At 29.1% G+C, this 72,089-nt stretch overlaps 1 protein-coding gene across 1 annotated transcript; it reads left to right on the top strand.

Annotated features, from left to right (window-relative positions):
- Nucleotides 1-25,168: 25,168 nt before the first annotated feature.
- Nucleotides 25,169-57,795, top strand: LOC122269374 (uncharacterized). The gene is made up of 7 exons (XM_071187261.2): nt 25,169-25,344; nt 40,017-40,092; nt 48,254-48,431; nt 49,263-49,358; nt 51,312-52,326; nt 54,619-55,008; nt 57,452-57,795. Exons 2-7 carry the CDS (start codon nt 40,073-40,075, stop codon nt 57,793-57,795), a joined length of 2,043 nt encoding a protein of 680 aa, XP_071043362.1. The 5' UTR covers nt 25,169-25,344; nt 40,017-40,072.
- The last annotated feature ends 14,294 nt before the right edge of the window (nt 57,796-72,089 follow it).

The following is a 72,089-nucleotide window of genomic DNA, read 5'->3' as shown; positions in this document are numbered from 1 at the left end:
TTTTTTGCGCAATGAAATTTCAAGGTCTATTGCAGCATATGAAAAAAAAGTGTATTCAGTTTGAAAGCAAATTATTCTTGGAGTATACTCAATTTTGTGATAAATTTTGAGTTTTTTAAACAAAATAAATATTATTCAATTAACAATTATTTAATTAATAAATATTATTTAATTAATAAATGTTATTTAATGTATATTATTTAATAAATATTATTTAATAAATATTATTTTATAAATATTATGTCTTTATTTATTTATTAAATCAATTTTTAATAAACGTCATTAAAGTTATCGAATTCTATAAAACTTATATTTGGTTATCAAACTGGAACTCAATTACGTAGTTTTAAGTAGTGATGGGCGTTTGTCATTTGGAATAATGAATAAAGAATGGTGAATATTTATTCAAAATCTTCCTGAATAATGAATAATTGACAACGATTGCGACAACTACAAATAAAATGGCAATAAACTATTTGTAATTATTTTATGAGTTACAAGTAACGATTTCAGATAAAAAGTTATTATGATTATCTATGATTACCTATATATATATATATATATATATATATATATATATATATATATATATATATATATGTGTGTGTGTGTGCGTGTGTGCGTGCGTGCTAATTACAATAGAATGAATATAATTTATGTAAGTTATCTATATTTTAAAACTTTAATTATAACGACCACTAATAACAACTCAAGCAATTTAAATGATTAAATCAATTGATATTTAAAATTGATTGTCGGTTTTAATCGTTTCATATCATTTTAAAAATATTTGAATAAAAAATCCTTTTCAAGTATTTTTATAAAAACTTGAGCAAATTTACTTTTATTTAATATAATGCATAGTTCAGAGAAATGTTTATATGACAAAAAAGCGTTTAATTTTTTCAGTAAAAATTATACTTAGGAATTTGAAATAAGATTTTCGCTTGCTTTCAAAAACGATAAGAAATTAAGTTTTATAGATATTAAAAAAAAAAAAAATTCAAATGAACTTAAGTAACTAAACTGTTATAAACTACTTTTTAGCACAACTTATTAAAGAAAAATGTTACTCTGGAGTTAGAAAAGGTAACATAAAGATAAATATTCATACTTGTCTTATTTTAATGTTTAAATTCCTTATATAAAACGTTTAAGAGCGAACGATATTTTGTATCTCGGTCCGTAAAAAGATTGAGCATTGATGGGTAAAGAATTTGACTTACATGCAAGCAATGTATGTACATTCATTGTAAATACATATATTTCTTGTACATGCACACTTTTATACATTATGTGTACTAACGTACATACATACATTGCATATACATACGCTTAATGCAAGATGATACAGACATTTTTGTGCATACATACGTACACTCTTACATTACATACACATGTTTTGATGATGTACATAGATATGTACGTACATACATAAGAACATACAATACACGTACAAATCATATTTGTTTGTACATGAATTTTATATGCATTAATATGTACATATATCTTATGAATAAAAAAGTTCTTACAGGCACTTACAATGCTCATACATACCTACATTTATAGTTTGAATGTACTTAATACACGTAATATACGCATATATATATATATATATTGTCTCTACATACATGCATACAAAGTTATATGCATGTTTACATGCATAATATATACACAATTATGTGCGCATAATGCATGCACAAATAACGTTTGTGCATACATACGAGAATTGTATTTAAATCTGTTCATTCATGCATATATCTAATACGTATACATACTTGCATACATGTACATGCATAAGTACAAATGTTGAATGAGTTTAAAATATATCTATGTGTGAGCCATTGCAGGTATGCTACATACACATATTTACGTCGACATACATACGAACTTACATGCATTGTTCTTGCATTAATAAATTGTATTTTAATATGAACGTTCTTTCTACGTACAGAACAAAATATTAACACATACAAACATGCATACATAATACATACATTCGAACTGAATAAGCATATAGTATGCAATCGTCTTTACTTGTAATCACATATTGTAATTACATGTACTCGCACTTACTTGCAATCATGATTGCATGCAATCATGATTACACGTAATCATATATTTTGATTACTCAATCATAATCACTCGTAATCATCTCTTATTGTGATTACAAGTAATCACAATATATTCTTATTCGTGTATTTATGTACGTATTTTCGCATGTAATTCTATGTTTAAAAGTTTATATTTAATAAACCGAAGAGTAGTAAACTAAAAAATTCATTTACATATACAATTTATGCATTGTTTTTAACGTACTCAATTACCTACAATCCCTATTACAATGTAATCTAGCCAACTTGAAATTATTATTACATCTCATCATGTTGTAATCATATATATCACAATTATTTGAATTCAAGATGACCTGTAATTGTTAAATTATGTTAACTTGTACTTATGATTTCTTGTAATCTTACTTTATGATTACAAGTAGTCACGATGGCTTGTATTCCTAGGGCTTGATTTTTTGTAATTCTGATTATTTGAAATGATGATTATCTGTAATAACTTTTTGTTGTGATTATAAATAATCATAACCGCTTGTAATGAGAAATAATAATAATTTGTTATTGGGATTACTTATAATCGTGATCATTGCAAGTAGTTAATTACTAAGCAATCATTATCTATAATTAATTACATCTGCAATCGATTACTATAATCGACGCGCAACTTGCAATGAAAATAACATAATGCTTGCATTTTTCGTGAGTTATTCAAAATTTTAATCAGAAAAATTAGCCATGACTAATGAATTTATTCATCAATCATTATTCTGAAATTTGCATAGTGAATGATGAATAATGACTAAATTTGCATACGCATAATCATTCAGAATAAAATTATTCTGATTAAATTTAGTCTTGAATAAAATTTCCGTGAATGATGCCCATCACTGGTTTTAGACATAAACGAAAGTAACATATCTCAAGGGGGCTGTACACCTTTAAATTTGTCGTTTTTCTGTAAATCAACTCTTTTTCGACACATAGTTTAGGTCATAAAATATTTTTTGTTAATTATGATTTTTTACACAATAAATAAGCATAATTTAAACTTTAAAATTACACTTTCAAAATGTAAAAATGTTTAATGCAGTTTTAGAAATTTTAATTTTAATTTTTACATTAAAATTTTTTTTTTATATATATCATCCACGCCGCGCATGATATCACAAAAAGTTATTAACATAATTTTCTAAAATTGACATGTATCTCTTTGTAAATGTCTAAACAGTATTCTGAACTAAAAAAACAATGAGATTTAATAAATTTAATATTTTTTTGCTGTATATAAAAGTAAAACTCTAATTTTTTAGCAAAAAATACTAGTAAAAAACAGCACAATACAAAAATTTTTATTGAAAAATGAAATATTATTGGTTTAAATTGTAGATCTATATGCATAAATTATTGGTGTAAAATTTTATCTTTTTCCAATCAGTAGTTTTTCTGCAACTTTGCGCGGAAGCTTCAAAAAAACAGTTTTGAGAAAATTGCATCGAAAGATAATTTTTCAAAAAAATCATATATATATATGGTAAACAAATAATTAAAAATGTAATATATTTAATATTAACAACTTTTGATAATTTAACATCTATTTTATTTATTATACTTAACTTAATTAGTTTTAAATTTTATACATTGACATTATTCGATAAATAGTTTTGTTCTTATTTACATTAACTTTACTTCAAACAGTGAATAAAAATGATAATAAGAATTTAAATTATATACAAAACTTTAGAAATTATAGCAAAAATAATTATGAAGAATATTTACATCACATTTTATCAAATTCCTAAAAATTATTTAAATAATAACAATTCACTAAAGTGGTAATTATCACACATGAAAAGAAAATTTCAATATATTTACATAAAAAATAATTGGAAAAATTAATGAAGACCAGCTGCATAAATTGGTCCTTCCTTTTTCAATAATTTTTTGCTTTCACTTAACTTAGCCTTTTTTTTAGCTCTACGAGATTCAATAGAATTTAAAAGGCAACGCTTTTCAGCCTGCTTTATGCGAGTGCAATCCACTCGCATTTGTGAGTAAATTGCATTTAGACCTGGATGTACACCAATCAGTCTCATGACATTTAAAAGGCTTTTACGGCCATCATTAAGCAGAAGTATAGCCTGATAAACAGCAATTTCTGCAGTTATCTTCCCACAATTTGAGGTTTTGGGACAGATCTGCCATATCAAAGAATTGAAAGATTCGTTGTTGTTTTGGGTATAAGCACCCACACATCGTTTCAAAAGATCCGGATTAGCTAAAGCTTTAAAAATTGGCTTTACCGCATCCATTACAGCTGAAGGTATAGTTTGTTTATGGTGAAACACATTTTGTTTTACCGGATAAACTCTTACCATCAGCAAGTTTTTTTCCGCTGTACTCTTCTTTTAATTTCCTCAACCTTGTCCCCATTCTTTTTTGAACATGTCCAACACATTCAATCTTTTTTATATTTGTGCTGTATGGATTACTGGCTACAATTGAGGAAAATGTTTTAGTGTCTCCATCTCCGATGTAGCTAGTATATCTTACCCCTCTCTCCGATTCAGATCTTTTAAAAATTTCAACCATGCCATCAACTTCCATCTTACCCGATGAACCGACATGATTTTTTGTGCATAATGGAAAATGCTTTGCTTCCCATTCTTCATATTTTTTCCCACTTTTGGGACCTTTGAAGGCCTGACAACCTTTGCACGCCAGAGATTTAACTTCCACGTCTAACACTTTGCCTGAATTTGCTCCTATTACAGAACAAACACCAATTTCAGACGTATGTCCTCTCGTTTTCCACGATCCATCTCCACTGACTATCAAATCAGTGGAGTTCTTTGTTGCTGCTATTTCTTGCACTGTTGCTTTTTTCATACTAGAAACAGCTGCTTCTTTAACCGCACACTGAATCGAACGAGAAATTTTGGTATAGGTTGTGCGACAAACAGGAGCATCGAGGTCCATAATACCACAGAATGTTTTTAGAGACTCGTGTCCTTTTCCAATGCAACGCATTGCATATATTGCTCTGTGATTAACATCAGATTTTTTATTTCTCTCACCAAACAGGTTACTATTTCTGAAAGATGATATGATTCCACATATTTCACAAGTTAAAACTAAGTTCAGAGATAAACCACAAATGGCCTTGTCACTTACAGTGACTTTGCTGTTGCAGTCTTTACACACTAAATGTTCTTCTAAAGCAGCAAACAACAGTTGCTTGTCCACAAGCATAAACCCTTTAAAGCTATTTTCTGCTTTAACTGATTCACGAGATGTAGTATTGTCACAACTATTTAATTTAGAGCTTGAAGAGCTAATGTTCAACTTAGTTTCGGTTTCAGATGATAATAATTGAGTGTGCTGATTTCCGTGAAATCTCCGTTTCTTTGCACGTTTCCCAGAAGACGACTTGCCCTTCATTATTACAAAACAATAAAGCAGAAAAACATATATCAAATGCGATAAATGCAGCTGCTTAATAGCAATTAATAACAAAAAACAGTAAACAACGAAAAAAATAGTAGCAATAAAACACGAAATAATCACCACAAAATATACAAACTATTCGAAATTGTGGGAAAAACAAGCAAAACAGATATTTTAGAAGAGAAAAGATTAGTTGTAGCATTCCTTCTCACGAAACGATTTGATTTATCAAGTAATATCTTGCTAATGTCAACCACAAAAACTTTGAAAATGTGAAAGCTGTCAGTAAGTGGGCGTGCCCCAGTTAGTTTCGGTTTGTGTATATTGACATTTTTGGCTATAACTTGATTAATTATTGGAATTTTGACATGCGACTTGCGTCAAAATATTTCTAAAGAGTTCCTTTATAACATATATTTTTTTTGAAAAATCGAAAATTTTGAAGGTTTTAACGTGGACAGCCCCCTTATTATCAGAAAGCATGTGTTTATTTTTGCACAGAGAGAAATAGCATAATTACCAGAATATGGCAAAATGTATCATGTTTCTAATTCTATGGGAACACCAATAAGTTCGGTAATTTTTACCGCAGCGCTTTGAATAGGACTTTGGTAAAATTAACAATAAAATATGGTTATACAATATGTTATAAATCTGGTAAATCTGGTAAAACTTGGTAACTTTAACAAGATGCCTTTCAACATAGCATTAAAAGCATTTATTCGGTTAAAATTACTTTTCAGTTTTGTACTTTTACTAAATGTGTGGGAATAAAATCTGTAACTTTGAAAACCAGAATTTCCGGTAAACTGTTACCATATGAGCAGAAAAATTATCCAATGAGTGATTTAAATACAGTATATTTTTGTTTTATTAACCAGAAATATGTTTTTTTCTTTACCAGAAATGACATGAAAATACAGTTTGGTAATTTTGCCAGATTTTTTTTCTCTGTGTGTTTCCCTGGCTATCTGGTAAATTTCATATGATGTGTATATCTTTTAAGTCAACTGGAATCTCAGTTCAGAGACTTCTGTATTGAATTGAGTTGCATTTTTATCAATTTGAGTGGACTGCGAGGACATAATACTATTTTTTTCAAATAATTTGAGTTTCATTGTTTTTTATTTAATTTCAATACTTGTCTTTGGTATTTAAAATAAGAAATAACCTTAAGCTAAAAAAAAATTCCATCAAGTGGTTTTTCTTAACATCATTAAAATAATAATTTTTAAATTAAAAAAAGAACGTTATTTTTGTTTAATTTTGGTTTTAATCAGTTAAAAAAAAGAAAGTTTTTTTTTATTTATAAGTGTATAAATATATATAATTCTTATCTCCGTTTTTCCAGATTTAGAATTGAAATAAAAGTAAATTATTTTTCCTCACAGAAGGATTATTAATTTTAAAAATTCTCTTTCGAGTAATTTGATAAACATTGAAATATTTTTTTAAATCTAAAGAATAAAATTTTCTAGTTTTAATGAGACTTATAGACTTTTATTTAAAAATATAAAGTTTCAAATGTTTTAATTAAATATCACAAAAGAAAAGACTATATAAAAATATCGAAGAAAGGAAATATGCTTTCGCATTGTTGCTGAATGTTGACTGAAACCACGTTGTTATTGTAAAAGTGAAGTTTAAGATGTCATTTCATAGAAAAATCGGATCAATCTTGTACTAATGGCGCATTCTGAAAGTAAAGTTATTTGAGATGCCGCTTACGTAAAAATAAGGATTCGGAATTTTCTTTGTATTTTTCATGGAAAGCACATAAATAGCACAGTACAAAAGCGCTCTAGTGAAAAAAAAACATCTTTATGTTAGCTCTGTTGTTACGCATAAGTTTCAGGTTTCAGTTAAAATAATATCTGGATAATTCAAGTAATTTCTTATGTCATTATGTCATAAACTTATTGGTGATTATATAAATTATATCAGTAATTACAACTTTTCTCCCAGTTGCATTACATAAGGTTAAGATGAATCTTTTTGTTTAAAAACATTTCAGCTCTTAAATCTCGATTTTATTTTTTTTGTTTTCTTTTTACTCTTTTTAATACTGTGCTTAAAATATCCACGCTTTTAAGTTACATTTTTAAAAAACTTACAATAAAATAACCTGCAACAATCTGTCCATCCAAGAAAACATAAAGTTTACGGTAATGAACATTTTTACCTTTACGGTTTTGAAACCGTTTACAACAATTATGGTTAAAAACCATGAATATAAAACTATACGGTTTTTAACCATTTACAACTAGTATGATTTCAAAACTAAAAAAAAAAAAAAAGAAATTTAACTGGACATTGGAGCTAGGCTTTTCGTTATATAATGAGCATTGGAGGAAGGTTGGCTGTGGTTGAGTTGCATTTTATCAAATGAATGTGGTTTAATTAATTTATCTGGTTATCTGGTAATAAGAGATAGAAAATACTACTTTTTCTTGTGTTAAGCAGCCTTATGGTTCAGTCATCTATGCATCAATTTGAGTATCGTATCTAATAGTGCATGATCACAAATAGGGGAGTGCAGGACACTGGAAAGGTCTTGTGTTGAAAGGGGAATGGAGGAAATACCCCCCAAACCCCCATTCTGTCAGTCATGAGAATGACAGATTAGCCCTCTAGGCTAAACTATGTACCCAGCTGCAACTAGGATCTAAATGACTTCTTTAGGTTGGTCTAGTTGGTGTGATAAAATTCTAGTCGTTTAACCATATTAGGTGAAAGCAGCTAATAAATTTTATTTGTCACAATTAAAAGTAAATATATAAATTGAAAGTAATATAGTAAAATAACAATTGAATAAATTGTTATTTAACCATTTTTGCGAGAAATTTCCAACAGTGTAGCGTATACTAAGTGGAAGTTCGAAAAAAGGTTATAGTTATAAAGTACATATTTTGATAAAATATATCCATAATTTTCTTAAAAATACCGGAGAAAATTTGCTCTATGAAATGTGCAGTAACTTTACCAATTCTAGTTCCTGAAAGCGATGCATTTCTCTGTTTTATATGCAATACTGATTACTCTCTCAATAAAAGTATACTTAATCGTAGTTCAATTAAAGTCAAGTTAATGTTTGCATCATTTTAATCCCTTTTAAACTGATTTAAGTTTCAAAAAATTTAATGCAAATTTGATGAAAACTTCTATACGCCCTCAAACTAATATCAAAATAGGCGTCAGCATTTCATATCAAGAGTAAAAGTTTGCTGCCTCACTTATCTAAGGGTCTTAAATTGTTTAGTATTTTAAGAGACGAAATACTTCTGTGAATTTTTTACCAATATTTTTTTCAGTTTCTTATTAATATTTATCACCTCTTTGTAGCATAAAATACCTCAATGTTTCAGATACTATAGAATTTCTCAAACTAGGAAAACGAGAAAACATACCACCGTTTTCCAAATAAAACTTAAGACCGATGTAAAAAGTAGTAAGTTATTTTATTCCTTAGAGATGAACACACTAAAGCATTTTATACAGAATTCCAAGAACTTTGTTTCGCAATAGCAACCTAATGCTGTTTGACTCTGTTTCTTACAGTAATGCTAAGTTTTTCTCGAGGGATTTCTATTAAGGTTTCAGTATAAATCTCAGAAAAGGAAATAAAAGCTCTAACCAAAAACAAACATTCTAAAGAATCGTGAATAGGTGATACAATGATTTATTTGTGATTTATTTCAGAAGTTTGATGGTGTTCTTTTCCCGCTTAATCAAACTATATATAATAGTTTCTAGAAATTAAATTAATTTTCTGATATTGTGTTATTATAGATTTTGCAAATACAAGCTTAATGAAATATGTTGATTATACATCAATGCGTTTCTGACATCAATTACAAACTGTTTATATTCTACTTGCAAAGATTGACTTTAAATTTGAAGCCAATTGTTTAAATAAAAGTATTAACACTCTTTTTTTAAATTTTTGTTTATAAATAATTCCAATGTAAAGAAGAAAGTTGCCTCTACAAAACAAGTCCAAACAATTATAGTTGCTAATACACCGCAGAGCCATTACATTATGACCACACTCCATCTATAACAATGGGCTCGCCCAGGTTTTCATGGTTTCTCGCCCAGGAAAAAATTTTTCATGGGGCACATTAGGACCCATAATCCTCATAGAACAATCCTTGACGTCTGTAAGTTACTTGAGCATACCAGGTTCACCCATTCATGGCAACAGTTTTTCCAGCGGGGGATGATGTTTACCAACAGGATAGTGCACTATGTCATAAGGGTCGAATCGTCAAGGAACATTCCAGTGACTTTCAAGTCATGTATTGGCCTCCAAATTCACCTGACCTTAATCCAATAGAGTATTTGTGGTCCTACTTAGAAAACCAAATTCGCGCTGTCACGCTACCTCCTCGCAATGTGAGGGAATTGCAGGACCAGTTGGTGAGAGCTTGGTACCAGATATCTCAGACTACCTATCAGCACCTTGTGGAATCAATGCCACGGCGGGTTCTTGCAGTTTTGAGGGCTAAAGGTGGTCCTACATGTTATTAGCAGGGTGGTCATAATGTAATGGTTCTTCGGTGTATAAACTTCAAATTTCAATTCTTTACGTTTTTAATGTAACTCTTAAAACAAGATGTATAACGCTAGATCAAAGAGAATCTGTACGCATCATGGAAAATTAAATAAATTAAATACGTTAGTTTAAATACTTTTGATTATCTTAAAGATTTGGACAAAACACAGAATATACAAAAAAGTATATAGTTTATACTAATTTATTATTGATAGCAAAAGGTGTAGAAAAACTCAATCTGCAGAGAACATTATTATGGTACTTAAGCATCACGTGAAGAGTATGCTGAATACGCTTATAAATACTCTATATTCTACACATAATAGCCTTTATTTAAAAATATTTCTCCCTTTCAAAATGTTATATTTCTTTAAGGAATGATTAAATAAATTAAATATATTAAATGTTTTATGCATATTTAATACTTTTCTTCGCAGTTATTCATCAGAAACTAGGAACTAACAGTTTAAAAATCAATTTATAGATTATATTTTCTGTTAAATGTAGACAAAAGAAAGTTTTTAAGTTTGCATTTGACGCGCAAAATTTTTTAGGAACATTGTTCTGAAAAATTTTGAGGAAAAATTCAAAAGCAAGTTAAAATTTATAAATAGCGTTGGTATAAATGCTTAACCGTTTAATTCAAAAGCTTTTCAGTTTCATATATGAAAATAATACTTACGAAATTAAAAGGATTTTAAATTCGAGGTACTTCAGTTACACCTGTTAAAAAATACCATTAGGCACATAACACTAGAATTCTAATAGCATAACAGTTTTTCTTTGAAATTTGTTTATTTCATAAGAAAAATAATGCTACTTTAATACAAAGGATTTATGCTTAGAAGGATTTCAATTATGACTTTTAAAAAATTTTACAAAGTCTGTAGCACTAGAACACTAATAAGTATTTCAATTCGAAATTTTATTTATTCCATAAGTGAAATTAATACTAGCGTAATAAAAATGGTTTTAGATTAGAAGTGTTTCAGTAATTAAGGTATAAGTATTATCACGTGAGGGCACTATTATAGTTTTATATTTTTGTGAACTCAAAGAATACAATGATTTGATTTGATTTTACAACCATCCTTGAACTGCCAACCCAATTTTTGGATTTACGACTACTAATGTTCAACTCCGTAGCCTTGTAATTTTGGATCCAATTCAGAAGGCAAGGGTACTCCTGGATCAAGTATTGGAAAAAATTCTGCCTTCGTGGAGGCCTTTTTTAATGGAACTCACCCGCATTGGGTTACAAGGAGAGGAAGACCCCGAGAACCTCCCACGGTTAGCCTGACAGCAAAGGGACTTTAACCCACATGATCCATCTATCCTTGAGGACATTTCATGCCAGCAATGTGATCAGTGCAAACCGGATGTGGATTCGTATCGACCAGCCATAGCAGGGATTCGAGCCCGGTTCACCTCATTGGAAAGCGAATGCTCTATCCCCTGAGCCATCGCGGCTCTAAGTCAATAATTGTTTTAAACTGTGATAGAAGCAAAGCAAATATTAGTTTTATTATATCTTATACTTTCTGTTAATGAGAGTAAAAAGAGGCCCCAAATTACAAGTTTGGAAACCATAAAAAGTTTCAAACTTTATGCTGTTTTTCAAGAAGAATAAAAAGAGGCCCCACATTACAAGTTTTAAAACTATAAAAAGTTTCCAACTTTATGCTGTTTTTAAAGAAGAAAACACTAAGTCTTTAGAGCATAAAAGTTTACCTAACAAAAAGAACCAACAATTTCTGACATTAAATTAAAATGTATTACATATAAGTTTCAGGATACGTCATACGTTGTCAGTGAAATGTAATTTTGCTTTTACCTCTGAGAAAGAAAATGCATTATTGAACTTACTATTTATTTTATCGAGCATCCCATTATTATTGCTGGTGAAACTCCACTATCGACATTTTAAGCAAAAGTTTGTAAAAAAAGGATAAAAATACTAAAAATGCAGCGTTATTAAAATGTCCTCTGAAGGCATACATTCTTTTAGAACTGATTTTTGATCAATTTTCTCTACTTTTGCCCATGGGACTTTTGAACTGCTTGCACATAAAATGAATAATGATGAGAGGTAAAAAAATACTCTTGACAGTTTCATAAGAACTTAATTATTTGTGTTTGAATGAGTCTCTCTTTAAGTTATGAGCTTTTTCTTCTAGAAATACTAACTTATTATTCCACTATGTATTAAATACTACTTTTCCCCTTAAAAGAACTATTGATTTTAACACTATATTGATTTACTGTTTCAGATTCATGCAATAATATTTCTTAAATGAAGAACTGCATTCGATTTAAGGTACTGTATTCGACTCGGTTTAAAAACACTTGTATATGAATAAATTTTAAAAAATTGCTATTTATCCTGATAATGAATAATTATTGCTCCTTATTTAATAATTTATTTTTCTGGAAAATAATGTTTGAAATGTATTTCATAACAAATGTAAAACATTTTTAAATCTTTCTTCTTCAGTAAATATACTGTAGTATAACGATTCTTATGCTTATACTTACTACTTATTTTAAACATAATTGGTTATAGATACTTTAAGCATGATTTTCAAAGTGTCAATCAACGCTTCCAATGGTAGCCCATTAAAAAGTTAGTTAATATTTCTGTTTCAAAACATTTTATTCTTATTGTGAATCTCGTTTCACATCAATCACATTAATAAAACTCAATCTTTAAAGCACTCGACTTTAGACTTGATAAAATTTCTTAAAGCTTGATTATTATAAATTTTTATTCTATAAATATTTAACCGATGACTTCGCATTAAATAACTAAATTCAGAATTCCGTCTTGTTTGGCTTTCACAAAATTAAGATTAAACTTTCTTGATCTCAGATCTCTTTTTCTGATTTCAGATTAAACTTCAGATTTTTGCGACGGATTTTAGAAAATTATGCTAATAGAATTATTCAGCAAGATATTTCAAAAATAAAAAAATTAACGCTATTCACATTTATCAATGCCTATTTTTGAAGTAAAAATCATCTTCATAACTCAAATATATTTGCAGAAATTTAAATTTTGAAGGAAAAAAAAAACTCCTTATAAGAGTTCGAATTTGATTTACAATTTATTTACATGTCTGTTTCAATTTTTAACACAACAATCAAAATAAAAATTAAAAATCATTTCCAGATTCGTTGTAGTTGCAGTTCATTTACATTGCACTACAGCTGCACAATGGGCTATTGTCGACTGTCTGGGAAACACCCCTGAGGATGATCCGAAGACATGCCATCACAATTTTGATCCTCTGCAGAGGGAATGGCACCCCCGCTTCGGCAGCCGACGACCTGCACGCGAAGTCGAGCACTTTACGGTAGAACAGTTTAACGAGGACCCGCTCCGCACACCCACGGTCCCTACGCTGACTGATCCAAATGGTCACCCACCCGCACACTGACAGCAGCCAGTGATGCTTGACTGCGGTGATCTGTTGTCTTAACGATCAGTCCACTGCGGGACTCCTGATTCGTACAATTCGATTTTGTAATGTTTTTTTTTCATAAAATTTCCTAATTAAAACTTATACTTTAAGAAAAGTACATCTAACTGCCCCAGCTTAATCCCTTCTAAAGAATGATGAACAAAACTATCTAAGTATCTATCTATTTTGTCCTGCCCTAAATTGTCCTGCCCTAAATTGCTATAAAGCAAACTCAATGAGTTTGCTTAAGGCATTCTATTTAATTAATATAGTATTCAGTAATGTATTTTTGGAACACCTTTACACTTCTTTCAACTAACATGTAATTTTTAAGTAAACTTGTACTGAGCCTCTGCATTAACTAAATTTGATGAAAATATAACAGAAAAGAGCAAAAAAGAAAGTTTGTAAAGTGTATTTTCATTTAATTTTTAGTATCTGCAACCAACTAAGGAAATCTTCATTAAGAAATAACAAATTAATACTAAATTAGTATCTTTTAATACTTACAAAATATTGCTTATAAGAATACTTTAAATAATAATAGATAAACAATGATACGAAATAATACGAAAAAAAATAACTAAAGTGGAAATTTAATACCAAGTTTAAATGATATACTTACATAACTTCTTAATGCATAAAAAGTATGAAAAAATAGCGTCTTATTTTCATATATGGGGCACGATATGATACACCTGGAATGATTTAAATGTCCTTTCTTTATAAAATTCGCTTCCATTCCCTCAAGAATAAAAGGTAGCTTATCTTCAAAATGTCTTTTTAAAGTCTTAAACTATCCTCCTGTTGGTTGTGTTTTATAGTTACTGGATTTTTAACTTTAACTTGCTTCCGCGATAAATTATTTTCTTCTGTTAATGTTTAAAATGCTAGAGAGTGCTTTAAAAAGATTATGTCATTATTATAGTACTCGCGAAATTGCATTCTAGTCAACAAAACGTTTTTCATTTTGCACAGGGAGATCGTATTTTTCTTTGTCTTACTTAAAGAGGAAATGTTTTCTCTTGAGCTTCCCGGAGGTCACAAGATTATTTTCCTCTCAAAAGAGAGATCTCTCATCTTATGAAATACAATGCTCGGAGAACTGAGCCGAGAAAAGAAATCTTAAACTATTTCATTCGTGAATTTCTAACAGTTCTTTCTTAAAAAATAATACGTTTAATTTAGTTTCTATACTTGTTTATATTTGTTCTCTGTCTATACTAATATTAATTGCATTTATCAATTTAATGCTATGTGAATAGCATTAAATTGATGAATTGTGAATGAACATGTGTAATATGAACATATTAGGATTAAAACTAAGTATATTAAAACAAAGTTGTCAGAAGACATTGAGTTTGGAATGAAAAAAAAATTATTTTAGTTAATTATATTAATTTATACAATTTTAAAAAAAGAAAAATTAATAATAAAAGTAACATATCATAAAAAATAGGTTTTAATGATATGTGCGTAAAAAGTATTGCGAGCCTAAAAGTATTATTACATTATTAATTATTTTAAAGTAAATTTGCATAATTTTTTGAAAGTTAAATTCATTCGAAAAAACATCTATTACTTTATACTGATAATAAGATCGAAACAAATCTTAGAAATAAGAATCAGACAGTTTAAGTTAAATGATCAAGATTTACGGCAAAGACCTATCTAAAACTAAAGAAAACGAGACACCTCTCTCTGAAAACGATAATCTTCCCATTTTGAGAACGAAGCTAGACTAACGTCGGTAGTCCTTGCTCACCATTTGCATGTCTGAAAATCTGCTGGTTGTTGTTATTGTTGTTTCTAATGCGACTTACCAATAACAGCAAGCTTGCTTGGTGAAACCAAGTAAATTTTATTCAAATGGTGCATTTCTTGTTCATTCAGTTGCGCCATCTATGGTCAAGAATAGGACTACAGCCACACACACGTCACAGCCTTTTACAGGGAGGATCATTCATGCATTCATTCATTCATCCGCAGATCGTAATTTTGATCTGAATCAAAGAACGATCAATCTCCAATTCAGAACCCCGAGAGGCATGATTTGGTGCGGGAACATGAAGGACCTTGTGATCCGACAGATTTAACAAGCACCAGTCACCATTTACTACATTGCTTTACGTAAAGCCATCTTCCTCACAAACAAGAAGAGTGTTCATACATTACTAAACAATAATCCCAATTACAAAATTCTAAATAAATTATTGTTGAAAGAATTTAAAGACCAAATATTTTTTAAGAAGATATATTTGTTATGCTAAAATTGAAGCTCTATTTTATTTTCTTAATCAAATAAAAAAACATCTGCGACTTTGAAACAAGAAAAGAATTTGTTTTGCTCCGTAAATCTTTCTAAATTTTATTCTAAACTATCCTTTGAAATTCTCAAAAGTTCTTTGAATTACAAAGAAGGCGAAAAAGTTTTTACACTTGTAAGAACACATTGACTAATACAGTTCTTAGAAATTCAAACAGTATTCAGTTGAATTATATCCTCACTGGAGGCGTGTTTCAAATAATAGGATTGGAATGGGTATTTTTCATTTGTTAGAAATGCTCGTGAATAATTTGTCCAGTAATTTTGATAGATAAGGCAAATACAGGAATAAAAGTGACCTCAGGTATAAGATATAATTTATATAAAAGAAATATTTCCTAAATAAATATTTATTAAATATTCTGAAGCAAAAACATCAGATAGACCTTTGCAAAATAATTAAAAAATTTTGCACCTTAAATAAGCACTTGATTTCATTTGGTTAATTAAGTAATTATTAATCAATTACAACCACTTTTCTAATTCTGAACTGCCTTAAGCGATATTTCTATTATCATTTAAATAAATGCAATATGGAGTAAGAACAGGATTATTCAAATTGCACATGTTTTAAAAAACCAAATTATCGAAATTATGTGGTCCACTATTGATAGATTATGTGGATCCACTATTGATAGATTATATGATGAATTATGTGGTCCACTATTGAACTCTTGGAAACTTTTTTATTCTGTTGCATAAGGTTTGTTAACCGATCTAAAATACTTTGATATAGCTGATTTCAAATGTGCAATCGGTTTATCTCGCCGAGCTACAGATTCTTAATGATATTTTTAGTCTATTTTTTGTCGAAATGAACATGCTTAAAAATGATATATATATACATAATATAGGGCAGCGTATAAATTGCACCCAACTTCTAGGAGAGTTAGAGTACATCATCAGAATTAAAATTGCATAGAAACCAATCCCCAGAAATGTCGTTATACGCAGCTAGTGGCACCTCCTTATTATGAACTGTTTCTGAGTGAGCTTCTAAACAGGCCATTTTAAGGAAGTGTTCCTAGATGCCTACAGTGACATTCTTATGCAGTTTTAATCCTGCTAATTTGTCCTAACACTCCTAGAAGTTTGTCGCAATATTAACGTGGCCTTCTAATATATATAATGCTTTTAAACTTGCACATTTCGACAAAAAATATAATGCTTTTAAGGAGCTTTTTGAATGAACTACTATCATTTTTTCGTACTTTACCAATATTTTAGTATTTTAAAATTCGTTTGTGTTCTATTTTGTCTTAAAATGCATTCGCTTTGTTTTATTTCTGCTATTTCGAAAGTAAAATTAATCATCGACAAAATCCATTAAGTCTAAAGGATCCAATGAAAATTCCTCTTAATCCAATGAAAAATCTTTTTTCGTGAGGTCAAAACCTTTCGTTATTTCCAACTTATAATAAATGTTAAGAAAAGTAAATGACGCCTAAAATGAAATTCTCCGGCCGTGAAGTAAATCATGTCTCAATTTCGCAATTTTCCCAACTTAGTCAATAATTGAAATCCTGCAATGTCTTGAAATCTAATAGAAAATGGAGGGAGGGTCACAAGTTGATCCCCGGTTGGGATAGAAGTGTGTTTCTGATGCCTCTTGACACGTGTCTGTACATGGTTTAATAGATTTCTAACTCCAGCGTTGACTTCCGATAACTTGATCCACAAGTGTAAATGCAACATTTGAAAGCTTAGAGGAAGTTAATTCTTTCATTTACTTCTTAACGTTAATTTTATCTTTACAATAGTTTAAGCTAAACCTTAATCGAATAAAACTATTTTTTTACCTACTTTTTTTCTTATTACACATATTTTTATTAATTTTTCTTCTCCTTTAAAAGGTAAAAGTTATGCAGAAATAAGCATAACATATTCACTTACATTTAAAAATTAAATTATTACGTGATTTAATCATTTTCCCAATAAATAAAAATCATTTATATAATCGATAATCTTTTTATTTCACAACCTTATTTTGAGTGCGGAATAAAATCTATTTTTAAAGATTCCCTTTATATCAGCCTGGCACATTAACACAGAATTTTGTAAACCGTTAAATGGTTACTAAATATTTTGATTTTATTAAAATTCTTTGTTATTTTTTGCACTTTTTTTCCGCCAAGACATTTGAAAGAGTAATGCTAGGAAAAGAAGACTTGGCAATAAATTAAAGCAATTAATAGCCAATACATGGATTCCTTAACTTTCCTTGGTAAAAACTATTCTAACGTATACATGTCGCTTGCATTTTTGATTTCTTGATGGACGAAGGTGTTCTGTGGGGCATGCCCCTGCAGCCACATCCGAACAATTACAAGATTTATTATTTAGTAATTCAAATATATTACAAATATGAAGATTAATTTTTATTTTGATGGAGCTCTATATTTATAAAAAATAAGTATTTTTATTATTTATAAAATTTAATTCCGTATTAAAGAAGTTTATGGTAATTAATCCAATTGCGTCACTATATCACAGTCGAATGCAATAGCGAAAAATTGGAAATAAATTATTAAAATCTTCAACTCAAATTCCTTGATAATGTATTCCTTGATTCCTTGATGGAATTTTGAATATGGATGAAATATTCGGCATTTTTTAGAGATATATTTTTTAAATTAAATAATGGACATAGTTTAAGATGGGTCTTTAAAAAATTAATATCATAATCTTTTCAATCAACATGAGCTTGAGGAAGATTTTGAGTGAGGTTTTGATGTAAGCCGGAAACTAATCGATTGCGGATTTCAAGCAAGAATTAAATCTGGATCAAAAAGATATTCTTTTCAAAAGACGCTTTAAAATGACTCAAAAACTCATGAAAGAAGATTTTTTCTTGTTTAACATACACTTAGAAAAGTATAAGTAGCGTTTCTCCAAATCCCTACCATATGTTGCTGTTTAAAAGCATTAAAAAGCTAAATATAATACGCTGTTTTACTGCGTTAACTGATATTTGAAAACTTACTGTTAAAAGCAAAAAGAAGGAGATAAAAAAATATCAATGTTTCATAAAAGCAATCAATAGTTTATCAAACGACATTTACGTTTGGAAAAATCAACTGTGTCATGTAAATAGTTTTCACAACAAAGACATTTTTTTTTATTTTAAGCTTCATTTTCCTTGAGGTTTACGCTGACTTACAAAATAACAAAAGTAATTCTTGTGCCTATATAATAACTATTGCCTACATATAACTATTATAATCTGCATCTTATATAACTGCCTACATATAACTATCATAATCCACAGCTCAATAAGAAGGTTTTAAAATATAGATCAAGCGGAGCATGCATTGCAAGCGGAGCATGACATTTTGAGTAACTGCTATTGTTTTTGTAAAATATTTCCACAACCGGCTTTCATCTTTTTTCTAAATTTATATCTCGTTGAAAAACTTATAATTACTTATTTTGCAATTCTTGAAAGTTTTACCTATTTTTTTAATATTAAGGTAACAGGGTAAGTCATGTCATCTAATATTGAGGAAAATAGTATGGGACTACGCTTGTTCATAAACTTAATTTATCATGCGATTCTGTTCCATAGATCACTGACAGACATTTTCATGTATTAAGCTTTTCTATCTTGAAATCTTACATTTTATTTGCACATAAAGTAGCATAAAATTAAATAAACGACATCTTTTTTGGAAATTAATAGGTAGTTAAATCACGATCCCAAATAGGAACTCAGTTCAATTAGTACAATTTATTGAAAAATAAAATATAATACTATATTATGTCAATTTATAAAGGAACATTATAGACTGATTCAGTTTATTTGATGTTTAAATATTGAAATTATCAATATGTAAAAAAGGCACTTTTGGCGATTGAAACTGTTTGTTTCTATAATCTTTTTGTTTATATTTCTGTGCAATTCTTAGCCCCTATGTCTAAAAAAATAGAACTTTATTAATTTATGTCCATATTCAGCACAGAATCTATACACTCGTTTTAAAAGTTAATTTTCGAAATTGATTCCTTTTGACATTACAGTTCCTCAAAAGTTTAAAAACATGATTGTTTCCGCAGATATTTCTAAATGTTTTACGGACAGACGAGGCTCACTTTACGCTGAGTGGAAGTGTTTACACCTGCAATTATATGGACAAACAAAAATCCACACAGTATCGTAGAAAAACAGCTTCACGACGCAAAGATGACAGTATGGTGCTGTTTAACAGCATTATTCATCATGTATATTATTTCCTTTGAGAAACTGCATGGTGACACATTTTAAACAGTTTCTGTCTCAGGTAAACGATATGAAGCGCTATTAAAAAATAAAAGTCATTCCTCATTTGCATGAAAAGCAAGCACTTCATTCAATAATATTTATGAAGGATAAAGAGCCTCTGCACATACTCTTCTGAGGTCGATTTTCGGAGACAACCCTGTCCTCAGTCACTGTTTTCCACATGAATGGCCCCCATGGTCTCCAGATGTTACACCTTGTCACTTCCGGCTACAGGTCTACGAGTATATAGAGATCAGTCAACGTTTCTGCTTAAGTTAAAAGAGGCGATACACCACTATGCTTCAGGTATACCCTCTGAAATACTATTTAACGCTGTGCAGGGTGTCTTCCATCGTCTTATGGCTGTAATTCTCAATGATGGGAAACACATTGAATAGCTATAGTGTTAGAACATTTTATTGTTTAAAATAAATTGTAATATAATTTTATAAGTCCATTAATTCAACTGCAACGACATCTTTTAGTCAAGAATGAAACTGACATGAATATATATTTTTTCATTGTTGAGAAAAATCCCCCGTATTTCTGCACATTTCAGAGCGAACCACATAGTTTTATTGTAAATAGTTTAAAAATTATACGGTTTTAAAAGGTAAGCAAACTTTTAAATCACCTGGTATATTTTCTTTAAACCGTACGTAATTTTTGCTTCTTACGTGCCTCATGTACGAAATTCCATATATTCTTACGAAACGAAACTAAAAAACATCCCTAGAAATTTCTAAAGCTCTGTTTAATGCATGTTTTCATGTAAAGAAAAAGGCAGAACGTGCAGAACAACAATCCTTAAGAAAAATTTTTATGTGTATAAAAATATGTATAAGCGAAACTTGTATTGTTGGAAAAAAAAGATTTACATGTGCTATCAGCGTCATGGAACATTTAATCTCCATCAAGTGAAACTGAGCTTTCACGGCTTTTGATCGATTTTAACTGTCCCTATTTAATTATCTTTATCATAACACGCCCACTTAACTCTGCCAATTTCCCTCCCACAAGGCTCTATATTAGCCATAAGTGCTTTAGAAAATGATGATGGAATAAAGCAGTTTCTCTAGATATTTGTCATCAGTATATCCATCAATTATGAGTATAAATGCCAAAACAGTGTTAAATACTAGTTCATATATCTTGAACTTATATAGAATTAACATAACCGTAACTAATCTTTGTACAATATAAACTTCAAAACAACTGAGAGAACACTGCTCAATTTAGTTTTTGTCTTTCGTTTAATAAGTGGTTACGAATCCCAATTCATTTGATAATTAAAGAGAGAAAAATACTCGTGCTCTTTTATCATTGTTTTTAATTTTGAATTTGTTTTAAACTAAAAATTGTTTCAATCTTTCACGTACTTATTTTAACTAAAAATTAGTAATTATATGTAACTGATTACATGCTTAAAAAGATGTTAGCCTATTAGTAAAATATAATCTAAATATTGTCTAGAAAAATATTAGAAAAAAAGAAAAATGTAGCTTACAAATAATGAAACCTAGAAAATAATATAGCATAATTACGCTATTCTGAGAAAAAAAAAGTGTGCTAAAAACTAACAGAACTATTAGTATTTATGGCTCTATGGGAAAACCAAAAAGTTCGGTAATTTTTAGCGAAGTATTTTGGTAAATTTAGCAATAAATTTAGGTTTTATGATATGTGATAATACTTAGTAGTAAAACTCGGTAATTTTAATACGATACCTTAGAGGTTAGCATAAAAACCATTTATTAGGTAAAAGTAACTTTTCAGTTTTATAATTTTTACTAAATGAGTGATAATAAGAAATATAATTTTGAAAATCAAAATTTCTGATAAACCGCTACTATGATATAATGATATAAATGCCGTATAGTTTTGCTTTTATTACTTGAATTACATTGTTTTTTTAACCCGAAATGTCATTACCATACTGTATGGTAATTTTTCTAGAATTTTTTTCTACATGTAGGAAAAAAATCTATAGGACAATAAATCGCAAAGTCAGAAAGGGAATCTTATTTTATTTTTTAACACTTCTCCTCCTTAGTAAATATGAAGCCTAAATATACGTAAACTAAACACCGCTTCGAGTATGCAACTCGCACCTGGTCAAAATACACTCTATCCCAAAAATATAGGGACCAGCACTAATTTCAAAATATAAGCAAAATGTTCCAAAAATATAGGAATAACTAAATGTCCCAAAAATAAAGGAAGTAGACAAGCAAAGCTTTGATTGGCTACTTACTACCCACTTCTCGGTAGTCATAAATGTAACTCTTATTACCACGCATTCAATAAAAAACACAAAACTGAAAAGTAAATTTTACCGAATAAATGGTTTATATGCAAATGTATCATGGCAAATGTATCATGGTTCTAATATATCATGGTAAGACTACCAAATTGTATCACATATTTAAAGCAATATTTTATTGTTAATTTTATCAAATCCCCTATCAAAGCGCTTCGGTAAAAATTACTGAGCTTTTTGGTATTTTTCTCATGAAACCTTAAAGCATGGCATAAAAACCATTTATTTGGTTAAATTTACGTTTCAGTTTTGAATTTTTTGCTAAATTTCAGGTGAACCATTACCATATGAACGGAAAAATTATGAAATGATTAATTTAAATACCATATATTTTTGTTTTATTAACCAGAATTATTGGTTTTTTGCCATTAATGTCATTACCATACGATAAGTTAATTTTACTTGAATTCTCCTTGCATATATCAGTGCTTTAAGCATCCTATATACGGAAATCAGACTCCGAATTTTCCATATTTTCTGAATAAAAGCAATTATTTAAAAACAATATTTGTTTGCCCAGAAAATAAAAAAATGCTGAATATGAGCTTACTGTGCTTATAAAACTAATCGGATTAATTTCCTACAGACATTTTCCTACGCATATTATCTATAAATACAGATAAGTCATAGTTGTAAAGAAGTAAGTAAGAAATTACTGTTAGTAAAGAAACTTTCATTAAATGAGTATTAGACTCTAATAATACTTAATACGTTTCATTTATTGAGTTCTTAGCTTCTTTGAGTATATTGTGGTTAAGAAATTTCGATTTACAGCCTGTTGCAGATAGATAAAAGATCGAGCTACTGACATATAGCTCAGTTTTATGTTTGATAGTCTGCGACCTTGAATCATCCTAAATATCATATGCTTATTTGGGATTGTGATCAGCATTGTTATTTCTTTTAATATCAAAGATTAAAAAGTATTATTTTTTTCACAAAGTATAAAAAAAAATGGAAAGTTTTTTTAGTATGGAATATTACTAGTATAATGAGAAAATTTTGTTAGAATAAAATGGCAATATTTTCAAAATTTCTGTTATTTTGTATTATAACTTTTGGGCCCATGGAGAGTATTTTTGTGTTATTTATGTTTTTCTTTATTTTTTTTTTCCTTTTTCGAAGCTAATAAAGTTAAGAACATCGCAAAACTTTAAGAACCCTGAAAAAATCTGTTTTAAGGTTTCTCAATCGCTTTTAAGCGAGGCATATATTTGAATATCATCAATCAAAGGTATCTCCGAGCAAAGCTTTCACAGCAATTTATCTATTAATTACGTGAGTATCAACGCCAGTATAAGAAGGAAAATCAATATTTGTAGAAATACTTGCGTTCAACTTACATTCTTTTTAGTAGTTCTCTAATGTCTTTTATTCAAAATTAATTAAAGAAGGTGAATGAATAATTTAAATTCGCCACTTACTTAATATATATATATAATTAATTAAATATAGTCTTCTTAGAACAGTCAGTTATTTTTTCGATTTTTATTAGAATAATTACCAACATTACTTTTAATAAACTAAACAATGACCCTTTTAGAACAGAAGTAACTGTATATAAAAAATCATTTTCTTTCTTAATGTAGTTTTTTAATGCACTGTCGGAAATTTCTCGGAAAAAATGGTTAAATAACTATTTATTCAGATGCCATTTTATCATGTTCAAACGAAACAGTCAAATCAACAGTCAACAACCATAAATCAGCTGGTATTCACACTGATAACTGTGAGAAAAACAGTTTATTAACTGAACCATTTACTTACTAAAATCCATTATTAACCATTTATTAACTTAACCGCTTATTAACTAAATTTTATCGTCCCAACTAGGCGCACCTCATGAAGCCATTTTTGTTCCTTATAGCTGAGTGCATGTTATAGCCGAGAGGGCTAATCTGTCAATCTCATGGCCGACAAAACTGGGGTTTGAGTCCCAGCATTGACACCACAATATTTCAACCATTCCTTTTAACACGTGAAAAATTTCCACTGTTTTGCTCTCCCTAATTTGTGACCCTGGACTAATAAAATACGATACTATCAAACGCGCATAGATGGCAGCACTATAAAACTGCTTAACTCAAAAAAGTCTATTATTTTCCATCTTTTACGATAGATAAAAGATGAAAATAAACTGATTAAACCACATTATGCGGTTAATTTGATAAACACAATTCACCCATAACATAGCTCCAAAGTCCAGTTAACTTTCTTTTTTACAGTTTTGAAACCGTAATAGTTATAAATAGTTTCAGAATCGTAAAGGTTAAAAATGTTCTTTAGCGTAATTCTTATTTATAATTGGATGGGGTGACTGCTGCCGATTATTTTATCGTAATTTAAGAATGAAAACTCCAACTGTGTATGTTATGATCTAAAAATTAACATTTCTTCAAACTTCCATTAAATAAGTTAGCATTTTTACTTTTATAGTCAAGCATAAAGGATTTAATATTTACTTCAAAGACATAATAAACTTATTGATAGAAGCAGAACAAATCGATTATATTGATTCAACATTTGCAGAAAATGAAATAAATTGAAAGCCGATAGTTTTTCTCCTTAAAGCTAGTAATAAATCAACTTATTTTTGCGACCACTTCAATTCTTATATATGAATCATATAGGAAAGAATTAGCATTAATAGAAAGTTTCTTTCTATAAAATATTTTAGTGTTTTAAACAAATCTGGTTTCTAAGTAAAATACTTATATTTGGGCTTCAGTATTGACTGATTTTCTTACCCAGCAGGATATGCAGAATAAATCTGCTGAACCACTGAGAAATATTGCTTTCTACGCAGAATTATGTCCTAAAGTCATTATTCTGATAAAAGATGGATATTACTTTGCCTGTTCTTTCTGATATAAGTCTGAAAACTACTTCCAAACTGAATGTTATAACAGTAAGATCACATTTATAAAGTTTCAACGTGATCTTTTATCATTCGTTATTTATAGAAATATGTCTCATAAATTAAACCATTTTCAGTAGTTTTGTACACTCAGTTTACGTTTAATTTAAATAATCATACTACATTAAGTAAAATTACTGATTTATTTCATTAAACTCATCATTTATATCATTATTTTACCAAAGAGTATCATTAATTCTTAAAATTCCCTTGAATACTGTAATTATCTTCAAAATAAGGCTTATACTTAGACGGATATTTACGCAAAAAAGTTAGAGTAATATTCATCTATATACAAATATTTCATCTTTTAAAAGATCAAATCTCAACTGCAGAAGAAATATATGAAATAATAGGTTTGAACTACTTGGAAGTACAAAAAGAGAAGAGAATAATCTTTTGTGATGAAGGTTTTGCAAGATGTATTCAGAATGTTTTTAACAACTCTTTACGAAATAGGAAATAATGAATAGTCGATATAATAATCTATTCTAATCTAATCTAATAATCTAATCTTAATTTTAAACCTAATTCAGATGTTTTAACCTTTGATGAATTAAATAATAAATTTTATATTCAAGCATCAAAAATTATTTTAAGTAAATAAATTTTAAGTAAACGGATAGCAACGCAATGTGAAAAAATTTTAATAAATGACCCAAATTTTCGAATTCGGTCATGATTAAGCAAATGGAACAACGTATTCTTAATTTTTTACCCCTCTTACTTAAATGAGTCTGCTTTCATTGGAAATTTGTTTATAAAGAAAAAGTAAATATTACAGTGAGAAAAATGCATGGTCCCAACTGCAAGGACATGGTAAAATTTAACATGCGAAAGCCAAAAATCTCGGTAATTTCTTATAATAATTAGTACTTTGATAATTATTTTGGTAAAATTAACCATAAAATATAATTTTAAATATGAGGTAGAATTTGATGGTTTTATCATGACAACTTAGAGCATGGTATAAAAACCATTTATCCGGTTAAATTTACCTTTCCGTTTTATGTTCTTTTACCAATTGTGTGGTAATAAGAACTACAATTTTGAAAATCAGAATTTCCGACCAACCGTTACCATATGAACTGGAAATTTTCAACTGAATGGTCTAAATACCATATATTGTGGGTTTATTAACCAGAATTGTGTGTTTCTTTTCATCAGAAGATAACCATATAGTATAATCAATTTACCAGAATTTTCTCCGTGTATTTTCTTGTAATATCGTAAAACTATCCTAATTATCATAGCATTATTAAATTGTCATAATATCGTTCGTTAAATTATCATAATTATAAAATTATCATACTTTTCTTAGTATCATTAACATATCATAATTATTATCAGTTTCATAATTTAAGTTATCATTTTCATTAACTAATATGCATATCATTAATGCATACACTGTTAAAACTGTGGCGTAATATCTCTCTGATGAACTTTATGGTGAACAGCTTCGAAAATTATGTGATTGACCACTTTATTTCAAACTAGTATAAAATAAAGCGTTCTTATACACTTAAAGCGATGTAGTAAAATCTAAACACTGATAATGAGAAATGCTTACACGAAGATCATGCATTTAAACCCTTTATGAATGAGTTATAACTTTTGAAAACACCAATTTTGGCATAATTTCATTTAGACATAGTTAGACGACTAACTGTAGATTGTTTACAATCACGCACAAGCTCATGCAAATTTGTTGTGGTCTGAAATTCAGCTACGGAACAAATTCTACTGTATTTACAGAAACAAAAGTTGTCTCGTCTCTTACATTGTTGTTTGTTTTAAAATGCTCCTATCATAAATTTGACTCATCATATTTTTTTTTGTTTTCTTCGGAGCAATTTATACAAAAAGTTCGAATGTATTATTATGAATTTCCTTTGATTTATTCAAAAAGTAGATTTTCCACAGCACATTTTATTTTATACGTTAAAGTGAACTATCATTTTTTAATACATATTATTCATTTCATAAAATATGTATTAACAATGGGAATAAATTAGCTTTTTAATTTTTATTTATTTCTATGATGTTTATATTTAAAATTTCGCTTTGAAAATAATAATAATTCTCCATTCAGTTAATTTAATAAATTCCTTTATTTTTCGAAGTTAAAAATATATTACACGATTTTTTTCATCATTTTTCATATTTCAATAACCGAATTGTTCTTAGATTCGTCTACTATTTACATGTACTATCTCAGCTATCTCTTTACTTTTTATGTTGGTTTTTTTTAATCTTCTCACTATAATATTTTAGCTCCTGCAATTTAGATAAACAAATAAAATTTACAGTAGTTTACATAAATTTACATCCACTTTAACTAATACAAAATACATTTTCAATGTTATATTGCCATTTATTTCTGTGAATCACGAGAAGTTAAATAACGTGATATAAGTTTATGTTTACGATCAAAGTGCATGAACTTACACAAAAATATCAGTCCTCAAGCAATAGTACTCGGGGGGTGGCCATTATTTTTATTTAGTTTAAAAATTTATACCAGTATAATATCAATTTTATTCCGTGCTTATATCAATAGTTACAAATTTTAAAAATCGTTCTTTCACGTTTGTATCCTTCGAAAACATAAAGTAAAATATAACTTAAACATTTTTTTAATTGTAATTAAAATTTAAATGAAAGAATATCAAAATTTAATTCAATTCTTAACTTGTTCAGCGAAACAGTTAAGTATTTAAAAGTAATAACAATATTTTAAATATGAAACTTAACTCAACAACTATTCCATTTTGGCATGAGCGAACTTTCGATGAGCTTTCTCACGTACTTAATCTGGTGCTGAAAAATGAATAAAAAAAAATAAAACATATTGCTTTCAGTACAGGTAGAATTCTTACATGTTTTTTAACACACCGCGAAAAACGTGATTCCTTTACAAAAATGTATCAATCGATTTTTTAAACTTTTCAAGTTCTATTCTTTAATATAAAAAAGATGTCTGCAATCATTACTCAACTCAAATATTTGGCCAATGTAAGACAAAAATAGTTGTTAAATTGTATTAATTTGCAACATTAAAAAATAACTTTAAGCATCACCAGCTATAAAATTATATTTTTTCAGTTTAAAATATTTGTATATAAACACAGATAGTTCATATGTATTAGCTTTTTAAAAATCATTAAAAATAATACATATATATATATATATATATATATATATATATATATATATATATATATATATATATACAGTGGTGGCCAAAAGTGTGGACACTTTTTGAGAGTTTCATGTTTTTCAAATTTGTGTGCTTGTAGAATATATTAATTTTCACTTAAATATGAACGTTTACATATCAAATTGAAGGTAATTTAATGTAGAATTTATTAATAAATACAGTATTACAATATCTGTATTACAAAAAAAGTAATGCAATTAATAGTAAGGTCTATCTTAGTTTTGCATTTTTTTAAAGGGATACTTACGCAATCAATACTTAATAGGATAACCCTTAATTTTTAAGACAGCTTCACTGCGTCTTTTCATCGAGTGAACGAGTATTTGGAGTTCATCTTTCGTAATCACATGGTGCCAAGAATCAATTATAGCTTCAATAAGTTGTCGTTTATTGGATGGACGTTTTTTTCGTTCAAGAATTTTCAAACGTCGCCACAAATTTTCAATTGGATTGAGATCAGGGCTGTTTCCTGGCCATGGTAATATATAAATGCCTTTATTTTGAAACCATGCTTTGCATCCTTTTGCTGTGTGGCATGGAGCTGAATCCTGCTGAAAAATAAATGGTGCGTTGTTGGAGAAGAGATCCCTGACGGAAGGTATCAATTTTGGTTTCAGGGCAGTTTCGATCTATTTTTTTCACCAAAGCGACTATGTGATTGTTGACATTCACCAGATTTTGGTCATTCACAGTAACATATATATATATATATATATATATATATATATATATATATATATATATATATATATATATATATATATATATATATATATATATATATATATATATATATATATATATATATATATATAAACACAAATTAATATGAAAAAAAAGAATAAAATAAAAACTAAATTGAAGAGAAACAAGAATGGGAAAAGCATTAGTCGTTATCAAGACACATCTATTGCTATAGATGCGATATTTCTGAATAAAGAATAATTATCCTAAGATAAAAATTATTCTTTATATGTGTCGATATCGCAAAAAACATATTGTTGAAAAATTATGAAATAAAAGTAAAAAGTAATCAAACCTACCGGCGTGTAGCAAAATGCGGTTTTAGGTTTAAAAGTATAATAATTAAACAGTTAGTGAAATTAGCGAAAAGGTAAATATTTGAAGGGTGCTTACAGCTTGAATCGAATTAAATAAATAAAAATATTTATTTGATCGAAGTAGAAAAACTTTTAAGTAAGTAAAATATTAGTGCTGCCATCTATGAGAAGAATTAGTAAAAATTCGGAAATTAATTTATTAAAACCCAAAAATGGAGGAAAGAGAATTAAATTAATTAAAAAAGAAGAAAAAAAAGAAGAAAAAAATTTTACGGATTCAATAAAAAAAATCAAAAATCATTCATTTCCATCCCATCATTTATAGGGTAACTTATTTAAAAGTCATAGCCTGCGTATCATACGGATAGAAATCCGTTTATGGACTTTAACCTTCATTCATACATCCTTACATAATTTTATAGAATAAAAAAAATCATTCATTTCCATCTCATCATTCATAGGGTAACTTATTTAAAAGTCAGAGCCTGCACATCATACGGATAGAAAGCCGTTTACAGACTTTATCCTTCATTCATACATCCTTACATATTTTTATAGAATGAAAAAAATCATTCATTTCCATCTCATCATTCATAGGGTAACTTATTTAAAAGTCAGAGCCTGCACATCATACGGATAGAAAGCCGTTTACAGACTTTATCCTTCACTCATACATCCTTACATAATTTTATAGATAACACATTTCTATCATTCATAGGGTGACTTATTTAAAAGTCAGAGCCTGCACATATGGATAGAAAGCCGTTTATAGGCTTTATCCTTCATTCAACAGAATGTTCTTTAATAGTACCTAGAAGGGTTATTGTTAATAAATAAAAACTAAATTATAAAAGTAAAATAAAATAGAGGAGAGCGGTCTATAATGATGATTAATAAAAATATTCTTTCATAAGCTGATTTGGATTCAAAAATCATTCTTTTGTTGTTTGAAAATTTACTTCTTCATGTGTATAAAGAATAAGAAAAAATACAAAGGATTCGTTTCGATTTGTTTTAACAGATTGACCCCTCTTGCTCAATTTAATTACGTGATAATTAAAAAAAAGGAAAGACTGTTGAGACAAATAAATTAGTAGACCATGTTTTTGTGATGAACTATGAAATTATAAAATGGATAATGAAAAGTGTATTAAAGATAATTCCTACACTGAGACAAGTCAATAAAGATAATTCCTACACTGAGACAAGTCAATAAAGATAATTCCTACACTGAGAAAAAAGTATGGTCAAAACTACCAGGTTATTGTAAAATTTACCGTGTTTCTGGCTCTATGGGAACACCGAAAATCTCGGTAACGCTTGCTGAAGTGGTTTGATAATCATTTTGGTAAAATTAACGAAAAAATATGGTTTCATAATGTGTTATAAAGTTTTCTAAATGTGGTAAAGTTTTTTCAATTTTATCATGGTACTTTAGAACATAGTATAAATCCCATTTATTCTGTTAAATTTTATTTTCAGTTTCATAAATTTCACTAAATGCTTGATAATAAGAGCCATAATTTTTAAAATTATAACTTCCGGGAAACCATTACTATATTAATGGAAAAATTACTAAATGAATGGTTTAAATATCGTAAATTTTGTTTTTATTAACCAGAATTATGTTTTTTTAACAGAAATGTCATTACTATAGAGTACGGTAATTTTGCCACAATCTTTTTTCCGCAGTAATCGTTATATAATGCTACAGAAATATGCACAAATATTTACTATGCTTTGTTTTGATATTGAAAATTTACTTGCAATATCTGACTATAAGGTTAAGACTAACAGTAACCGACCCACCCTCGAAGGAGTTTGCGGATAAAGGTTTCACCCGTTGTCACGTGAACTAAACACTACGAAACTACAGAGAAGTAAAATCAAAGCAAAAAAGATTGATACTCATAGGAAATATCCCAAAATCGAAAAGAGGATAAAAATAAAACAGATTAAAGATTAGAAGTGCTTGAAACTTCTAAGTGAATAAAATTAACCAACAATAAAAGTGTCAAAATGCAGGTAAAAACATATAAAAGTAAGGTCAGGTAAAACATCAAATAGTAAAAATATGAAAAATCACATTAATTACATATAAGACTAAAATAAGATTAATAGAATAATTAAAATAGTCGACTATAAGTCCAAATGTCCACCTTTCAAGGCTAAGTGCCTCTAAGGTTAAAAATGTTCTAAGGTAAACCTAAGTTTCTCTAAAACGGATTAACACTCAAAGATGACACCAGGTAAGACAGAAGGTGCTGAAGTTCACCAAGATCAAGATTTAATTTCGAATGCCCTATATGTAATGAAGATGTTAGTTCAAGGGAAGAACAAAGTCAGGGAAACAATTGCAACAATTGCATGTTTCCCCTTTGATTTAGCATCATTAATAAAATAAAATCGATTACAAACTTTCAAAGCCTCCTCTGTTTCCCTGCTGACCCTAAAGCCAAATTGTTGATCATGCAGTATATGTTAACTTTCAAGGTGATAGACAAGTCTTCAGGTTAGTAGTTGGTCAAGAACCTTCCCCCAGGTTGGTAGAAGTGAAATTGGCCTATATGCCTCGGGTTTCTTTAGATTGGTCTTTGGCTTATTAATTAGGGTGACAATCGCTGCTTTCCATATTTTAGGAAATACACCTAATCTGTGTATCTAAGTGACTATAAGGTTAAGAACAGAAGGGAAATTTTATCCATTCAAAGTGAGTTGTTATTCATAATATTTATGATATAATAAAAACTATCGCTCTTAAAATGTGTAATTGGAAGGTTTTAATTTTTGAAGCACTATAACTGAGTTGACAAAAAATTATTTCCGCAATATAGCAGGTCAATGAGCAACTCTTTCAAACGCTAAGCATATATAAACTTGTTTAATACTACATGATATTTAATTACAGGATGATCTCTGTTTACTTATTGGTTGAAACTTGACTATAAACGAGTATACATTTTATTGTTCTTTTGTGCGGACGATACAGTAAATTAAAAATAAGTACAAAATGCTATAAAAAAGCATCTGTTGTGGCGTGAAAAAGTCTCTATCCAATGTATCAAAAATGTAAATATTTTTCTCCACAAATATACAAGTTTTTATAAAAAGTGAATAAATAAAAATAAAGTTTCATTCCTTTGATATATGAGGTCATTTGAAAGGCAATGAGACGTATTCTATAATGTTTATATTCTGTGCACCCAATATATTTTGTCAATTCGATTTCACTACAGCATTAAAATTATTAAAATAAATCGCTGTTTCAAAATCCCATTTGTGCATTGAGAAATGCCAAATCCATTCTTTTGCATAAACATTTCCCAAAAGTAATTTCATTGGCAAACTCATATCGATTGTGTACTTTTACCACACCATTCATATACTGGGCCATTTTGTTTTGTATTTGCTCTATGCTAGTTTATTCTCAAATAAAATTTAAAATATTTTACACACTTAATTGAAATTCAATTCATTTGCTTTGTTATGCAGCTAAATGCATATTAAAATTAATCACGTCCTTGTTTGTTGAAAGTGTCTTCTTTATTTCTTGCAGAAACTTTTTGCCTTTTAGCCGAATAAAATTAGGCGTTGTTAGTATCTAAAAATACAATACTGTTTTAAAATATTTTGCTCAGAAGTTTTAAAAACTTCTTTATGGATCTAACATTGATATACAACTCCATTTATATTTCAATAACGACCAAAATCCCCTGATCTCACTAAATCCTATCTATTTCTACATGAGAATCGAAAGTATTAATTGATGAAGGATTTAAAATGGTTAGTGTGGAATTTCGAGTGACCAAAGATTGAAACATAAAGTATCATCGGGCATAAAATTGAACAAATTCCCTTTATCACTTTAACAATGCAATACTCTTCAATATATGTTTAAAGATTAGTGAACCAGATAGAAGATTGTTCTTTTGTATATTTTCTTCCCTTTAATTCAGTCTCTTACTTTAGTTTTTGTGTTTCATAAATTATGTTCTTACTCAATTATTAGTTCATTAATAAACAAACGAATAACAAATTTTTAGAGCAGTCTAATATATGGAGGGATATATATGTTATTTCTAACTCGCATCGTGTATCAAATTATACTTCTTTTGCTTTTAGTTTAGATTAAAAAAAAAACATAATTTTCAGTTCTTCAGTTTTTTACTATCTATTTTAAACAAAGAGTTACAATTTTATTATAATTATAAAATTGTTACGAAATCCTAAATTTTAATATTATAAAATTCATAAAATATTAACAGAAAGCAATTTGTATTCTTAATAAATTTGTATCATTTAGAGTATTTTATTTGTAATATAAATAAAATAAAACTACCACTTATTATGAGAAACGAGACACAATAAATAAAATTAACATAAGAAACATTTCATGCAAAGCATTAACTTCTTAAACAAAACTCATTTGATATTGCTAACTTTTCATAGAAATGTCATTGATCAAAATTAACTTGTATTTTTTCTAGAACCGTGTTAAATGATCCATAATTTGCTCAGAAATTTCGTTTACACTTCATAAATTGTGTGACGAATCGCGATATCAATTACTCTTTACGTCGCTCTTCGAAGATATGGCACAAAGCGATAAAAAGAAGTCTAGCAAACTTCCAAAGCTTAAATTTCTAAGATATACTTAAATAGTCTGAAATTTATCATTTATTAATCGAAAACTTTAATTTGTAAATTAGAACACATTACCAAATCGTTGTCATATATCCAAAAAAAAATTTTTTTTACTGTTATTTTATACAATTATACAAATTATTGGTATTCTTAGTGAATAATTCTTTAAACTTAGTTATTTAATAAATTGAATTATACGTATTTTATAGATTGAATTATTCGATAAATTAAATTATTCATTAAATTAAAGCAATATTTCAATTAATAGAATAAAAATACAAAAAAATAGGTGATTGAACAGTTTGGCATCATAACTAGTTAAAATTCAAATTGGAAATTTTATGAAAGGAAGAGAAAATTCCTTCCTTGAATCGAATTAATTTGTTCTTAATACATACTTACGCTTAAAGACATCCTTTGGGAAAATAATTATTCACTTTAAATATATGTTATTTTTGCATTTGAAGACAGTATAATTCATCCATAAATAATAATTCATATGAAAATATATATAAATATGCAATTGCTATATCGGTACAAGTCAGAATTGTTTTTTTTTCTTTATTTTCGTTATTCTTCCAAATTGTGAAACATGGGAAAATATTATGTTCGCATTCACTAAAATAAATTATTCCAAGTATAAGGCAATAATTAAAAAAAATTTGAAATTTAAATGATTTTACATAAAAAAAAAAACATTTGTCAGAATCTTTTGCAAAGCAATATTTTTTAAACTTTCTTCTTAAATTAATAGAAAGTATAAATGCCTTTCTGGCTAATAAATAATTTGTAATAAATGGTTTAGATAGTATAAATTAACTATTTATTGCGCTTAAATGCTTCCTTTTTTTTCTATGATATATCAGAATTTTTTTCAGAATAGAATAGATTTTCAGTGAATTGCAATTTTATTTTGAAGGTAAGATTTAACGCATTCTTTTTAAAAGTTGTAAACACATGTTTTTTAAAATAATAATCTTAATCTTCCTAATTGTTCTTATTGTTCTTTAATGACTATCCTTAAAATAAATTTTTATTATCCTTGCCAACAAAGAGATGCCTCAAATTAATATTTACGCAAGGAAAAGGAACAAAAGGCTTTAGAAACCGCACTAATCACCTAGAAAAAGAAGCGGGGCTGAAGGCATCAAAAACTATTTGATAGCTAAAGGAAACAGAGAGGACCTGAAAGACGAATATTAAGCACGTTACAAATTTCGTCATGCAATCAAACTGGTTTTGAATTTTTCGTTTCGGATTCACTAATAGTGATTTGTTAGATTTCGATACTATTTTTATTTTCTTCTAAATATTAATTTGTTGCACCTAATGTGTATACTTTTATGCTACATTTTTAGGAACAATTCCAAAAAGTATATGCTAAAAACAGTAATTATCGAATACTATATATATCTGTGGTTAAAGTTTAAACATAAGGCAACCAACCTGATTAATTTTCTAGAAGCAAACAAAGAAATCCTGAAGTAATTATCATAAAATAGGACAAAATTATGCAATTATGCCCCAACAACTACTAAGCTTGTCCTAAAAAATTTCTAATCAAAATGCCCTAACTAATATAAAAATAAAAATCTATGTTTGTTTCTTTTTTTTTTTTTTTTTTTTCAATTTTTATGTTAACTTTTTTTTTTTTAATTTCGCATTTGATTTTCTTTTTTGTTGTTGTTTTTTCTCTTTCTTCTTTCCTTTTTCTATCTGTCTTATCTTCAAACTTTAACCCCATAACGATCGGTTAATTTTCAAGAAAACGGTCATAAAAGTGGCTATTTTGCCAAATACACGTATATGATTAGTGCTGACATCTAGTTTAAAATAAACTAACTATCTACCATTACCTTAAAAATATCCTGGTACTGCCATCTGGTGTGTAAAATAAGAAATAAAATGTTTTGCGGGCTAAAGAAATTAATTAGTTTTATTCTTAATGGCTTGTTACTACTGAACACTCCAGCCCGGAAATTTCACGGGAGCGAGAAATCGAGGGCAAAACCTCACCCCGTAATTTTCACTGGAGCGAGAAAGAAAAGGTTAACCATTAGCCGATAAATGATCCCTAGGACATAAACGTGGGGTTAAATGTTGGTGTGTGTAGAAAATATTAAATAGAAATATTAGTATATGTGTGGAAAAAGTATGTGAGTAGAAAATGTTAGATAATTGGCATTTGTTGGGTTCTTTTTCTAAATAATTTTACCTGGCAAACTAAAAGACTAAAATTCAGATTATCTACGAGCTTTAAGCAATTAAAACATAACATTACATGCATTCGAGCCTCAGTGGTGACCTAAATTACATGGTCAGTGCGAGCTAGCATGTCTGTGATGTAGGAGCGGCTTTTGCTAACCATAATACTAACCACATCGTCTCAATCATGTTATTGGTGACCAAATTATTGGTTTTTATCCTCCATGCTCCTGCCTTGGTGAAATACTTTTTATGAAAAAGAATTATGTTTAAAAGTTCATCTTCTTGCGAAATTAAATTTATTGCTTACTCTATTTTCCTTCTTAAAGACCAAATACATTCTCAGTATGTTTTATTATATTGTACTTTTATTTGAGCTTTGTGTATTTATTTTCAGGAGCTAATAAAAGCAGGCGAATTCTGCTTATTTGCCTGCGTGCTTTTCATCACTTTCAAGCAATTTAGCATGATTAATCCAAGAGAATATCCTTACTCATTTTGGATTCTCCTGCTTGCCTTGTGTCTCATTGCATATCAATATGTTTATCTGATAACACTTTCCATCTAATAGTATCATACTCCCATACACTTTATCATATCACCTGATTTTAACGCTCCCAAAAAGATTCCAAAATAAAACACTATTAAATACTCTTTAAGCAGTAAAATTTGACTCAAGCAAGGTACCTAGCATAAAAATAATCAAATGAAATTTTAACTATTGGTATTTTAATCAAGTGAATAAATCATTACACATCAGTCTCATTGCTTTTTAAATATTTAAAAAGATTTTAACATTGATTGTCAAATTTAAAAATCATATTTTAATAAGAATCTGTTTACAAAATTGTTTTTCTCTTTAAAAAAAAATCACTTTCATTATGGGAGAATTTCTTAAAAGTCTTTTAATTTTTTTACTGAAAACAGTTTCCCGAATTCTTAGAAAAGTGATTATATGGTAGTGACTTTTCCATTCATATCGGATTTTTATTAAAAATTAATATTTTTACCAACTTCAAGAACAGTTAGCAGATAAAATACTTTGATATATGCTACTAACTACATACACACGACGTTTCAAATCTGTGAAATCCTAAAGAAAAAGAATATCAAGAGGTGAGAATAATTTATTAACTTCCAATTCTTTAGCAAATACAATGTTTTAGAAACTTTTTTTCCTAATTTTACTTAGCTTTTTGAAAAAACAATTGCTAATTCTCTTGCAACATCATGAAATTAATTAAATATACTATTCTTGTTATTTTAAATTTTTTAAGCTGAAGTAATGTCATTGTCTTACTTATTTACTTTGTTTCAATAACGTACGCTGTTGGAATTTTCATTCTAAAATTACGGTAAAATAACCGGTTGCAGCCTGTTTATCCAATTAGTTGTAAAGTTTATGGCAACAAATATTTTTTACCTTTGCGGTTATGAAACAGTTAACGGTTTTATTATATTATTTTATTCATAAATAGCATGAATACTTTCTTAAGTATTTTGCTGTGTTTTTTTAAAAAAATAGAGATGTATTTGCGATGTTTTACAATTACCAAAGAAAGTACTTCTAGTTTGAACTATTTTATTATCCTTTTAACTTACAATAGGGTGCAAATTGCAAATTGTCTTGGAATGTGCTAAGTTGAAACCCGGTGCTATTGTATTTTAAATATTATTAATGATGTTAGAGACATGTAAATTTGCTTTTTTTTAAAAAAAAAAACTAAAAATTTTATTTATTAGACGTGAAAGCTTTCTATATTTTAACCATTTTTCTAGGTTTTGAAAAAAGAATATTTATTTTACATTGATCTTTATATCAGAAGACTTTAAATTGCTATTTTGAATTTTAATATTCTTCCCATTTGTTTCATCATGTGCTAAGTTAAATTATAGCTCTAATATATTTTAATTATAATGGTGATGTAATATTATTATTAATAATGGTAGTGTTAAGCAAGAAAAAAAATTTTATGAAAATAATAATTTTATTTATAAATTAAAAGAATAATTTCCTCTCTTTATGTGTTTAGTTAGTTTTTGAGAAAAAGATATATTCATTTTGCATTAATCCACACCATCAGAAAAACTATTTCCAGTTTGAATAATTTTTATTGCTGTTCTAAATTTTTATATAGACCAAGTTTGTCATAAAACAATCTAAAATATCGTACGAGTGTTGAAAATTGGAAAAGTTGGAAAATCCTGTAAATAAAATTTAAAAAGTATTTAAAATTAGTTAAAATCTCAATTTTGTTTAATTAAGAGAATTAAAATTTAAAGCTAATGTATTATATTATGAAGGAACTTATTTATTCATATTAAGCTCATAATTTTGTTCACATACATGCTTATTACTACGAAAAATTTTTTTTAATTATGACTAGGTATAAGAATGAAGTTTTAGAAAATGCAACTAAAATATGTTCAAGATAAACTATGAAAATAATAAAAAAAAAGATTTTGTTCTGAAAAGAATTTTTTTTTTACAGATTTAATATCTTTACATTACTTTGATACCATTTATTTCCCCATGTCAAATGTACAATGCCATCATTATTTCTTTTTTTATCTAACATTTCAATTATAAAAAAATTACTTAAAAAGAAAACCTGACTTAACATGTTCATATCTCTTTAATATCTTTGAAAAAGAATATTCGAACCTCTTTAACATCTTTAAAAAAGAAAACGATAGGATTATTCAATTCCGACAATCTGTTCAAGCTAATGATAGTTCTTTCTTATCAAAAAACAAATCTGTTTTATAAGAACTTTTATTCAGTTTTTGAACGTGTCGAATAAAAAGTGCAAAGAAATAAATTTCGAAAAACTATTTTGATGATTTGTAATGTATTTTTCTGTTTCAGAATGAATCTAACGTTTTTAAAACTTTAATCATTTGTTCCTTTTACCTTAGAAAGATACAAGAAATTTAAAAGACTTGAAATTTAGTTTTCATTTAAATAATAATCTCTTAATTTCAAATAATAATAAAGAAATAAGCAAATTTTAGCAATATAAGCAAATTTTTTACATATTCTGTTATATTTAAAAAGATAGTACATAAAGATATTATATTAGATAAAGATATTTCTGGTAAAAAAACATAATTCTGGTAATAAAACCTAAATGTAACCATTTATATGGTAACAGCTTCCGTTCATATAGTATCGGTTTTCCGAAAATTCTGATTTCAAAATTAAGGTTCTTATTACCACACTTTTAGAAAATAAACATGACTGAAAAGTAAATTTAACGGAGCAAGCGGTTTTTATGACATGCTCTAAGGTATCATGATAAAATTACCAAATTTTGAAAAAAATTCACCAAATTTTAACACATATTATAAAGCAATGTTTGATTGCTAATTTTAAAAAAATCATCAACAAGGCGCTTCAGTAAAAATTACTGGGCTTTTTAATGTTCTCATAGAGTCAAAAACACTGTAAATTTTATCAAATTCTTTTATCAAATTCTTTGATATTTTTTATTATTATAATCAAATCTCAGTTAAAAACTTTTTCTTTCTAGCTACGCATAGTACCATATCCTTTAAGTTAGTGAAGAAACTGTGCAGTTAACTGACTATGGATCGAAAAAGAATGAAGTAAGTTTCTAACAATATTTAACCTTCCTTTCTTGACTTTGAAACAAAATAATATTTAGTTTAAAATTTGATTACAGTGGTGTGTTGAAATATGATATTTCTCTTCAATGATGACAATATTTTAAATATTCTTGACATAGACATTATTATTTTTTACTGCTAGACTGAAAAAAACTGCCTTTCGTTTAAAATATTTTCATTAACAATTATGTTAAAATAGTAGTTAGACAAAGCTTTTACACATCATTTTGCAAAAATTGCATTCACTTTTTAAATTTGCACGAAAATATTCTGTGCAATAAATTGATAAGCTAATTAAAATCCATGTGGGAGTTAGACCATAAAAATTCAAATAATGATTTTAAAAGTTACGCGAAAGTTTTCGTTCAACTGCTAAAAATTATTAAAAAATTTTTTAAACTATTATGTGTCTAAACTATTATATGTCGCTTCTTTTTCGTTAATTTTTCAGATGCATTAAATTCATAAATCAGTTCTAAAATCCCATCTTAATTAAAATTTAATGATAGAGTAATAGAAGGAGTAAATAAAATTACGACTGATTATTGAAGACATATTAACGAGACTTTGACGAACTGTCTTTAAAAAGCTTAGCATTTCATCCAAACTTATGCAATTATTTTTAATTTTGGCAACAGAAATATCTCCGATGCACAAATTATCCTAAAATCATTTAAGAAGCATACATCATTTGAAAAATATTGCCAAAATACCCAAGAGGTTTCCTTATTTTATTTCTTCTAAAATATATAAATTTACACTTTTTTTCAACCATTATTAAAACTTTTAATTTGCATTTTTGGAGCAATGCTAAGTAGTTTCATATGAGTTTAGCTAAACCATAAAAAAATTTAAAACGAGGAAACATTCTGTAAAAATACCTTTGTTTACAATTTTTTTAATTTTTATCGAGAAATGATTTCATGCGGGAAATCAGAATTTCTATTTATCTATACATAATAATAAAAGCGGCTGTGTGTGTGTGTGTGTGTGTGTGTGTGTGTGTGTGTGTGTGTGTGTGTGTGTGTGTGTGTGTGTGTGTGTGTGTGTGTGTGTGTGTGTGTGTGTGTGTGTGTGTGTGTGTGTGTGTGTGTGTGCGTGTGTGTGTGTGTGTGTGTGTGTCTGTAATCACAATATATCGCCCCAGAAGCCTCGCCCAGGCACGAAACTCGGCACATAATTGTGTTTTGACATAATGAAGAAGTATTTTTTTTCTTTTTTAAAAATTTGGATTAGTTATTTAGTTATCAGTCATTTTGTAAGTCTATGCTTTTCGTCTGCTTTTTCGTCTTCAAAGAGCCATATTCAAAAAACTATTAAAAAATGCATATACTTTTCCCCACTCTTATAAATGTATGCTAATGCGAACCTTACAATTGAAATATTAATTTTCGACAACTTAAACCAATGATATACGAAGGAATTAATAATTTAATTGTAAAGTTCGCATTAGTTTACATTTATTAAAGTGGAGAAAAGTTTAACTTTTGTATTAAAAATGTGGCAACATATTCGATACGTAAATAGAACGCTTCGCTTTGATATATTTGTCGCTGTTCATAATTGTTATAATAAGTTTTTCTTCTTCTTTCCACGCTCTATTTTTTTTTTCTTAAGCGAAGACGATAATTTTTGTAGCGATATTGTAGTACTTTGTACAACTAAAAATTCTTTTCACAACACTTTAAAAATATTTACTTTATTTTCTTTATATATACAGAGAACAGTCGGCAAAGAATTCGATTAGGTTGAAAAACATTTTGCTAAAAAGGAACGAATTCCAAAAGAAAAAATAAGCAACTTAAAGAATAAAAATGCTGATGCCAGCCAATTTTTTGAAAGTTAACTTAGAAATAACAAACCAAACGATGTTAAATAACAAACCAAACGATGTTAACAAAATGACGTAGAAAGCGCAACTAGATCAAAATTATACAAGCACAACTAGATCAAATTATAATACCTGAGTGCTTGACGTAACAGATATAGAAATAGAATTTGATACCATAAAAAATTATATAGAAATAGAAATTGATACCATAAAACATTTATTCGTTTTCGTGTTCTTTTCATGTATTTAGCATTTTAGTTTTTTTTTCTTAAGCGTTGTAGCTATATAATTTCAAACATCCTCAAGAGCTATAACACAACTGCAGCAGAACTGGATATGAAGACAAAATTGCAGGACAGGAACACTTTAATTGTCCACTAATCTTCAGATTTCCTGCTACGTTTTAAAAAACTTTATTTGTGAAAACCTTCAGCGTGGCGGACAGCTGGCCGCCTTAGGCGGCTAGTAAACAATAAACCTCAGTTGGCTTATTTTTCTTTTCAAAAAATAAAATAGTTCAGTTACTACTAGTTCAGTTATAAATAAAACAAATAAATGATATAAAAAACTGGAAAAAGTAAATATTTGTTTTTTAGATCGAAAGAATACCCTTTTGCTTTTGTTTTGCCTTCCTTAACAGGGAAATAAAAAGATGAATTGCCATGAGAAAAGTAGTCTATGGGGAAAGATTCCCAAATGCCAATAAAGTGTCGTGTTGTTTCACCCCTAATAACAATATATAGCCTATTACAGCATCATCTTTCAACAGCAATATTGAGACTAGAGTTTTTCCGAATTTCTGACTTCTATATCTAGTTTCTTAGTTATTACGTTATACATCACCAATGACATACGTAGAAACTTTTCGAAGATTTTATGCTATTTTCGAACATTTATTTCTTTCATTCCCTATTTTTACTTGATTGTAATTTTATACTTTTTACGTAGTTAAAATTTAGTTCCAATTTTTAAATGAAGTGCAAGAGCAATGTTTTTCTTTTACATCACTGCCATGCGGCGAATTGAATGTTTACGGCATATTTTATTAATCATTAGATTTAAGTTGTATTCTACATAAAAATTGACATACTGAAAAATTGATTTGCATAGCAGCTCGCTTTTTTAAAAACTGGACTTACGTAGGATATATTAATATTTTTTTTTTTAGATTTTATGCCATTTTTGAACATTTCTTATTTCTTTCATTCCTTTTTCTTCTATTTTTATGGGGTTCTTTTTTCATAATTACAATTCTTATACTTTTTACATAGTTAAAATAAAGTTTTAATGTTTGAATAGAGTATGAAACAATGTTTTTTTTCCCTGTCATACTACAATTTAAATGCTTACTCCATGTTTTATTGATTTTCTTTCTATTAAAATTCAATTTTGTTTAAATTTAAATTCTAATTAACCGTTACATTCTTGCTTTCTTTTTCTAGAAAGTTATTTTCGTTCAAAATAAAAATTAGGATATTTTTTTTGTTATCCTTTGAATACCAATCATAAAAAGATGATTTCAGTCAGCTATCCTTTAATACTGGCAACTTCATAACAAAATGCAATCCTGAGGACTATTAAATTCCTGTTAAGATTTACCTTTTTCATTTACTTTTGGAAATTTACTTTTTCTTCATTTGATCAAACCAGATAATGAATCATACGTTATTACGTTTTATTATTGTTCGAAAAGACATCATTCCTTGAATTTATTTATTTTCATAAAATTCACTATTGCATTCGTGTTTCCTTTTTTGCTAAGTTCTTTTAGTTCAAAATAAAAATTAAGATTTTTTTGTTAAGTAGGATTACTTATTTAGGATTACTTATGGAAAATTAAATTCTCTTCATTGAATCAAATCATACATTATTACGTTTTATTAATGTATGAAAAAACGTCATTCCTTTTATTTATTGATTTTCATGAAAAATAATCATAAAAAATTATCACAAAAATGATCAAAAACATTATAAAATATAGAAAACTAGAATAGTTACGTTCAACTCACAAGGAAATTAAAAATAAAAAATTTCCTTTAGAATAAATTAAGAATTATAAGATGTTGTTGTTGTTAATCTACGTCGCACTAGAGCTGCACAATGGGCTATTGGCGACGGTCTGGGAAACATCCCGGAGGATGATCCGAAGACATGCCATCACAATTTTGATCCTCTGCGGAGGGATGGCACCCCCGCTTCGGTAGCCCGACGACCTGCACGCAAAGTCGAGCACTTTACGGTAGCACAGTTTAACGAGGACCAATACCGCACACCCTCGGTCCCTACGCAGACTGATTCAAGTGGTCACCCACCCGCACACTGACCGTAGCCAGTGATGCTTGACTTCGGTGTTCTGCTGGGAACCGTGTCTTAACGATCAGTCCACTGCGGGACGAATTATAAGTAAAAAAAGTAAAAATATGTTTGCAATATCTGAATTACAGCTCGATGCTTTTAATTTTCTCCACTCAAATCAAATCATTATTAAAAACAGATTATTTCAATATAGAGTTATTTGACTATTTATGCCAATTTCAAATATTTATTTTAAGAAATTTAGTCCCTTAAATCATTGACTTTTCTTAATCGCATGGTAATCGAATTGACTTAAGATTCCATAAGAATCATGCAATTTAAAATACTCGCCAGAAAAAGAGATAATTGTGATGATTAGTTCACTTCCATAGGAAGTTTACCTTAACTTTGTTCTAATACCACTTAAAATTTTAAAAGTCTAATAATAAATGGGATTTAAATTTATTTTCTCTACAGAAAATTTCTGAAAAAAAATATTTTAGTGAATTTTCTAAATTAAAAATTCAAACATTTCCGTCATTTTCATTAAATTACAGTATGTTTTATAATAAAATGTAGAATAAAATAAAGGCAAATAACTGTGATATAATAAATAGTAAATAAAGTATTTAAAGATACAACAAAGATTACAATCTTTGTCACAGGGAATTACATACTTCTTGCATGCGTCCTTTAACAAATGATTTTATTTAATGCAATCATTGTGTCTGCAAAAGATCTTTATATGGCTGCAAGTAATTACATCAGGCAGTATTGATTATAGAAATTCATGAAGTGAAAGTAGTAATTAAATTCATTTTCAAATTAAGGTGAGCTTTTTATATAGATGACGAAACTCAAGATGATAAAAGTTTTCTATTGTTTTAATTACTTCTAAATGGAAAGCACTTTAAGGAAGAGAAAAGATCAGATCTCTGAAATATTCTTACTTAATTTTATTCTTCTTTTTGTCCAATAATAAGCTTCAAATATTTGAAATGTTTCCTAATATTGACTAAATTGTCAATTTAATTTATATTTTTTTATAATTAAATCGAGCTCTAGATGTCGGTTTTGTATCAATCAGATAAATTTTATTTTGAAATTTATAAAATTATGATTTTTAATTATTGAAAAAAATTCACAATTTTAATTTGAATTTTAAATTTTAAGTTGTTTTTTCTTTAATTATCCATCTATTTTAGTTATAAAATAAAAATAAAAATTATTATCTATTGTTATTTCGTCCTAAATGTTTTTGAAAAAAATTAACTTAAATTAAAAAATAATTATTTATAATTTGAATAAAACATATTGAATAGTTCTCAGCCTTTTCTAGCAAGGGAAATTAGCGATAAAAATCACTCTTGCAGGCTGGGATTTGAAACCTGAACCTCACTAGTAATAAGCAAACAGCCTAGCCGCTGCACCACGTAAACAAAGCAGCTAAAAAGTTTTTGTTAGTTTAAAAGCGAATGAAATGAAACTTTAAAGGGGCATATTTTACCCTAGGGGTAAATCTGGAGACCTAGATTTATTCTGTCCGAGGTTTTCAAACACGCTTTTTAATTTAAGCTTAACTTTGCCTTAATAGGAATTTTCAAGATGCATACTTCCTTTTTTAGTTCCAGATAAGGTAATATACAGCATAATATACATTGACGAGCTTACAAGGGGAAAAATATTAACAAATATTATTTATAATTCTTTCAATATTAGATATTTCCTACCTCAATAACGCTTTAAATTTCTTTCGGTTTGGCTGAAAGTTCAAAAGCATCTTTATTAATTCTGTAATTTCCGCTGCAAGTTTGGCTTCGTTTTGCCTTCACAATTGTTTGACATTTTATTGTACTATTACCTTAAAAGCATTTTTTGTCCAATATACTACTATTTTGTTAACATTAAATTTCAGAAGTTTGACGTGCGATCAAAAACTACATCAATAATAAACATTTTTCTATGTACATCAAAACGGAAAAAAATGAAGAAGTTACGGAGCTAGTCTTAAAAAAATTTTTTAACTGAGAAACATTACGACCTCCATCTCATGTTGAAATTATCAGCATTATATATGGAACTGCTTAAATGTACTTTGAAGTAATGTACTCAAGTAATTTGAAATTGACTATATTATTTTATCTATAATTCTATAAAAAGATGCATAAAAAGTTATTTTTTTCTGAAATCAGTTGTGTTCTCTTGTCCCTCCTTAGAAAAATTATTAAATATCTTAAATCAGCTGAATCATTTTAAATATGTTGCTATATTCAATGTATATTCTTATTAGAGAATCCTGTCAGGATTCTAACATTTGGGATATTATAGTGTTTGAAAGACAGACCAGCAAATCCTAAATCTCTTTATCATTTGATGGATATTCGTTCTCCCATTCAATATATAAGGAAAGAAAATACTAAAACATAAGGGAAAGAAAACGGGGAAACTAATAAACGAGAATGCTTGTGGAATGCAATAGAGAACTGTTTATTTCTAGTGAGATAATCCTGCAATTCTCTAATAGGCTTACGACATTTATCATATGAATGTGTCATCACTAACAAAACGCTTCCCATAGTTGAAAAGTAAAAACAAATAAGTGTGAACGGATCAAAAATAATTAATTCATAATTTAAAGTCTTGTCTTATCAATTGCATATTTGCATAGGATTATGCAATCAATATATAATATTTAAGTTGAAATAAATCTTGAAATATAATTTAACTTAAAGAGTATATTCTATTTAATTTTTTTAAGGTTTAAATTATTTTAATATTTGGAATCAAAAGAACATTAAAAGATCAGTACATTAAATTACTGCCAAGTATAATTAATAATAAATGCTGCTAATTTATTATAATGTATGTAATTTGCTCAAAAAGTATCCATCCTTAATGTTTTCAGAGTAAGCAATTCATGACACGCATTCAGCACTCAAGATAAATTTGAATTTTTTTTTTATTCATATAGAGCAGACGATTGATGTGTTCGATTGTCACTGTCACGTTGAGCCATACTAGTAGAATGAAACCGTGACTGTTTTGTTACCGTGACTTGTAAACTGTATGTATATCATGACAGAAATATCAAATCGAATGTGTGAGGAAGTATATTAAAATAAATGGAAAGAATCCTTGCTAAAATGCACCTCTTCTGCTTTCCGAGGCTCTTGCATCAACAGAAATTCTACTTGATCAAGAATTTTGAGTTTCGATCAGAATTCTTGCCTTGAACGTGTGATCATTTAAAAAGATAGTGAGTGTGTCTTTCCGATGCGTATTACCCATTGTTTTGTTAATCATGTATTGTTGAGTATTGGATTTTTTCCGTTAGAGAAAACGTAATATTAAATGCAGAAGCATTGCCCAAGCTTTGATGTTACTTTCTGAAAAAGGAATCCCCTCTGCAGAGGATCAAAATTGTGATGGTATGTCTTCGGATCATCCTCAGGGATGTTTCCCAGACCGTCGCCAATAGCCCATTGCTCAGCTCTAGTGTGACGTGAATAAAATACCTACCTACCCACCTCAAAAAGGAAAACATGAAGATATTAACAAATCATCACTCATCAGCGGTTAGCCAGCAAGTTCTGTCATCCGCACGAAGATTCTACTATTGCTTGTTCATGAGAATTTTCTATATAAGTGTTATTCATCCATATCCATGGGTGTAGGGTCATTGTTTAGGACAGATTTTGGCTCGGATCGGTGAGATAAAGGAAATCTTTTTCCTCGATCTTTTGTGTTAGCCCTAGAGTGAAGAGAAGCTAAACTCCAAGAAATGCACCATTCTTGTTTCCATAGCGACGGACGGCTTCAGACTCTGTGGCAGGGGGAGCTCTTTCCCTAGACAAACTGTAGTATAAATCCTTTCTTTATTTGTTTCCGAATTTTTTTTCAATTTGTAGTTTGAAACCTATTGAATAAATTAAGCATTTATTATTTTTATAGTTATCCTTATTTGCAACTATAACTCTCATTTTTTTAAATTCCATCTATATATATATATTTCAGACCGGATAAAGACATGGATGAAGAAGATAAAATGGATCCTGAGTATTTGCATAGTCGATGCGTAACCTGCAGAAGACGAATTCTAGATGGTGAAAAAGTTATTTGCCCTTTTAATCGATGCAATGTATGTCAGGGAGGTATTTGTGAAGACTGTGTTTATAAGGGAACTGGTGACCTGGTAAGCTTATTAAATAAGTCATAAAATGAATTTTCAGTTGAATAAATTAAAAAAAATACTAATTTTTGCAAAAAAAAAGCTGCTATACATATCAAATTAGCAGGATTCCCGTGATGTGATTGCTATTTTAACTGCTCCAATGCATTTTTGCAACAATCTTCTCCAAAAGGGGCATGAATTACTTAAGCCTGCTTCACTAATTCCTTTACTCAAACTTTTCTTCCGCTTACTTCAAAACGGGGCGTTTTCGTAAACATTTCTTTAAACTTGATGCAATACTGGTCCAATTTGAGCTATCTCTGAACCACACTATTTTAAAAAAAAAATTTTAGAAGTTAATTTGTATTATTATAAATTATTGCATTATTCTACAAAGTTTTGTATTATTAAATGATGCTGTACTTAAAAATGACCTAATTTTTTTAATTACAATTCCTAGTCAAATATAATTATTGCGCAAAAAATTATAGCTCCCAAAAAAACATTGCGTATTCTATTAACTCAGGACAAAAGAAATTTTCAAATATTTCCTATAATTAAGAGTTTTTAATATAATTTCGAAAAACCATGTTTGGGTAAAGTAAAATCCCCACAAAAAATGGTTCTTGATTTGAAATGACTACAAACTGAATGAGTTAACTTCTATGCAATAATTTTTTCTGTTCCAATGTAATAGATATAATCATTTCACGACCTTTCCTAGAAAGATATAGTGAAACTTCTAAAAAACTCAGGTTTTAGTAAATATTTAAACTAGAAAAAGTAAATTCACCTTAGTATTAATATTCTAACTTTAAACTAAATAACTTTAAAAATAACTTTTATTTTTAGCGCTGGATGTGTGGTTGCTGCCATCGAAAGAGGAAGGAAAGAGCAAGAACATCATCAGCTCAACCAGACAATTGGTTTTTTGATTTGAATGAAACCGTAAGCATTTTGAGCTCCCAGTAATTTACATTTTCAATTTTTAAAAGCTGCTAGTCTGAAAATTTTATTTAAAAAAATAGTTTTCTTTTTGCTTGTTACAAACTGAAAATTCCTCTAGGTTCGGTTAATCGCAATTATCTGGAAGTTATGTATGCTTAAAAGAACATGAGTACAAAACTTTACGGTGGTTTTGACTATTTACAACAAGTATGGGTGAAAAGCTGTAAAAAAGACATTTAACTGAACATTAGAAATAGTTTAGCAGATTTATGGTGCTGAAATATAGGCGTGAAAGATAGTATCGTAACCTAACAGCCTAGGGACACAAACTGGGGAGTGCAAGACACTGCAAACTCTTCACGTGTAGAAGAGAAGGCGAGAAATATTGTGGTGTCAACGTAAGGTCTTGAACCTCTGTTCTGCTGAGCATGAAATTGACAAATTAGTTCTTTCGGCTGTAATACATACCCAGCTGCAAGCAATTAAGTAGATTCATAACGTGGGCCAAGTTGATGCTATAAAATTCTGAGTTTTTAACCGTATTAGGTGAAAGTAGTTAAGAGACGGTTTTTCTCACTGTTAACACTTTGAATACAATCTTATGCATGATTATTTGTTTGAATACGGTAAAATAACTACTAAATAATTTGTTATTTACCCACTTTTTCTCAGAAATTTCTAACAGTGTATTGTTACAACGAATAAATCCTCTGACTTCCCCTAGCCCAGTGGTTTCCAACTGGCTGCCTGGGGGCCGCGTCTGGCCCACGAAACCTTTTTTTGTGGCCAGCGAGCTAAGATATATTAGTTGTCGTTTTTTTGCGGACAATTTTCGCAAAAAATCTATATGGGTTTAAAATACTTTTCTTTCGTTTAAAAAAACATAATTTTTTCGTTTCTGTGAAATTTAACATATCAACGGTGCAAAAGAATTTTATTTCTCAGGCTTTGCATCCAAGAAAATATTTTTGTCAAATACAAAAATAATCGTGTATGTTGCTCTTTTTTATTTCGTTTCTTTTTTTCTTTTTTTTTTTTTGTATTTTGTGAATATAATTTAGCATATGCGTATCAGACATTTTCTCGAAGAAATTCTCACATTTAACTTTTTGAAACCACTTATTTTGGACGAAATTACTTACATTTGTAAATTTTAAAACACATAAAAAAGGGAATGAATATCAAGTTTTATTTAAAATCCTTGAATTGAATATCGCATGAGCGGAAAAGAAGAAAAAATTTAATTTCATGTGATCGAGAATTGTTTTTGTTGCCATAATTCGAAAAAATTTTAATTTATCGCAGAATTAAATTTAAAAGAAAAAAAATCTTGTCCCTAAGTTTCTGATTAAGAGAAGATTAAAATGATACGCAACAAGTATTATTTGTAATGCTTGTTATTTTGCTTTTTAATATTAAAAAAACTTTGATAAAAATCTGAAAGTAATATTTAGTGTTCCTTCAAACATAAAAGAGTCCTATATAAAATTGATAAAGTTATGGCCCACCATTTGACTGGTGTTTTTAATTGCGGCCCACGGACACATGTAAGTTGGAAACCCCTGGTCTAGCCCATCAATTTTTGAAGACTTTGAATATAGACAAAATTGAATCAAACCTACTAAATTACACGTAAAAGTCATACGTGTCCGTTTTAACTCAAGGCTGAAAGATCGAAAATATTTTATTTGTAACACGGCTATAATAGATTTTTTTATGTAAATATGCATGCTATATTTGGAATGATGCACTCAAATATGTGTCATTTCAGTAATTATCCTAGCGAATGGATTAAAATTAACTCAAGTTGAGTTATTTTTACTTTTTCACTATCAGAGAGCAATTTAACTCGAAATTATATCCAAAGATTAAAGGATAATATTATTCTTACGACATGCAAAATGTTAAATATTTAACATCACGCATATTGAAAAACATTTTATTCCTTTTCAGTTTGATTCTTTAAATGCCCCTACTAGATCTAGAGAAACTTGTAGTACCGAAACCACAGAGAGTCATTTAAATGATTCCGGTGCTAATAAGTGCCCTTCTGAAGGCATGGAGTCACAAAGAGCTTATGCCACAAACGACCATGCCAATCAAATTAGTGAAAGCTCTCAATCATCATCTTCATCTAACGCAGCAAGAGAAAGTATGAAAAAAGCCATTAAACCATCAGAGTATCATTTAGAAGTCGTCCATTTAAGCGGTTCTCCATCGCAGCGTCGTCATATGACCAACAAGCCAACAAATTGTGATAAGAGTGTAACCCACTCTGATTATAAAAACCCGCAGTCTAAGAAGGATTACCCGGCTCAAGATAAATCTCAAAGTCATCATGAAAAAGTGGATTCTCCTAAAAATAAAACTGATAATGTACATCAACCAAGAAAGGTCGATACTGGTGCTAAAAACAAACGTGAGAAGAATGAAAGCGGCAAAGAGACAGAAACTTTCATAGAATATTTTCGGTACCACTTTCTATCAAGTAATTATCGTAAGGACAAAGCTCAATCCAACAACAGTCACCCCCACCCCAATCTGAAGGAGACTCAAATATCAAATAATGAAATTCAAGGTAACAGCAAACCTTCCATTCCAAAGAACAAAGAAAAAGTCCCACCTTTATATAGTGATAGCCTTAGGGTTGATCTTCCACCTCCGTACTTCTCTGACTTATCTTACAAGCGAGTTGAACAAGAACACCAAGCTAGAAATAAAGATACAAGCATCAGTCCAGAACATCAGAGACCACCACCAGAATATTACCAAGATACTCCAAATATGAAACAGCGTTTGGAGAAACATGATTTACGTGGAAGGCCTCTTGAAAGAGGCCGTCAGATAAAAGGCGCACCAGAAAGAAACTCATCGTTGGAGTGCCATACAGAAAGAAGAGACTCGCATAGACAACATGTTTCTAGAATTGACACAATCCCTCATGGATCAAAAAAGCTGCCATCCGACGGTGAGTACAAATACCACAACTTTTACTGATTGATATGACTTTTATTTTTAACTCAATTTATAAACTCTGAGCTTTAAATAAATTTCCTATATTAAATTAAACAAAATTAAATTCCGCTAGGTTTTCTGAATAATTTTTCGAATATGGAATAAAGTTAAAGTATGACCAAATATATATTTTTATCATAAATTAACAAAGCGCAAATTGATGAAATATTTAATATAAACGATTTAAAAAATATTGCTTATTACAGAATATATTTTAATTCTGATCAAGTGATCGGAAAAGTTCATGCTCAGGTCAAAACCTTAATAAATTTAACAATTTTTCTAGAAAAATTAGTATCTTATCATCAATTTCGTATTTTCAATCATTTTCTGTAAATATATTTCAATATCTTACACGTTTTTTATTTTATTTTTGTGATGAAATTACACGATTTTTTGTCTAAAAAGGCTATGAAAACGATTTAAATTTCGTCTGCAAAATGTTCGTGTTTTCCATTGAAATTATTTTGCAGAGAAAACACATAGAAATCTAAAAAAAAGCATTAGGTGAAGGTGAAAAGTTCTACCTTTTTAAATCGCGAGTTTTTTTTTTCTTCTTAAATTTGACATGATGAAAAATGAAGATAAAACATGTATTTTCCATTAACTGATTGTGAACATTTTGTTTTCATCTCATCTATAAATTAAGGGGCCCACAGTACTTTTCCACGATTATTTGTTAGTCACATGCTTCTGCAATATCACTGGCACGCTTAACAGCACTTTTCCACGATTATTTGTTAGTCACATGCTTCTGCAATATCACTGGCACGCTTAACAGCACTTTAGTCATTTATTTTTTTAGAAATTCACATCAACAGCTATATTTTACCATCACCTACAATAGCGAACTTAATAATTTCATTAAGCACATATTTTGAAAAACAACAGTTAATTAAGAATAGTGTCCTTAGTTAAAATATTTTATATATTTTCCCTATCATTTGATAACCAGTTCCCCTCTTTTTGGCATAGACTCTACCAGGTTTTGACAGTTTACGACAACTTCTTTATACTTAGTATGCCATACTTCAATCAAGAAAAGAATGGTTCTTTTTCATTCTACAATCCATATTTGCGGGACTTACCTTTGAAATAGCCCGCAGATTATTTACCGGATCAATATAACAAGAGATTATAGGCCACTCTGAATCAACTGCTTTGTTTTTGGCAAATTATTTCTTCACTTTTCTTTATTTTTATGGCTAAGAGCCAGATTATAAAGAAAAAATTTCATCTTTTGATGGAAACCCCTGATCTCATTATTTCTGTCATTTCCGGCAGACCAAGTGTTTTTTAATCGGAAACAAGTGATCCAAACGGTCTTTAACCCCTTAACAGTGACATTTATTTCAGAAAAAGGGACCGAAAATGGAAAATTTATTTGACTGTTTAATTTTGTTCCGAATATTATTGTAAAAGTTAGAAAATGTTTTTTTATTACAAAAAAAAATTTTAATGCAATAACTACTGTATTTATAATTTTTACATTCACATAAAAAAGTAATGGATTATGCACACATCTAATTCAATTAGATCAAATGAAACAAAATTTTGAAACTAAATATAATATAACTTATATAATATAATATAAAGACACAACAACATGATTTTCAATATATACATTTTATATATCTTTTCCCACCCACATTTTCCCTCCCTCGACTGAAGTCGTAATCGGTGAAAAACTAGGACCACTAATGCCACCTATTAGGAAAATAATGAATTAAGTATCCTAAAGTAGAAAAGAACTCAGCTCGGGCTTCGCAAAATGGAAACGTTAATTTTTCTCCTGCCCGAAGTCAGTTCAACATTTGTTTTATGTGGATCAGTATGACAAAGATCATCCACTAATGCCATCTATTAGGAAAATAGTAAATTAAGTATCCTAAAGTAGAAACGAACACAGCTCGGCTTTACAAAATAGAAACGTTAATTTTTCTTCTGCCCGAAGTTAGAACTGCTGGTAGTAGTTGCCCGAACTGGATTCGGGTGACACTGGCAAGGGGTTAATACCCAAAATAAATTGGGAAACTAAAGTTCAAAAGTCCAAAACTTTACCCTTGATTCAATTATTAAGCTCACTTCTCTCTACATAATGACCCTTTAGCTGGTTTAAACTTCCAATTGCATTTCTTCTTCTAACTTTGCTTTTTTTTTCTTTTTCTTGAAAAAAAAAATTCTATTTTGAACTTTTTATTTACATTTTAATTCTTCCGAATGTGTTATATTTTCTCATAACTAGGCTGGGATAATGGTACTGTGGCTGAAAGGAAAAGCCGCTCAACATCTCTAGGTCGTCCCCAGATGAATTTGCCTCAAGAGAGAGAAAGAGGTTATTCTGTTGATGAAATGCGATATGGTGAAAGAAATGTCGGCAAGCGGCAACCCAGATTAGAGCGGCAAAATACAAGCATGGACTATTATTGGGAGCAGCCTCATCAACGCAAAGATCATCACGCACCTTTGAGACCCAACTTAGATGATGATAATGAATTTGAAAAAGCCCTTTGCTCTTTTCGTAATTTTGACTATGATTTTGAGCCTGAAAGTTTCTCTGAGTTGGATATTTGTGCCCAAAATCCTCGAAGATACATGTATGATGAAGACAGACATTACTCAGATCGAGCAAGTGGTGAGTACTCGAAACAATGAATCCCTATAACTTCAATGAACAGCTGCGAGAATTTATCGAAGTATCTGAAAGGACTAAGCTTTGCATTAAAACGAGCATGTGAACTGCATGCAAGTTCTTTATACATTAAATTCCTTTCTAATAAAATTTTTAATACTATACCATGCGTTTTAACGCATGTGTGTATTTGCATCTTAGCTCATAAGTTTAATTTAGAATTCTGTGAGTGTTCTGAAGCTTTGTGCGTGTGAAAAAAAAACATGTGTTTTCACCCATTGTTCAATGAAGAATCAATTATGATTGTATTTAGAACATCATCAAAAAAACAGGGAAAATTGTATTTTTGATCAGCTTGCATCACGCAAATTTGGAATCAATCCTGTAACTTTTATAAAAAAATTTGACTTATTACATATACCGTGGAGATATATTTTTGTAAAATTATTATTAATATTTATATTTATTATTGTTATTTATATGAGTGTTTTTCTTAAAAAATCTTAAGTTTTTGAATAAAACTTTAAACACTATTTATAGAAAATTTATTAATATGTTAAAAAAATAGTGTCAAATAGTTCATGCTAATCAATTGATATTTTTAGCGAGATATGAGTGCTATGTTATTAGTATTATACAATAGGCATTATATGACATTTATATCTCACATGTGGGAGATATAAATAAAATAGAGTAATAAAAAAAATTTTTGTCAGATTATGAACTAATTAATTAAGGCAGTCGGTTTGAAAGTACTAAACAAATACAACAAAATTCAGAAAAAATACAATTATTTTGCTCAATAAAACTCGTGTAGCAGTCCGAACAGAACAAAATAATAAGATATTTTCCCGAATTGCTATTTTTATCATGAAGAAACAACTTCTGTACAAGCATATATTCGACCAATAAAAACAACCAAGTTCGGTTCAGCTATGAAAAGCAAAGATAAAATTAAGATATTAAAAACGTACAAACAAGGATATTAAAAGCATACAAACAAAGATATTAAAAGCATGTTTTAAATACATGTTTGAAAATAAATAATTAATTAAAACAAACGAGACAAATTGTGTGCATTTCTCTTAATATTTGTTATGTCTGTTTTTTAATGGAGTAAACGCCTTAATTAATATAACTGCTTGCTAATGAAGTATTCAAAATTTGAATACATTTTAATTTTTCGATTCAATGCTCATTTACAGAGGTAATACTTAGCAGGAGAAAACTTAAAGCAGTTATTCTCAAATAGACTTTAATTGTAACATTCTATAAAAGTGCAACGTCCTAACCTCATGTTGTATCCACCACCATGCTCCTACAAAATATGGAGACATAATTTCTGAATTACTATTTTTTAATGATCGTTGAAAATAATTCTTAAATTAATAAATTAAAAAAATTCTTCAGTAACTAATATACTCCTTTCTGCTTGTGATTGCCTCTAGTACGTTCGACTAATCTTATACTACATCTAACATATTGCCACCACAAAATATGAAAGCATGATTTTTGGATTACAAGTAGGGGAGAGTCGGGTAGCCCCGCTCACTTAAAAAGTATTGCTTATATTTCTGTATAATATTTAGTAATAATCAATATTTTTGTATGCTTCTATTGTTTTATCATCTAATTAAATAATGCAAAAACAATAAACCAAAAAAAGAATAGTTTAACTTAAAAAAATAGAAATTTAAAAAAACATGTTTCTCAGCTCTTTTAAAAATGTGTCGGGTAGCCGCCCAGTTACAAAAATTATGTTTTTTTGACTGTTTTTTCAGATGTAAATGAAAATGACCAATGTATTGACAATAGGTAAACCTCGTTTATCATTTTTATCACAAAATTATTTTATTTATTACATATTTATATACTTTAAGTGAATTCTATCATTTAATAACAACAATATTTGTTGCTAAAAATGCATATAACATTCAAATTTGAAACAATAAAATAATAATCTTTGCTACCGTACATTTATCGACGAAATAAAATTGGTCGTTGATACCCGACATTCATACCCGAAATCCAATTTTTTTGTAAATTTGTAATTACTCGAACAATTTTTCACATATAGACTTCTTTCTTTGTGCAAATTAAACTTAAGACTACATACTTTAATGCTGTATGTATAGAAAAAATTATTTTTTTAGTATTAAAGTGAAGTTTAATCGAAACATTCAACCAATTTTTCTTAATTTCATGACTACTGTATTTAACATATTTTCAAAACTATTGTTTACCATGTTAACAGCTGCATAAATACTTGAAACTTTTAAAATAATCTTTTTTTAATATAACAATTAATGTCCGATGACTCATTGCTTTGAAAAAATATTCTATATATATGAAATTGACTGTGGGCGGGGCTACCCAACTCTCCCCTACAAGTAATAAGTAAAAGAAATCGCTAGTAATTAATTTACTCCCTTTTATTTTACTACAGGTGTTAGTTTAATACCTTCTTCTGCATTGCCCCGAGTACATGCTCAGCAAAATGAAGCATTGGCTGTTGATTTTGGAGCTCGAAGAAGCTCAAGTCAACCGAAAGACAGACGTTCTCCAAAAAGCTACTCAAACGACTCATCACCTTATCACTCTTACCCGATGGCTCACAATGAAAGTAACACTTGGCGGGATAGAAGTGCTCGTTCTTTGGATATCCCAAATCGCAGTCCAGAGATAAGAAGAGCATCTCTAAATGAAACTGTTAAACCAAGAGAACCTCTCAACTATCAGGATGAAGATATGAAGGGTAAAATTTATTCTTGTAAATCTTCAGAACATTAGATACAGTAATATAAAGTATATTAGAAATATATGTGAAAGCATAATAAGAAAAGTGAACTTTTTTTAAAATTTAAATACAAGAATTACAAAAAAATGCAAAGATTATTCTAATTTTACCAAATTTACAGTACGCAGAATAAAAATAAGAGCTACCCTGAATAACTTATGATCTAATGATTCGATCTTCGCGTTCCAAAACTCAATTTTAATGGTTCGATGTGGTGACTTTAAATATGCTAATTATTAAATTATTATTATAATTAAATATGCTAAAGTGCAGACGATGTTTTGAATTACGAAATCAGACACAAAAGCTTACTTTCTCTGAATAAACATTCCTTTTTTTTGACGGATTTGGATTTCTGACCCTAAAAATATAGGGAATAACCGCAATCTGAGAAATATAATCTCAATAGTTTGGTCAAGATAACGGTCCAAAAGTTTGGCTCCCTTTAATGTTAATTTTACTTTTGCGCATTTTGCTATATCTCGAGAAATTTTAAGAGTATTTAAGCATTTTTGCACTCAATTAAAAAATTCATTTATGCATATATAATTTAATGCAAAATATTTTTTTACTAACTATTTTTATTTTTATTATTTTATTTAATAATAGTCGGAAAGATTTTGAAAAATAAGCTGTAAAAAATTTTACATTATTTTAAAGAATGCAGTTTTAAATGGAAAAGTACAAAATTTGTCCAAAATCGATGCCTTTTACTTTCTTATTATATGTCTTTTACTTTCATTCTCTACTTTTTTTGCATAGATTCTCCCTTATTACATTATTATTAAAATAAAATTAATTAAAAATAAAATGCACAAAAAATGCACCGCATAAAAAAATAAAACAAGTGTTTAGAGAACTATAAGAATTATCACTGTTCCCCTTTTTTTCAATAAGCAATAAAACGCTCTTGGCTCAAGTCTTTTTCTCCATGCACTTAACTGATGAAGATTAACAGCCCTTAAATTTCAACATCACCCACGGAGAGTGATTTAATACCTCAAAAACAACCGCCTCAGTTTACGTTATGGGAAAATGTCCTTTGCATTTTGAAATAGTCTTTATCGCATTTCTGGGATCCGATGTCATCTTTTAAAAATGTCGAATATCGACAGAACCATTTCTTTGTTGGCTATCTATTTATAAATTGTCTGAAACAGGCAATCATCTAGAATTTCTAAGGAAAACAGATATATTAACCTTTCAGGGAATTAAGTTGGGGGAGACTCTTGTTGATATGTTGATATTTTCTATTTTTTGATGATTTTCCCAAGAGACTTTCTCCAACATTCTAAATCTTTTAGTACAAAGCGCTCAGATTACTATTCCACTATTATTTAAATTAGCTATTCCCAGCCATTTAATAAAGTTTATCTTTTGATTACAAAGACTCATTAAATTAATCCATTTCTTGGGAAGTAAGCAAATGTTTGTATTAAATTGCGTAATACATTTATAATTGTCTGTTTATGTACTGTCAGAATTGTTTCATGTTTAATTGTTGATATACCAAATTTTTTTATTTTATCTTTATTAAATTTATCTTTGGATGATGGAATTTCCAAACTCAAACCATAAAGATTGAGTCCTCGAGCGAGAAGATCCGATCGTTAGATCAAAAGTTATTCAGGGTGGTCCGTTTTTTATTTTGCACACTGCGTTTCAAAACTTAAGTGAGTCAGATGCCAGCTGTTGTTTGATTGCGCATTTTTAACGTAGCTTTTCTTAGTAATTACAGGATTAATTTTCGAGGAATTTTTCATTGTTCCTTTAGTTTAAGTGTATATTTTAAAAAAATTAATTTTTTAACTTTATTAAATTTATCTTTGGATAATCGAATTTCCAAACTCCAACCATAAAGATTGAGTCCTAGAACGAGAAGATCCGATTGTTAGATCAAAAGTTATTCAGGGTGGTCCTTTTTTTATTTTGCGCACTGCGTTTTAAAACTTAAGTAAGTCGGATGCCAGCTGTTGTTTGATTGCGCATTTTTAACGTAGCTTTTCTTAGTAATTACAGGATTAATTTGCGAGGAATTTATCATTGTTCCTTTAGTTAAAGGGCACATTAAAAAAAAATTAATTTTAAATCATTATTTTTCTTTAAATCATTTGTATGGCAAAAAAACTCGCAAACTTCTGTTGACAGATTTTCTAAAAACTTGTGTAAATAGAGTACAGATAACAAGAGTAACATAAAAAGCATATGACTTTCAGCATTCCCTCCGAGGACTTAACACTATCTCACCTAGATATCGCCACTAATGCTGTAAAGAAATTAAAAAAATTGAATTTCTCACGCGTTTAACTCAAAAAGTTTTTGCATTCTATAGAGCAGTTTTTTAGCACACGATTAAGTAGTTTTTTGCTTTTTGTTTGAATAAAATATAAATAGAATATTTATATAAAAGAAAATAAATGTATAGATTTTATTTTAAAAAATATTTTTTCATCGTGACTTAAATAGAAAATAAAGGAATATTCACAGTACGAAAGTTTTGCTTTTGTAGGATGCAAATATTTGCATTAAAATATCGATTCACAACTTTGAAACGATATCCAAATAATATTTAGATAAATATAAAGTATAATGCTCACCCAAAAAGTGATTACATAATTTTAAATTATTTTATTCTTAACTTCATGAATTTAATTCCATCAACACAGCCACTACATGATTTTGTATTGCTGCTCTTTAACGTTTTAAAACGGTAAATGATTTTTCGTAAAGCTGAAATGATCTTTCCGAACAACTGCAATATCTCTCATGCAGTTAAAGTATCATATGAAGTAAGTAATTACGAAAAAACATGTTTAGCTCAAATAAAAGCTTTTATCAATGTGGAATTCATTTTCTAAGAAAATCTCCGTTCAAAAAATTTTTATTGGTTGCCAACGCTTAACTTCAATTTTCAATTTAAACAAAGAGACAATTCTACTGAAAATTTGAATTAGACATAAAATCTTTTAACACATTTTTCCGGTACATATCTGATTTTTAATGAAAAAAAATGGAAATAAATTCACCCGATATAAATCCAGTTAATTATATATTTCAATTTTAATGACTTTGAATTAGTGCGCGAAAATCTGATTATTAAACCAAAAGCACTCTGAAATAAATAGCACACTAGATTTATTGTGTATTTAAAAATAATTCAAGTTGCTTAGTAGTTCAACATTTTTTTAAAAAATATATGCTTTTATATAAGTTTCAGTTAAAATTTTTCAATAGTTTGATTTTGAAAGTTTCAAGGTAGTCAAGCACTGATTAATATTTGTTTTTTCTTTTTTTCTTTTTTTTTCAACACTGACCAAATTACCCTAGCACCAAAAACAAGTTCCTTTTATAACAAAATTAAGATTCGAATCAAATGGGAATGACTGACAACACTGACGAAATTATCAGAGCGCAAAAAACGAGTAAGTTCCTTTTATAAAAAAATTTATATTAAAAGCAAATGGGAATGACTGACATCACTGACCAAATTATCAGAACACCAAAAACGAGTAAGTTCCTTTTATAAGAAAAATTAAGATTGGAAGCAAATGTGAATGACTGACATCACTGACCAAATTATCAGAGTACCGAAAACGAGTAAGTTCCTTTTATAAAAAATTAAGATTAAAAGCAAATGTGAATTTTTGCAAGTAAATCTACAATACATTTGACCTGTCTCTTTATGCATTGTATTGTTCGTATTAGAAAAAGTTAATTTCTTTTTAAAAATAGTCGAATAATATGCCTGTATTGTGTCACGATTGTGTACTGATTACAATGTTCCAGGCAATATTATGTTTAGTTCTTGTGCCCGAGTTTCTTTTTTCAAATTTATTTTGACTGTATTCTATGAGCTAGTCAAAATATTTCAGCAGATACGTATATTCTCTACGAGTCCTACCTTTGAAGACGTACCATCTCTTCAATCACTAACCTAAGATAAGTGCGGAACATCTTTTTACAGTCCTGGAATAAAAACTGTGTTTCTTGTCAGGGCTAAAGAGAATAGAAGGGCTGGTTCACTCCTTTGAAGTATCTCTCGCCGCGCCGATCCTCCGACGTCACTCTAGTGACGTCACTTTGGCGCAAAGCTCGCACTTTTACTTCAAGAATGGAGCGTTTGGCCTTACTAGCTCTAATTAATATTGGGTCATTTCTTTTTGCGAGATATTCTAAGACATTTGTTATTTTCTATAATGACTTTCCTCAGTTTTTGCAGTGAATTTACAAGAATTTAAAACTATTATCGAAATGCCAGTTTGCGCGATTGCAACTTGCAAAAATTATGATATAAAAACAAAAGGAAAAAGTATAATTTTTCGCGTGTTCCCTAAAGTAAATGAACAACTATGTAAAGAATGGATTCCGAAATGACACAGTTAATATAAAACAGCAATACGTTTATTCTGTCGTAAAGAACTTTTATAAAAATTCATTATCTAAATAGAAACCACCTCGTTACTTCATAAAGAAAGGCAGGCGAAAAGAATTAAAAAATAGATAACGTCAAAGAAAATTAAAATGTAAGTAAAAAGTATAAATAAAATATATAGTATATAGTTGAAATTCTCCTAATTTCATAACATATTTTTTAATGTAGTTATTCTAAATATTTATGATTTTTTTTAAAAATTATATTCTCTTCAATTTAAATATCTATAAATTATATCATCGTAAATTTAAATGTCTATAAACAATTGTAAAAATTCTAATGTCATTATGAACCTAAATTATTATTTTGTTTCAGTAATTAGCGTTTAAGGTTGATGTTTCCTAATGATTAAGTATGAACAAATTGCTATTAACGACATATTTTAAAATCAGGGATTCTAAATTTAACTTATCTTTATAAAAGAATATGTAGATAAAAAAAGTGTCGATATATGCCTTCATTTTTCTTAATAGTTAAAGTTAAAACTGAACTTTTTAAAATAAAGTATTTATCGTGTCATTTTCACCAACTAGCAAAACATTTTTATAAGTTTAAAATGGTATTTTTTTAATATAATAACCAAGAAAGTTTTTTTTTAACTATGTTTATGAACGGAAATAATGTGTTAATTACGTAAAGTTTGAAGGCTAATAACCAGAAGAAGTCTAACTTATTTTTACAAAGAGAAAGATGCAAAGTTATCATATCTTTGCTTGCGATCTCCGAGATCTGTGGACACAGTGACGTCATGAGGAGGGAAATCGTAGCTTCAGCGCTAAGAGCGGAGTGAACTAGCCCTTGTATTCTCTTTAGCCCTGGTTTCTTGTCAAGAACTTTTAAATATGAATATGGAGAAAGCATGAAAACAGTGCACAGTTAACCTAAATTTGCTCCAGCAATTTATTCTTCAGAGAATATCATTAAATGACTAAATGCAGAGCTGATAGGGGAAAAACTTTTCAGATAAATTAGGACAAGTCATAAATACTTTCCGTTACTTTCAGTATTTAACTATCAGTGTTAGCGAGATCTTTTTAATCTATACAGAATTTGCATTATAAATATTCTCGAAACATATGTAACTTTCTTTAAAAATTAAATTGAGAAATTTAATTTTTTTTTGTTTGACAATTGTTTTGAATTTTGGATGCTTGTTAAATTAAATAAATATTTTCATTCCGCATCAATATGCGTTATTAAATTATTACTGTGGATGAACGATTCTTTTATTTGAAAATGGCCTTTATGAAAGTTTTGCTGTTATGGCTCTATAAACACAATGATATTTTCATTTTGCCATTGAAATCAAATATATTTTCTGATTATGACCTATTCTTGTTGTATACTGTATAAATTAATAAAAAAATCGCACATTTTTAATTAAAAACTTATGTTTTCTATCAAAATTATGTTTTCTGTCTTACTTTCTGTGAGAATTTCGAACAGTTTCTATTTCAACATAAAGCTATAGAAATATTTCGTTTTCATTTTAGAAGCAGGCGAGCCTGTACGCATGAACCCTCATTCGTATGAAGATAAATACGGAGAATATAAGTATGTATTTTTTAACTATTTTTCGAAACATTATTTTACGAAAAACTTTTTTTAAACAGGTGCATTTTAAAGTTAAATGTCAGCATGAAGGATTCCTCAAAATTATGTCAAATAACTAATTGAATTCATTATATGTCATCTAGTTTTTCCCACTTATACAAGGATCTACATACTCAATTAATATGAGTGCAATGCTTTTATTATTTAAATTTTCTTAAAAGCAGATTCAAAATAAAATCTTTCACTTTTAATAATTATTTTCTAAAAAAAAAGATATTTTTTGCCCTACTTTGGTGGCTACCAATGATTTTAATTTGATAAAAGTTAGAGAATTTCTAGATGATGCTATATTTTTTTATCAAAAAACCTACATTACAATTGTTACTTAAAATATAACTAAGTGAAGCCATTTGTGGTACAATTTCAATTTACTCCTTAAATTTTTATTAATATATATTCTTTATATATTCTTTACTATGAAGAAAAAGTAAGTAAAATAATAGGAAGAAAAGTAAAATAATAGGAAGCAATTTCAAAGGTATGTGAAAATTATTGTTTTTTGATAAATTAGCATGCTGCTCTCATGTTCAAAAGCTAAGGACCTTTAAGGATTCCTCAAGAAATAGTGGACCAAATCAAGTAAACTTTTATATAAAAAAACATAATGTATGACAAAACTGATAATAACAAAAGGCGCCACGAACTCAATATCACGAGTTAATGGACACCACAGTAAAATAGTCCCAAAATAATATTGCTGCTTTTAAAGGTTTTAATGTTGGGTATGATCAACAATGACTGCAATATTGGTCCCCCAATAAACTTTCCTACTGTTTACGAGGTTGACAAGTGACGGAATTATAGCGAAGATATTACTAAAAATCTGCATGCTTCTTAAACGAAATGTTTTTGCAATAAAACCATTCAATTGATTCTGATGTGCATGAAAATATGTGTTGCAGTAAACAAACAAACAAAAATAAATAAATAATTAGTTGAACTATAACAGTGAAAAAGTAAATAAAAATGTGCCTACTTGCACTGCAAAAAATTTCAGCTTACCTCAACACCAAAAATGGTGGCAACTATACATCAAAATTTTTTACAGCGTACTACCATTGCAAAGAAAGGTACATTAACGTCACTCGCCAGCTAAACAACATTCTTAGAAGCGGAGGGACTTTGAAATTAATTAATAATTATAATATAGACACGGTTATGTAAAAAAAAATAATTTTTAATGCATAAGATTCTATGAAAAAATTTAAAAATAATTACCGAGCTTTTAATAAGCGAAAGGAAAAAAGAAATTTAAAATTTGTACTTAAAGCAGAAATATTATTTACTCTTGCAATTACTAATTGTTTATTGAAAAAATTATTATAATTATTTATTTACATGCCATTATTATTATTAAAATTAACTTTTGGTATTTGTTAGTTTTCTTTACATTGAAATAACAATTAAGTAGGTAATGTACTCTAAGAAATTTGTAGCTCAAAGTATGCTTAAAGCTTCTTCTGAGTGAATATTTGTAAAGGAAGTTAGAAATCAATTGCAAAACTGCATCTTCAGTCGTTTGCTGATTTTTTTATCACTTTAAAATTTGAACATTTTTTCAATGAAACACAACATATATTGGCAATGTTTGTGGTAAAAATTATTTTAAAATATTACTTTTTCTGCTGAGCTAAATTTTAAACCATATCTACTACTGGAGCAACCTCAGTAAAAATGCATAAATATGAAAATACACTCTATAACAAAAAAATCGACGCACCAAGAAGTAATCATCCGATTGCTTTGAAATTTCGTATGCATGAATGTTTTGAACAGATATGGTTGGAATGATGCCGACTGGGGACGTATAATCTTTAGCGACGAATCCCGCTTCCAACTGTGTCCTGACGATCATCGAAGACGTGTTTGGAGACGCACAGGGCAGAGGGGGGATTCTGTCTTCACTATTGCACGCCACACCGGCCCTCAACAAGGCATTATGGTCTGGGGTGCCATTTCCTTTGACAGCCGGACCCCTTTGGTCGTCATTAGAGGTACACTTACTGCACAGCGGTACGTCGACGACATCCTAAGACCTGTTTTGCTACCGTTCCTTTTGCAGAGCCCTGGGTTGGTTTCTCAGCAGGACAATGCCAGACCACATATGGCACCTGTTGCTATGAACTGTCTGCAAGCTTGTCAAACTCTTCCTTGGCCTACCAGATCACCAGATCTCTCTCCCATAGAGCATGTCTGGGATATGATGGGAAGGCGATTGCATCTGGCACGGAATGTTGATGACCTCGTTCGACAATTGGATCGAATTTGGCAGGAAATACCACAAGAGACCATCCGGGAGCTATATCGGTCTATGCCACGTCGTGTGACAGTTTGTATCCAGGCTAGAGGCGGGTCAACACCTTATTGAACTTGTTACTGTAACTCGGCAATAAATTATTCAATTGTTCTGAAATTTTAATCATTTACTATTCCGTACATTGTCGTCCTATCCACCAATTTTCGTTTCAATCGGACAACTTCTTCTTGGTGCGTCGATTTTTTTGTTATAGAGTGTATTTCTTTACAATAAACCAGCTCAACTCTTGTCCACTAGCAAAAATTGGCATTATGTTTGGAGTAAAACTTGCAGTTTTGCAGTAAAACTACTGCTGCAGTTATGTATCTACTAAGAAAGATATTATTTTCTCAGCTTAAACTTTATTTATATATAACAGATTAGCGAAAATCAAATTGATTAGTGAAATCGTCATTTTAACCCTCCTTTGAAGATGAAAAATAAGAATTCGCTCAAAATGAATTTAATTAAAAGCACTCGAAATCTACTTACGACACAGAGTATTAATTCTACGAAACCAAGGAAGAGATTATTAATAACTTCATTCACTAAGAGCTTCTCTATCAAAAGTATATAATTACGACCAATTTTCAAAAATCTTAAGTAATCATTATTTTGAGAATCATTTCATAAAGTAGGTATCTTTTAATTAGCATTATGGAACTTGTAAGAATGTGCATGGGAAATGAATCCGAATTGTTCCATGATTGTCTTGAATACAATAATACAATTTTATCTTCTTGGAAATGAAATGCTATCTTTAGCCTACATTCAGAGAAGATTGAAAACTTTAAGATTAATTTTTTAACGTATTTGTTTCTGCAATCTGTTCAAAGAATCGCCCACTCACAAATATAGTCTAGGATCTAAAGAGAGTTGAGCAAACATGGAAAGCGTGACGCAGTTTTATTTTTTATTGCAACAGACAATACAGACTCGTCTCTACGTACACTGGCAACGCGCATGCGCTAATGACGAAATTGTAACGCCGCAGCCAGGTATAAACAACGATAAAAAGCCAAATATTGTAAACCTTTATCCGCACTACTGGCTGCGAAACTGATTTTCAGCTTCGGATGATCTGTTGACTTAATGTATGTTTCATAAATACATTCTTCTCCCATGTTTATTAATCATAATTGATTATGATCGCGGCATAGAGAACTTTTTAAGAATTAGGTGAAACTCAATGACTGCATTAATTGTACACATATTTTACACAAGTTCATTACGATAAAGATAAATTTTGCCTTTTTAAAAAAGAAAACCGAAGTCTCCGTCTCGCCCCAACATGGTTGTTAAAGTGGTGTTAAGCCATGACCTTCTCCCTCAATTTGGGGGGATAGGACGTGGCTTAGGGGCGTTTTTTACTAAAATGATCATTATTCGCGAACTGTTTATGTAAAGAGATAAAATTACGTCATAGCTATCAGAAAAATATGGGCTTTAAAAAAGAAATGACATCAAAGTTGATTCGCGATACTTAATTTGTTTTTATCAATATGGTTCTTCAGCAGTTTGTCCGGGATCTAAAGAGGGTTAAGCAAATGTGAAATAAATAATGCATTTTATTTTTTTATTATTATTGTAAGCTCTGTAGAGATAAAGAAAACTAATATTGCTTCACACCGCAATTGTAGTCCATAAATTAGACGAGGGGAAAAGCATTGAGTTGCATAATTCTTAAGTATTATACAGAATATATAGTGTTAATTAAGATAAAGTTTTAAAATTTGTGTTTTAGGCTTTAACATGAATATTAGAAATGTGTCCCCTCATCTTAAGTGAGTTTCAACCATTAAGTGAGTTTCAAATCATTAAGTGAGTTTCAACCATCATTTTTTATGAAGGAAAAAAGGGGACAAATTTAAGCTTTACTATCTAGACAAGTTAGGTATTGTTTCCAATGAAATTTTTACGCTAAATCTAGTGAAATTAAAACCAAATTGATGGGACTAATATTTTCACAATTATAAGGGTTTTATGCATAAGTATGTCACAGTCACAATTTATATCTTTGTGCACAAAAACCTTATAACTTCTTCTCTATTAGCTTTATCGACCTTCTTTTCATAGATTCTTTTGATTCAGCGCAAAAGAAATGCATGGGAAACAATAACTTTTTGGTTTATATAGCAATATCAGCTGTGAGAAAAAATTTATAAGTACAAATTGTACTTTTCCTATATTTAGCTTCAAATAATGTATGGTAAATTGAAAAATAAAATCAATTTTATGTATTCTCATAATCGAATGATTTATGACGGATGCCGCTTTCTGTCACGTGAATGATTTAAGCGACTTAGAAATAGCAATATTTATCCCCCCCCCCATTTAATAAAATAGCATGGGAATTCAAACATCTATCAATACTCTATTCATTAGGTTTTAAAACAAAGCTCCCATAAGCCATTATAGGATTTCTACATTTTGAATAGCCTTTCCATTAAATATGCATCATTCGTGGAATGACATTTTCATGGAATTCTTTTTTTTACTATAATTCTATGACTTATTTCAAGATAATTTGTAGATATTTGTTGAAAAGGCTAGAGTTATATTTTATCGAATTCCTGTGATGCATTACTTATCTTTACTGTATATCTAATTTCTCATTTTCCACTATTACTTTAACGCATTTGAATACATTTTAAATCCAATTTTTTAAGATATTTTTAGAATTCTCTGTAAAAAGGGCAACCTTTTCGGATTAATCTTCGATGCAATTGGATGGAGATTGCATTTAAAACAATATTTAGGAAATAGAATATTATATTAGGATATACAATATTTAGGAAATAGAATATTATATTAGGATATACAATATTTAGGAAATTACAGTTTTAGTTTAGATGGCAAAAGAAAAAAGAGTAGTTTATTTAAATAGCTGAGCAGTTTATTTAAAAGCTCCCCTCCCTTATTTACATTCAATGTTCTTTTTCATTATTACTTATTGTTTCTTATTTCATTTCGTTGCCTACTACTTACCCTTTACATTTTTCAGAAATTTTGAATTTCTGTAACTAATGCTTCAAATTAAAATAAAATAGAATTTCGATTGTATTTGGCTAACTACTATGAGTACCTGTGAATCAATCCTGTATGTTAAAACTTACGAAATCGTTAATTATGAACTAACAAATTAAATTCAAATTCCTTTAATTAGTCATTTATTTCAAATTTAAGAGTCACTGAGCAATTTTTTTTATTCTTTTTTTTTGAAATAGTAACATATATAATATGAATATATCTCCTCAATCTGCTAGAATTAAAAACCTCTAGTGATGGCAATTTCTTACTAAAACGACCAGCATTTAAAATATAGCTGTATGCATGAAGTTTCATTACACAGTCCTTGAATTTTGTTTTCCGAAAAACATTTATTTCTATTCATACGAAGACACCTCAGAAAAAAAATTGTAAAAAATAATTAAACACAAGTTTTATTGCATATTTAAATAATTTGAATTAATTTTAATTATGTTTCTTCAAAACAAACAGTTTCTTAGTTAAATTTGAAAGCACTGTTGAGATTAAATAACATCAAATTCCGTGTACTCCCTCTTAATTTTCAAACGACTGCCGCTATAGTTATAAAAGTGGAATCTAGGTGTAGGCAGGCAATGTGCAATAAGGTAAAATCTCCGACAAACCCAATCGCGGAAAACTACAGTCAGCATCCAGCTTCTCAAAAAATGTGCAAGATAGAGGTAAGAGTGCATTACAAAGTTAAAGAGCATTATCAATAAATAAGGAAAAATATAATCATCTTGTGATAAATACACGTGTCACAGTGTAGAGAATCATGAACTAATAATTACGAGTTTTAAGAATCCTGTTTTGAAGTGTTGTTGCTGTTGTTGTTCATTTACGTCGCACTAGAGCTGCGCGATGGGCTATTGGCGACGGTCTGGGAAACATCCCTGAGGATGATCCGAAGACATGCCATCGCAATTTTGATCCTCTGCAGAGGGGATGGCACCCCCGCTTCAGTAGCCCGACGACCTGCACGCGAAGTCGAGCACTTTACGGTAGCACAGTTTAACGAGGACCAATACCGCACACCCTCGGTCCCTGCGCAGACTGATCCAAATGGTCACCCACCCGCACACTGACCACAGCCGGTGATGCTTGACTTCGATAATCTGCTGAGAACCGTGTCTTAACGATCAGTCCACTGCGGGACAATTCTGTTTTGATCATGTGTCACCTGTCAAAGTGCCAAAAATCATAACAAATAAATGCGTGTTTTAATCCATCTATTCTTAATATGAGCGTTGTTACGCGTCGCCGAGGTAAGAAATCATGATCAAATAAAAAAGCGTTTTACGAGTTCTAATTCTTAAAATACGAAGTGTCTGCAAAGTGTTTGTTCGAGCCGTGATGGCTCAAGGGATAGAGCGTTCGCCCTGTAACGAGGTAATCAAAGTACGAATCCCAGTGATGTCTGGTCGATACGAATTCCACATCCGGCTCGCACTGACCTCAGTGGTAGACGGATCATGGGTTAGAGCAGGGCTAAGGAGAATAGAAGGGCTAGTTCACTCCGCTCTTAGAGCTGAAGCTACGATTTCCCTCCTCATGACGTCACTGTGTCCACAGATCTCGGAGATCGCAAGCAAAGATATGATAACTTCGCATCTTTCTCTTTGTAAAAATAAGTCAGACTTTTTCTGATTAGTAGCCTTCAAACTTTACGTAATTAACACATTATTTCCGTTCATAAACATAGTTCAAAAAAAACTTTCTTGGTTATTATATTAAAAAAAAATACCATTTTAAACTTATAAAAATGTTTTGCTAGTTGGTGAAAATGACACGATAAATACTTTATTTTAAAAAGTTCAGTTTTAACTTTAACTATTAAGGAAAATGAAGGCATATATCGACACTTTTTTTATCTACATATTCTTTTATAACGATAAGTTAAGTTAAATTTAGAATCCCTGATTTTAAAATATGTCGTTAATAGCAATTTGTTCATACTTAATCATTAGGAAACATCAACCTTAAACGCTAATTACTGAAACAAAATAATAATTTAGATTCATAATGAAATTAGAAATTTTACAATTGTTTATAGACATTTAAATTTATAATGATATAATTTATAGATATTTAAATTGAAGAGAATATAATTTTTTAAAAAAATCATAAATATTTAGAATAACTACATTAAAAAATATTTTATGAAATTAGGAGAATTTCAACTATATACTATATATTTTATTTATACTTTTTATTCACATTTTAATTTTCTCTGACTTTATCCATTTTTTAATTCTTTTCACCTGCCTTTCTTTATGAAGTAACGAGGCGGTTTCTATTCAGATAATGAATTTTTATAAAAGTTCTTTACGACAGAATAAACGTATTGCTGTTTTATATTAACTGTGTCATTTCGGAATCCATTCTTTACATAGTTGTTCATTTACTTTAGGGAACACGCGAAAAATTATAAATTTTCCTTTTGTTTTTGTATCAGAATTTACAAGTTGCAATCACGCAAACTGGCATTTCGATAATAGTTTTAAATTCTTCTAAATTCACTGCAAATACTGAGGAAAGTCATTATAGAAAATAACAAATGTCTTAGAATATCTCGCAAAAAGAAATGATCCAATATTAGCTAGAGCTAGTAAGGCCAAACGCTCCGTTCTTGAAGTAAAAGTGCGAGCTTTGCGCCAAAGTGACGTCACTAGAGTGACGTCGGAGGATCGGTGCGGCGAGAGATACTTCAAAGGAGTGAACCAGCCCTTCTATTCTCTTTAGCCCTGGGTTAGAGTCCCCTTTCCGTCAGGCTATACGTGAGAGATTTTCGTCGTTTTCCTCCCTATATAACGCAAATGTGAGTTAGATCCATCAAGAAGCCCTCCACGATGGCAAACTTCTCTCAATACTTGATCTAAGAGCACCCCTGTCTTCTGGGTTGGGTTCAAAATTAC

The sequence above is a fragment of the Parasteatoda tepidariorum genome, chromosome 11 (assembly GCF_982258835.1).
Source record: "Parasteatoda tepidariorum strain Cologne lab strain chromosome 11, Ptep-v5.0, whole genome shotgun sequence".
Lineage (NCBI taxonomy): Eukaryota > Metazoa > Arthropoda > Arachnida > Araneae > Theridiidae > Parasteatoda > Parasteatoda tepidariorum.
This window is presented reverse-complemented; position numbering and strand designations above follow the sequence as displayed.

Bases quoted from the DNA above. Each gene is read 5' to 3' on its own strand.
- LOC122269374 (XM_071187261.2), top strand. From the start codon at position 40,073: ATGGATCGAAAAAGAATGAA. The intron at 49,359-51,311 runs GTAAGCATTTTG...ATTCCTTTTCAG, and splicing joins TTTTTGATTTGAATGAAACC to TTTGATTCTTTAAATGCCCC. The intron at 55,009-57,451 runs GTGAGTACTCGA...ATTTTACTACAG, and splicing joins TTACTCAGATCGAGCAAGTG to GTGTTAGTTTAATACCTTCT.